At 46.5% G+C, this 68,903-nt stretch overlaps 14 protein-coding genes across 14 annotated transcripts; 7 read left to right on the top strand and 7 right to left on the bottom strand.

The window, feature by feature from the left end:
* Positions 1-5,179: 5,179 nt before the first annotated feature.
* On the top strand, positions 5,180-5,891 carry F5J12DRAFT_352718 (uncharacterized protein). The gene has a single exon (XM_051739012.1). The coding sequence runs from the start codon at positions 5,300-5,302 to the stop codon at positions 5,720-5,722; it is 423 nt and encodes a 140-aa protein (XP_051596733.1). The 5' UTR covers positions 5,180-5,299; the 3' UTR covers positions 5,723-5,891.
* Positions 5,892-5,993: 102 nt separating this feature from the next.
* F5J12DRAFT_853397 (uncharacterized protein) lies at positions 5,994-6,543 on the top strand. The gene has a single exon (XM_051746603.1). It carries the CDS (start codon positions 6,081-6,083, stop codon positions 6,411-6,413), a length of 333 nt encoding a protein of 110 aa, XP_051596732.1. The 5' UTR covers positions 5,994-6,080; the 3' UTR covers positions 6,414-6,543.
* Positions 6,544-7,200: 657 nt separating this feature from the next.
* Positions 7,201-7,947, bottom strand: F5J12DRAFT_914940 (uncharacterized protein; the record flags this gene model as incomplete). Its single annotated transcript, XM_051749137.1, has 3 exons — positions 7,201-7,573; positions 7,641-7,807; positions 7,873-7,947. 3 exons carry the CDS (start codon positions 7,945-7,947, stop codon positions 7,201-7,203), a joined length of 615 nt encoding a protein of 204 aa, XP_051596731.1.
* Positions 7,948-8,638: 691 nt separating this feature from the next.
* Positions 8,639-9,954, top strand: F5J12DRAFT_352597 (uncharacterized protein). The gene is made up of 6 exons (XM_051739011.1): positions 8,639-8,703; positions 8,759-8,839; positions 8,901-9,133; positions 9,218-9,268; positions 9,339-9,530; positions 9,626-9,954. Exons 2-5 carry the CDS (start codon positions 8,774-8,776, stop codon positions 9,469-9,471), a joined length of 483 nt encoding a protein of 160 aa, XP_051596730.1. The 5' UTR covers positions 8,639-8,703; positions 8,759-8,773; the 3' UTR covers positions 9,472-9,530; positions 9,626-9,954.
* A 49-nt stretch (positions 9,955-10,003) lies between these two features.
* F5J12DRAFT_725567 (uncharacterized protein) lies at positions 10,004-12,654 on the top strand (the record flags this gene model as incomplete). Its single annotated transcript, XM_051741645.1, has 4 exons — positions 10,004-10,185; positions 10,247-10,532; positions 11,952-12,139; positions 12,198-12,654. Coding segments are annotated over 4 exons (1,113 nt in total), but the record flags the coding sequence as incomplete, so codon positions are not given.
* A 1,649-nt stretch (positions 12,655-14,303) lies between these two features.
* F5J12DRAFT_853360 (putative zinc finger protein) lies at positions 14,304-16,048 on the bottom strand. The gene is made up of 8 exons (XM_051746602.1): positions 15,900-16,048; positions 15,786-15,837; positions 15,616-15,733; positions 15,507-15,565; positions 15,344-15,475; positions 15,101-15,303; positions 14,715-15,050; positions 14,304-14,632 (listed from the first exon to the last, which is right to left on the bottom strand). The coding sequence occupies exons 1-8, from the start codon at positions 15,993-15,995 to the stop codon at positions 14,495-14,497; spliced, it is 1,134 nt and encodes a 377-aa protein (XP_051596728.1). The 5' UTR covers positions 15,996-16,048; the 3' UTR covers positions 14,304-14,494.
* Positions 16,049-16,511: 463 nt separating this feature from the next.
* Positions 16,512-17,683, bottom strand: F5J12DRAFT_957803 (uncharacterized protein; the record flags this gene model as incomplete). Its single annotated transcript, XM_051749891.1, has 3 exons — positions 16,512-17,021; positions 17,082-17,248; positions 17,307-17,683. The coding sequence occupies 3 exons, from the start codon at positions 17,681-17,683 to the stop codon at positions 16,750-16,752; spliced, it is 816 nt and encodes a 271-aa protein (XP_051596727.1). The 3' UTR covers positions 16,512-16,749.
* Positions 17,684-19,569: 1,886 nt separating this feature from the next.
* Positions 19,570-20,939, bottom strand: F5J12DRAFT_785397 (uncharacterized protein; the record flags this gene model as incomplete). The annotated part of the gene is made up of 8 exons (XM_051743237.1): positions 19,570-19,861; positions 19,925-20,259; positions 20,329-20,427; positions 20,487-20,534; positions 20,590-20,674; positions 20,732-20,782; positions 20,807-20,829; positions 20,886-20,939. The coding sequence occupies 8 exons, from the start codon at positions 20,937-20,939 to the stop codon at positions 19,570-19,572; spliced, it is 987 nt and encodes a 328-aa protein (XP_051596726.1).
* Positions 20,940-36,808: 15,869 nt separating this feature from the next.
* On the top strand, positions 36,809-38,246 carry F5J12DRAFT_853350 (uncharacterized protein). The gene is made up of 5 exons (XM_051746601.1): positions 36,809-37,006; positions 37,056-37,472; positions 37,518-37,645; positions 37,696-38,016; positions 38,112-38,246. Exons 2-5 carry the CDS (start codon positions 37,092-37,094, stop codon positions 38,227-38,229), a joined length of 948 nt encoding a protein of 315 aa, XP_051596725.1. The 5' UTR covers positions 36,809-37,006; positions 37,056-37,091; the 3' UTR covers positions 38,230-38,246.
* A 2,411-nt stretch (positions 38,247-40,657) lies between these two features.
* F5J12DRAFT_785395 (uncharacterized protein) lies at positions 40,658-41,793 on the bottom strand (the record flags this gene model as incomplete). Its single annotated transcript, XM_051743236.1, has 7 exons — positions 40,658-40,849; positions 40,872-40,998; positions 41,087-41,114; positions 41,159-41,192; positions 41,274-41,347; positions 41,387-41,408; positions 41,464-41,793. The coding sequence occupies 7 exons, from the start codon at positions 41,791-41,793 to the stop codon at positions 40,658-40,660; spliced, it is 807 nt and encodes a 268-aa protein (XP_051596724.1).
* A 1,259-nt stretch (positions 41,794-43,052) lies between these two features.
* Positions 43,053-43,849, top strand: F5J12DRAFT_896142 (uncharacterized protein; the record flags this gene model as incomplete). Its single annotated transcript, XM_051747919.1, has 3 exons — positions 43,053-43,282; positions 43,342-43,767; positions 43,813-43,849. 3 exons carry the CDS (start codon positions 43,053-43,055, stop codon positions 43,847-43,849), a joined length of 693 nt encoding a protein of 230 aa, XP_051596723.1.
* Positions 43,850-51,363: 7,514 nt separating this feature from the next.
* Positions 51,364-52,356, bottom strand: F5J12DRAFT_725620 (GTP-binding protein; the record flags this gene model as incomplete). The annotated part of the gene is made up of 6 exons (XM_051741653.1): positions 51,364-51,493; positions 51,554-51,761; positions 51,811-51,913; positions 51,968-52,114; positions 52,168-52,200; positions 52,255-52,356. Coding segments are annotated over 6 exons (723 nt in total), but the record flags the coding sequence as incomplete, so codon positions are not given.
* A 3,017-nt stretch (positions 52,357-55,373) lies between these two features.
* On the top strand, positions 55,374-57,227 carry F5J12DRAFT_907046 (uncharacterized protein; the record flags this gene model as incomplete). Its single annotated transcript, XM_051748864.1, has 8 exons — positions 55,374-55,431; positions 55,491-55,536; positions 55,676-55,773; positions 55,925-55,982; positions 56,377-56,479; positions 56,509-56,574; positions 56,650-56,733; positions 56,778-57,227. The coding sequence occupies 8 exons, from the start codon at positions 55,374-55,376 to the stop codon at positions 57,225-57,227; spliced, it is 963 nt and encodes a 320-aa protein (XP_051596721.1).
* Positions 57,228-57,583: 356 nt separating this feature from the next.
* On the bottom strand, positions 57,584-58,280 carry F5J12DRAFT_853316 (uncharacterized protein; the record flags this gene model as incomplete). The annotated part of the gene is made up of 4 exons (XM_051746600.1): positions 57,584-57,705; positions 57,776-57,969; positions 58,041-58,095; positions 58,159-58,280. 4 exons carry the CDS (start codon positions 58,278-58,280, stop codon positions 57,645-57,647), a joined length of 432 nt encoding a protein of 143 aa, XP_051596720.1. The 3' UTR covers positions 57,584-57,644.
* Positions 58,281-68,903: the final 10,623 nt, after the last annotated feature.

Below are 68,903 nucleotides of genomic sequence, written 5' to 3'. Positions count from 1 at the left end.
TCCCATTGTCAGAAGGAGTCCTCATACCTTACCACTGCACATGCTATCACCTGGCAGAGTGGCAACAAGCATCATTAAGGTATGCATTTACTGCATGATTGATATCCATTTACTTCCCATTTTACAGGCCTGCAAACAAAGAAGAGCTTTTCAATTTGCATCACTTGTCTGCACAGAATGTTGTCAAACGAATCTTTGGTGTCATCAAGTGTTGTTTCCAAATTCTTCTTCTCCCTCCAGAATATCCTATTGAGATCCAGGCACTCATTCCTGTCTCCCTATGCATTATCCACAATTTAATTATGTCACACAAATGGGATCCAGATGCTGATGGAGAAATGCCGGAGGGGGATAGCTGAGGTGATGGGGGTACTGGGGAAGTTGGCAACATCAAGCAAGAAGAAAGTGTGCTATCAGGGGATGATGAGGGAGACAATGACCCTCAAGAATTATCAGCCAGGGCATTGCACGATTCTATTGCTGAGGCAATGTGGCATGACTACCAGGAGTATCTGTGGAAGTGAGGGCAAACTTGATCATAGAGATTGTTTTACGTACACTTTTCTCACTTTCTAAATGAATATCTCTGGATCATTCTTTGCATAACAAAACACCAGGTCAGATAAATTGCAAGCAGGGATACAAACATGATGGAGGTACTACAACACAAGGTCATCTGGAATGAGTTTCTGGTTACGAAGACAAGTCTGAATCCAGTTTCTACAAAGGGTTTTATCATCCAACATGAGGTATAAATCAATTGCCCCCCCATCCATATGGAATGCTTCCATCAGGGCCGTCTTAGCTAACAGGGGAAGGTTGTCATCTTGCCATGCAAGCATCTCCACAGTGGCATGCATACACTCAGTATGCCTTTGCTGTGCAGCAACTGCAGATGATGAACTGATAACAGACCCAAGGTATGAAAGGGAACCCTGTACACCAATGAGTAAAGTGGGCATGGATGTTTCTTTGCTCTTCTTTGACTTCTTTGAAGAGCATTCTGCATCATCCTTGATAGAGAGCGACTGGAGCACAGCTTGCGCCAATGGAATTTCAGCAGAGGGTGAAGCAGGGTTGGCATCCTCATGTGTATGCTTCCTACTTGATGGCATAGAGCTGGTAGTTGAGGGAGGATATGAGCTAAGTAACGTTGTAGGGGAAGCAAGAGTCAGCATGGGTGGATTAAATTGTGTTGAAAATAGCTGGGACTGCACATTCATTCTGTTAGCAGGAGCTACCTTGTTGACAGACATTTGATCGATTGCATCATCTTCAATGATGCTGGCAGAGCTTCCAACCTGAGGAGTAATGAACTGTAAAGTGGCAGAGGACGTGGATGGGGTCATCACTGGATCACTGGAGGTATGGCTAGACAGGTTTATGGAGAGGCCAGGACCACTGGCACCAGATACAAATGCCACAGAAGTCATAGGATGGTAGGCATGCATACCATGGGCTTGGTCATTTGGAAACAGTGACTCCATCGCTGTAAGCAGGGGCCAACTGACATTTTTAAACTGGTGCATAGCATTCCCAGGTCAGCCCTGTTGATGGATGTTATCAATGTCAAGCGATGGACCCAAGATGATGGACACATACCACTAACCACTCCTTGAAGTCACTTTCCTCACTCTCAGAGATAATATTCACCCCATTTTCATTATCCCAATGCTTTCCAGAACGACCTCACCATAAGTTGATATCCCTCAGTATGGATTTGAGCTGTACCAATAATGATCAATGAGGCTACACAGGCGCTGGGGAGGGAACAGGATACTCACATTACTGAGCTTCCCTCTGCACATATCAGAGGTCTTCATCACACCTTTTTGTTTTGGGAATTTCTTGTTTATGTGGGCAGCAGCTGCACTCCAAGTGGCAGACTTGAACAACCCATCACCCATCTTGCCAGCGATTTTCTCATCAACAAGGAAAGTGACAAGGGCCTCTTTCTCTTCCTCAGTCCAGTTGGATTGATCCTTATCAGAGGGCATATCTTCAGTCACTAGCTTGAGGCAAGACTCACCGACGAGCGTCACTAGTGCTGCGATAATCGGTAGGAGGGGTTCCAGGGGTTCACTATCCATCATTGTTGGAGCAGTTCAAAATACAAACTCCACAGCATGGCAGAGTGGTGGCTTGCCAGGATCACAAACAAAGTAAAATACCAAAGCCAGCAAGCAACTGTGTAGCGAGACTATGTGAACATACCATATGGACTCTGAAGGGCCCATCCATATGTTGTGACTCTATTAAATGATATTAGTGATGGGCCCAGCTTTATGTTTCAATAGGGTACATCTTGCTGGGGCTGGGCCCACCCATATGTTGTGATGCTATACATGAGATTACTGACAGGCCTGTCTCTATGTTGTGACAATATAAATAATATTACTGAAGGGCCCATCCATATGTTGTGACTCTATTAAATGATATTAGTGACAGGCCTGTCTTTATGTTTTGACAGGGTACATCTTACTGGGGCTGGGCCCACCCATATGTTGTGACAATATAAGTAATACTACTGAAGGGCCTGCCCACATGTTGTGAGGCTATACATGAGATTACTGATGGGCCTGTCTTTATGTCTCGTCAGAGGTACATCTTACTGTGGACAGGCCCATCCATATGTTGCATAATACTACCGACAGGCCCAACCTTATGTTGTGACTCTAATAAACGATACTAGTGATGGGCCCATCTTTATGTTTCAACAGTGGTACATCTTACTGTCAACAGGCCTGTCTATATGTTGTGACATTATGAAATGACATTACTGACAGGCCTGTCTTTATGTTGTGACAGGGGTACAGCTTGTTATGAATGGGCCTGTCTAGATGTTGCAACACCATAAATGATATTACTCCCAGGCCCATCCATATGTTGCCAACTTTGTATCCTAATCATAGATGGGCCCATCCTTATGTTGTGACCCTCTCCATGTTATGATAGGCAGGCCCACCTTGATGTTGCAACAGGGGGGTAACCTACCAGGATGGGCCCATCCATGTCTTACAGCAACTCAGTATACTTAATTGGTCATGGGCCCATCTAAATGTTTCAACATCCTTACCCACCATGGGCCCTCCCATATGTTGTGGTAATGCACTTACAGGCCCATACATGTGTTGCTCTCACTTTAATCCCTTGGGCCTGTCCATGTGTACTGGCTAATCTATTTAGGTGGGCCCACTCAGGGTCTATATGAGTGTTGGTGTTTTGGTGCACAGGCTGCCCATGTGTTGTGACTAAATGTGACTACACTATGTGTGTGGTAATGTAAAGCTCCAGATGCTTTGGATGCTTGGGAGAGGACATTGTACTGCTGGTCACTGAGACCAATGGCAAGTGTTCCATTGATTTGAATGGATACACTTTCCATGTGTATTGGGCATGTTGCATGAAAGCTCCACACACACTTTCTGACGGTCCAATGCGATTTGATCGGCCCGCCTGTCCTCTTCAGTTTCAACTTGACCCGAGGGTCGTTAGTACATTCTTTGTCCCGGGTAGTTGTGCGGATCACTGCTTGATTTTAGGACCCGTTGCAGAGCAGTATTGATAATGTCGTCCAGAGGAACAAATTCCCTATGTATCAGGAAGCTGGCAGAACCCATGAAGTTACAATAGCAGACTTCGCAGCTCCACATCCATGTAATCGTGAAAGGATGCACAAAAGTTCCTTGCATCAACTGACTTTACGTCACTTATCCGTATTTGTTGGAAAGCAAGATGAAGCCCAGATAATCCACATCTCATCTTCCCCCTCGTCCGTTTATCGCACAGCGCCATATGTAACAAGAGTGTGCAACAGACAACAGCCCAAAATTCCGGAAGGAAGAACCGAACTAGCAACCCTTGTTCGATCGTCAGTGTGCTCCAACTGCTTCAAGCATAGTCAGACCTAGTCTTCCAGCTCGAAATTTGACCTAGAATTACTAACGAGGATATTTGCATTGCGAGTTTTCGACGTTATCAGAAGCCCTCAATAAGAATCGGTACGTCGATGACACTTACGTTCTCCTCGCATCCGGCACCCAAGTATATTCCACAGGATCACGCGTGTTGTAACGATCCCGCAGGCGAGAATACTGGAACCAGTAACAGGGATATAAGAAGCGCTCAGGAGGGCGGAGACCATCGATTTACCAGTTGCTATACCGCCCGTGAGACGAAAGACCAACACGAAGGATAACAGTGGATCAATAGTACTTACATATTGATAATGGACACTGAGCATCGATGCTGGTAGTATCCTTGGAACTTTCGTTTTGTTAACGTACGCACACGTGCGACTCGATCACTCCAACCTCCACTGGTACTCGAAGCATCTCTCAAAAGCCCAGCGGTTTCGAGTCAGACGCGACGTTATATCTGCATTAGTATATCAGTTTATGATACAGTCAGTGTATGGGTAGCAGCATCTGTTCGCCCAAGATTATGCAGGCAAGGACAAGTCACAGCGCATCTGTTCGACAGGATGAGCAACACTGTGGATGGTGTTGCAAACACCGTACGTAGAGGATATTTGAATTGGAGAACGTACGAGTTCCGCGATCGTGTAAGTGCCCGGAACACGCGGGTCATATCCAGCGTCGTCGACCGGGGAAACACTCACCTTTTCTGGTCTACATAGAACTGTGGATGGCGCAGTGCACCCAGTTGACACTGCGCACTACCTCCATCGCTGGTATTGCGGTCAGATGATAAATCAGATGCTAAGAAGCAGGTAAACGTACATTGAACCGAGGGCCTGTGTTAGGTGTCGACCGCAGAGCACAACAGAGGATTGCATATATACGGGATCTCCGACTTCGAACAACTTGACTACTTACCGGTGAAGCTCCGCTCTCCTTGCATTCCACCACCCAAGTCGTTTCTCTCATGTCCGATAGCACCGTTTCAAATAATACTAGCTACTCAAAGCCCTTGGAATTTTATACTCACACAGTCACCTTCCTCGTATGTCTCATTTCTGCCTTCTGTTCTTGTCTTCCAAAACACGCCTCTGTTAGGTGGAGGATTGTCTATTCCGGACTCCCAGGGAGCCGTTAGAGGCTGAGTCTACTGTCTTCAGGGACGCGTTTCTACTCCCCTAAGGTGAATCAAAGAGAGTTTACGGTCGGAGTCCCGTGGTCCTGCGGGGCATTTCCAAGAAGGAATTTGAAAGCTTACTACGGGCCCTCATGTACAAGTCAGTGTGCGTGCCAAGTCTCCATCTGCATTTGACACTTGCTCCTTTGCGTGCAGACGACATGGAACAAACAAGGGCTCGGATTTGGACTACGACCAATGGATGTCAGTCCTCAAGTTATCGACGACGTGGGAGTTCACTGGGTTGCGTAACGCCGCCATCGAATACTTGGATTGTCCTCTCCGGCCTCTTGACCCCATAACCAAAGTGGAATTGGCTTTACAATACAATATCCAAGAGTGGTTACTCTCGGCTCTGCTGGTGCTCGCGCGAAGATCCGCTCCGATCAGCATAGAGGAAGGGCGTCGTATTGGTTTCGAAAACGCACTGAAGTTGGCTTCGGTGAGGGAGAAACTTCGGCTGGAGACGGCCGTGGAAGAATTCCCATACATCTACCACGACGGTGGCTCAACTCGGCATGCCATTCATCAATGCAACATTGGATACGTTGCCCTCGGTGATAGGGACAAAGACGCTGAAAACCTCGACTACACTCCGTTTATACGCAAAGTTTTTGGTCTATAGTCAGTTGGATATGACTACTAGCTATGTGGTGTGGATGTACATATGTAACGCGGTCTCTCGTCTATATTTCTACTTCCAGTTCACGGTACCGAATTCCAGGGGTCCAGCTAGCCTCCCTCACTTAGCTGTGTCTATTTAGGTACAAGAATACGCTGAGAATGGCAAGGAGACACGTTCCATTGCCCGCAAGTGTGATCTAGTATGGATACAGCTGCGAAGTGCACTGTCAAGTTGGTCAACCGTAGCCCCAGGCCAAACCACAGTCTCGCCGGTAGACGATCCTATACAGGACCAGTGTGTCGTTGTCCTTTCCAACAACATTGACGGGTTGTCTTACAATGGTATGCCGTGACTGGAGATGACATATACCGAAGAGACAATGAAGGGGACGTGGTGTACGGGAAAACCAATTCGCGGAGCGCTCTTCACGGTTGTCCAACGCAACCTGGCTCAGAACAAGATTGACATCGTTGATTCGTTGAACTATATGAGGAGATTTCATTGGATGTATCGCGCTGCGAGGGAGATCAACGATCGGGTCTGTATGGTGAGCGTCCAATGCATCCTCATTCCATGTTCTACCGCGGCTGACTGGGGTAGGCTTGGGTGTATTGCTCGCTACTCTCGATCTACGCAAGCAATGCAACAGCGAACGCACGGATGGAAATGCACATGCACATGCCCCCAGTGACATGCGCCATCGACCTCTTCCACGTTATGTACAAGCTAACTTCACGTTACTTGCCTTGCGAATCTGGTACAGCGCTATAAAGATCCCTCTTCGATGGTCCGATGGGACTATTATGTAGTGTGTGCAGTATGGTGAAAGACAGACAGCTTGTGTTCCCGTGTTGGGCCTTCAGTTATCACTCTCCAGATGCCGTCTGCTGGTCTGTCCTCATCTGTCCATGACACGGTAATGAGGGGACCTCCATTCTAACATCGCTCTACTACGAGTGGCAGAAGCCCCAACTGACGCCCTGCGTAAGCTCGAATACACTACCACTTTGATTGTCACCGCCCTCATCTCTGAACTGGCCACCTCTGGGTCTCCTGGCGGCATGACCACCATCGCTCTACCCTCCGGCGGAAAGTCCGTATAAGCCTTACCCCGCATAATGTGACACTGTCGGAGCTGCGGAGGCTGAAGAGACAGTTTGTGACGTTGCATAAGGTGATTACGATGGAGAAGGGAGCGGTAGGTTGGAGTGCAGATCATTGCAGACAAATTTGTTGTGTATCTCGAGGAGAGTATTGGTGTTTCTTCTTCCGATGAGATGTCGGTGAATCAGATGACACCATGTCACGACGAGGACAGGTATTGTAGCACAATACGAAACAACTTTGTCGTGCAGTTTGCGGTACCTGTATATATGATTAAATGAGGTTAGGGAATATGGAACAAGGCTGTCACAGATGGCAATCACCTTGTTCACCGTTCAAACATGTTGTTTCACATATGTACCGAAGCTCTACAGCTATAGCTCGAAGACCTTCTGTAGAAGCTCAGAACCCCCCTTGGCGTCATACCCATACACGCTCTCCAGCTTCAGTTGCTCTCGCACTGATGCCAACTTCAATGCAGTTTCAATACCTAGACGTGTGCCTTCCTCAACACTGATCGGATCAGGTCTCTGGGCCAACGCGAAAAGAGAAGGCAGTAGCCATTGCTTGATGCCATATTGCGTGGCAAGCACAATCTTTTCAACGTGGTCAAGAGTCGCATCGTTATCCAGCCAACACATGGCTGTCATGCGAAGGTTTGTAAATTCCCACATCGTGGACAACTTGAGGACAGATATCCATTGTCTGGTGAGGCCAAGTGGTAGGTCCAAATTTGGCCCAAACGCTCTGGTGTGGATAATTCATGGTCAGCATGCCATACACTAAGCTGAAAACCGGACATGGAGCTAGCTACCTGCATAATAGAACTTTCAACAGGCGTTCAAAATCATCCTTGGAAACGCCGTGCAAGACTACTGGTCCAGCATCATCCTGGCCCTCCATCATCTCATTTTCGGATTGTGGGAGAAGAAACATGTCTCTGAAGACTGTCGATTCCTCTTCTAATGGCTTCCGAGGAACCTTAAACAATTTTCCGCCTAATTGAAGGGTGAGAATGACACAAGGGCTCTACGAGAGACGCATACTAGGAACGTGATCGTGTCCATGTAAAGCTCTGGATGCTTGGAGGGCTCAGGAGCATATGTTGTTCTACTGGCCATGAGATTAACGGTGAGTGGCCCATCGCAGACGTACCCTTTTAGATATTGACTTGAATGGGCACTCTTTTCACGTACACATATTGAGCATGTACATATGCTGCTTGCACGCCTCCTGACGGTCTGATGTGATTCAATCAGCCTGCCTGCCTTGCTAGCTTCCTTGAAATGATCCATGCAAATGCAACCGTCAAGCGTTTCCATTTCTGTCTATTAGCTACACAGGCACCCAAAAGTGGGTCGTGAGTTTCAAAAACGGGACTAAATTGTGGCGTGATGACTTTTTCGACTCTACTGCGCTAGCAACTGCAGTGCATGGTAGTAAGTGGCGCGAACTTGCTGACCTGGCCAAGTTCTGGATGGTTGTGTGGGTCACTACTTGATTTTAGGACTCTTTATGGAGGAGAGATCGCATAAGGCCCAAATTTCGCCGAGAGGAACGAGGTGTTATGTAGGAGACTGTCTAGAACCCATGAAGTGACCGAAAGCAGAGTGCGTCACAGCTCTTCCTTGTAAGTGCCAAAGAATGCCCCAAAATCGTTGTATCAACCTTGCGTTATTTATCCGTATTTGTTGGCAGGTAATGCTATGAAGCCCACTCGAACCAACTAATGACCCGTGTTCGACCGTCCGTGTGTTCCAACCGCTTCAAGTATGGTCGGACCTGATCTTCCAGCTCGGAATGTGATCCAGAGGATATTTTCATAGGCGATTTTGGACGTTATCGATCGGTAGCTAAGGAGCTCACGCGTTCTCTGGGTGAGCTTGTAAACTGTGCATTTGCTACATGGAGCTGAACGCAAATATGCAAAAGACGTAGTGAAAATGTATGATGCACCTGCCCACCCATTTCCAGAGACTGCCTTCAATGAGAAGTGGAACGTCAACGATACATGTACGTTCTCACCGCTTCCAACACCCAAGTGTATTCGATAGAATCACGCGCGTTCCATCAGGGTGCATTGTCCAGCTCAGCTTCGTCCGTTTATCTCGCCATTGAATACTATGGGACCAAGCTTCTTGTGGTCGAGCGAGCCGTCAAGAAGAATGACATCAGCTCCAAAATAGTCCGCTATCTTGGAGAGTGCACGGGCAACGATCTCACGAGCGTGAACGTCACATCAATGAAAGGGAGACTGGAGGCGATCTGGAGGGCCGAGAATGTCATTGACCCGTTGCTATACCGCCCGTAAGACCTTCGATTCGCTAATGTACGCATAGTTGCGACTCGACCACTCCAACCTTACGACCCGGACTGTCTCTCAAATCCCAGGGGTTTCGAGTCCACACAGGGTCATCGCAATATTGGTGCTGATATACCTATGTAAGTGCAACAACATTTTCGTCCTGTATACTTATCAAGTACGATGAAGAACTGCTGATGAGTTCACCAGGCTTACGAGCGTCGGCTCCCCGCGTCAGGTCGGTACCGTAGCTCACCCTCAGGTTCACGTCTGGCAGTATCTTCCGTTCGCCCATGCCTATGCAGGCAAGGACAAGTCACAGCGCGTCTGTTCGATAGGATGAGCAACATTATAGGATGGTATTACAAGCACTGTGCACGGAGGATATTTGAATTTGAGAATGTACGAGTTCCGCGATCGTCTAAGTTCCTGGAACACGCGGCTGATATTCAGCCTCATGGACCGGGAAAATACTCACCCCTTGCTGGTGTACATAGAAATGGAGGATGACGCGATGCGCCCAGGGAGTTGACACAATGAACTACCTTCATTCCTGGTATTGCGGCCAGATGATAAATCAGGCACCAAGACGCGGCTGAACGTACCTAAATCAAGGCCTGCGTTGAGGGTTGAGCACAGCAGAGAGGTTTGCATATACGCGGGATCGCAGAGTTCGAACAACTTGACTACTCACCGGCAAAACCCCCCACTTTTGCCTGCGCATCCACCACCCAAATCATTTCCCTCATGTCCGGTAGCACCGTTTCCAATAGTAGTTACTCAGAGTACCCGGAATTTTATACTCAAACAGTCACTTTCCTCGCACGCCTCGCTTCTGCCATCTGTTCTCATCTTCTAACAAACCCCTCTACTAGGTGGAGGGCTGTCTGTTCCGGATTTCCAGGGAGCCATTAGAGGCTGAGTCCACTGTCTTCAGGGACATGTTTCTACTCCCGCAAGGTGAATCTGGGACAGTCGAGGGGCAGAATGATACCTGTCCCGTGGTCCTGCGAGGCGTTTCCAAGAAGGAATTTGAAAGTTTACTACGTGCCCTCATGTACAGGTCAGTGTGGGTGCCGAGTCTCCATCCATATTTAACACTTGTTCTCTCACACCAGACAACATGGAACAAACAGGGGCTTAGATTTGGACTACGACCAACGGGTCTCAGTCCTCAAGTTATCGACGATGTGGGAGTTCACTGGGCTGCGTAATGCTGCAATCAGATACTTGGATCATCCTCTACGACCTCTTGACCCCATAAGCAAGGCGGAGCTGGCTTTACAATACAACATTGAAAAGTGGTTACTCCCTGCTCTGCTAGTACTCGCACGAAGATCCGCTCCAATCAGCATAGAAGAAGGGCGTCGTATTGGGTTCGAAGACGCACTGAAGTTGGCTTCAGTGCGAGAGAAATTTCGGCTGGAGACGGTTGTGGAGCAATTCACATGCACGTACTACCCCGGGGCTCTCCACCAGTACAACACTCAATACCTTGTCGTCGGCGACAGGGACCAAAAAGCTGAAAACCTTGACTATACTCTGTTCATACGCAAAGCTTTCGACCTATAGTCGTTGGATACGACTACTGCCTCATTGGTGTGTACGTAATGTGGTCCCTTATCTATGCATCAAATCTCCCGGCAGTGGTATCGAATTCCAGGAGCCCAGGTATGCAAAACACTAGTAGCGTCTATCTATCTAATTAGGTACTAGAACGCACTGAGGATGCAAACTCTACACGAAACCTGGGGAGGAACTTTCTATCGTGCATAATTTAGTATGGATGCAGCTGCTTAACCGTAGGGGAAAGAGACTTGTGAAGATTGTCCATTTTCTAGTTGTTAAACCGCCTTATATGTATATTGAGATTGAATACCGAGTATGTGACTCTCGTTTTGCTAATTATAATGTCGTGTATTTTGTCAACCTCACTAGTACGAAGCGTCTCTAAAAAAAATCCAGCCAAGTGTATAATAAGCATCAAGATTGCCGCTAACAAGTATTACAAGACCGTCGTCCCACTTACGAGGAGCTCACCACTGTAATCACCAGGAATTACGAGCATTAGCTCTGTGCATTATATGGGTACCGGTGCAGTAAGGCGAACTCGCGGTCAACTGCTGACCTGCGGTCGCCTGCAAGCTCGCCTACTGTTCGCCCAAGATACAAACTACAAGTCACAGAAAATCTGTTCAACATGATGAGCAACACGGTGGAAGCATTGGGTAATGAAGAAGAGACCTGGATTTTGCGATTACAGTAAGTCACTGGAAACACGCTGATATTCAGCGTAACGAGCTGGGGAATGCTCACCCTTTTGTTGTCTACATAAACATGTCTAATGTCGCGGTGTACTCGGTCGACATTCGGAACTGTGGACAGTCCATAAATCAGGTGCTAACATACGACTGGTCGTACCTTCAAGGATCTATGTAGAGCGTCACACAGAAGGCAGTGGGAAGGTTTGCATGAGTGTAGGATCTCGGACTTCGAACAAGACACTGACCTCAGGCGAAGCCCCTATTTTTCCCTGACACGATTAGCCATGCACGGCGCATGGTAAGCTCGTGTGATGATCTTGAGTCTGCCACAATCCTAGGGTGTTCAGTTCACGTGTGGACCACCACTCGATACCGTCTGTACGCCTCGCTGGACTCGGACGTTCAACACCCAGGTCGTTTCTCCCATGTCTGACAGCACCGATTCAACTACAGCTAGTAGCTACTCAAAGCACTCAGAATTTTATACTCACACAATTACCTTCCTCGTGCGTCTCGCTTCTGCCTTCTGTTCTCATATTCTAACGCGCCACTCTACTAGGTAGAGGATTCGCTGTTCCGGATTTCCAGGGAGCCGTTAGAGGCCGAGTCCACTGTCTTCAGGGACATGTTTCTACTCCCCCGAGGTGAATCCGAGACAGTTGAAGGTCAGAGTGATACGTGCCACGTGATTCTGCAAGGCATTTCTAAGAAGGAATTTGAGAGTTTGTTGCGAGCCCTCATGCACAGGTCAGTGTGTGCAGTCACGTAGTTTATACCCGTACTTGACGTTCGTGCCATGCACCAGAAAACATGGGACAAATAGAGGTTTGGACTTGGACTGCGACCAATGGATCTCGGTCCTCAAGTTGTCTGCGATGTGGGAGTTCGTCGGGTTGCGTAATGCTGCCATTCAACATTTAGATATTCCTTCCGAGCTGGTCGACCCCATAGACAAAGTGGTGCTCGCTTTGCAGTACAACATCAGAGAGTGGCTACTCCCCGCTTTTCTGGCGCTAGCCAAAAGACCCACACCGATCAGTATAGAAGAAGGGCGTCGTATCGGTTTCGAAAACGCGCTGAAGTTGGCTTCAGTGCGAGAGAAACTTCGGCTAGTAATGGTCGTGGAAGAATTCACATTCACCTACAAGAGTTGTACTCGGACGCAGCAATACAACACTCGACGCCTTGTCCTCGGCGATAGGGACAAAGAAGCTGAAAACCTCGACTACACCCCGTTCATACGCGAAGTTTTTGGTCTATAGTTGTAGGATATTGTAAGCGTACACTTACCGCTTGTCACACTCACGCACCACCTGCGCTCACGCTATCGCTTCACACTAGATCACGTCTCCTGTCGCGCCCTTGTCTGGGCATGTGGATCCCTCCTGCTGTGTTGTACTGTTTGGATCCTGGGGGTACAGGGCATCTCTTCTTTTCCCTCTTTCTCTCTCTCTCTCAATCATCTTGCATCAGAGCGTACGCTCGGTTGTTCAATCCCACACGCCTGTCAACGTTCCGTCGTTGTTGTGATTCGTCCTGAGTGTGCTCACCCCTACCGTGGTGAGTTCCAGATATGACTACTACCTGCCTGGTGCGTATATAACCTGGTCCTTCATCTACTTCCGGCAGCGGTATCGAATTCCGGGAGCCTGTGTATGCTAGCACTCCTGCGCGAGGAGAGATCTCATGCCAGTACCATTTGATAGCTGCAGGACGTAAGTGGAGACACGTCCGGAAACGTAGTCCGCAGCTATTTCCGCAAGTCACCTTATATTGGGAATCGATGCGGTGACGTTAAGGGCGTAGGTGACTCACCGACACCGCTCGGCCCGGGCCCACGAGTAGAGTCTGGGCCCTACTAACGATAGCATACTCCTGCAGCAGAGGTTACTTGTACGGTACGTATGCATACATGCAGCGTTCTCCACTACAACCGACCCACTTGTAAATACGAGAACGACTACTGATTACGTTTCAGTCAATCCTGGAAGGATTGACCAAGGTCCGAGTTGGGGTCTACGTGCAGCCACTATTCACCGAATCGTGCTGACACTTACTAGTATTCGTGTTGTTCAGATCTATTTATTCCAGTAATTGTGATGAGCACGGATGTATTGACAGAGAAGATACGACTCACTTCCTCCACACTGTCACATACAAATGTCTTGTGAGCGGGGAAAAACCTAAACCCCAATACCTCTAGGCTGCCGCTGCCTAACGCTTACATTTGAATCTTTATGCCATGGCGACTATAGAGGCTTGAACGTGCCAAACGCCAGAGATTGCTGGTGTTTTCGTAAGAAGGGGGTTTTCATACGGACACCCCTTCCACTCACCCAAACGCAAGCTCAAGGGCACATACATAGACCGACAAAAATATATTCACACCAACCTTTACCTCGTTCGCATCCATCTGCACGTAACTTACGATTTCAAAGTGGAAAAAGCAGAGAAAAACATATAGGTGAAGTAGGAAGCGTGATTGGACGGGAAAAAAAGACCGACCGTATATGTAGACAAACCTTTTTCCAATCTGTCCATTCGTACAATTGTTACGATACCGCAGGGGGATAATGCAGGATGAGAGGGGGGTTGCGAGAGTTTGTGTAGGGGATGACGGAAGGGAAGGGAGAAGGGAGTATGGTCAAGACAACAAAACAAAGACAGGCACCGCACCGGGAACCACGATCCCCAAGAACATCCGCCACTTTACCAACTTCCAGCGCAAAGTACGTTGGATGTCTCGCACAGCATGAGGGGATGGGAGACGGGTGGAATATATGATAGAGGAAAAGAAACCATGAGTGTGGAAGCTCGCGTGGTGAAGAAGTAGGTGGATGGGACGGACTGATAAGTCTTTCTCCACCGTCGCTGGTATTCATCGTCCAACTTCCACCGACCGACTCTTTTTCCCCATACCGTTACCGTTCCCGACACCCACGATTACCGCCCGTTGCAACAGACCGGCCCTAGCTGGAAAGATAAAACGAAAGATAACGAGGAGACCCGCACAAAGTGACCCATCACAACGAAACAAGATTGACCAAACACCACCTCTCCCACTCCACTTTCGTCGGTAAGCGTATGTATGCACGTACACAGTTAGAGGAAATCCTCCGCGCGTGCACGTTTCTTCCCGCGAAATTCTTCTGTGCCACTGGCCATTTGATCTTGCGATGGTGTGGTATTCGTTGCATCGCTGGCAAAGTAGTACTTCGCAGTGCGTCCACGCTTCTCCTCCTGTGAGCACAAAAAAAGGGTGCACCCGTGAGCGAGCCATGGCCAAAGCAGACGAAGTGAGAGTGAAAAACGCAGTACATACAGGAGAGAAATTAGGATCTGCATATTTCAAGTCGGTCTTCTTGAAAGGTCCATACTTCTGCTCGAGAGCAGGATTAGGAAGTACAAGTGGCGGTGGAAGAGACACCGCCGGTGGCTGTGGTGCTGTGGCTGCGGGAGGCACAAGTCCTGGAGGTGGAGCTGAAGCAGGCGTCCCATTCATAGACGCGACTGGCGAGGGTGAGCTCGCAGGCACGAAGGTGGGCGGCGGAAGAGGCGGACGGGAAACCCTAGGGGGGAATGGTGGTGCACCTGGGGGAAGCATTCCAGGTGGTGGAGCAGACCAGGAGGCGGCATAGGGAAACCAGGGGGTGGAGGACTGGAAAGTAGAATTAGCTATGAACAACAGTAAAAGCCACATGACAAGACATACCCGGGAGGAAATCCGGGCATGCCGGGGAATGGGGAAGCCATTGGAGGGACACCTGGGAACGGTCCTGGAGGGAGAACACCGGGCATGAACGGTGGCGGAGAAATGCCGGGAAGCCCAGGAGGCGGCGATGTACCTAGAGGGGTGATGCCAGGAGTAGGAGCAGGTGGTACAGCATATGCGGTCGGAGCGGCATTGTAAACTGCAGCGGTTGCCTCTGGAGCAGGAGCAGCAGCCGGTACATCGGGCTTCCAACTGGGCACGCAGCTCATCCTCCGAAAGAGGTCGGTTGTCGATCTCGGGACGCTTTGGTTGGGGTTGGGAAATGGAACCCGCAGCGAGGCCAAGTTCGATTTCCTTACGGCGTTTAGAGTCTGCGACGTCAGGTGCAGGAATATTCCATACCAAAGATTTCCACTTCATAGCCGTCCCGACCGGGCAATGCGTTCTCGATTCGAGGCAGGCTGAGGCGGATCAGTAAGATGGAAGGATAGATAGGAACACGACTGCGCACTTCTCTGGTTCGAGTTTGTGCACTTGCTGAATGTGAACTGCAAGACCACCGGCAGTATTCAGACGGCGAGGACACATGCCACACTTGAAGTGTTTCGCCTTTTGATGTTGCATGAGGACTGGAAGGCGTCAGTGAGCGGCACACAGCAGACGCCGGACGAATAGGCTGACCTTTTTCATCTTCAAACTCACGCTCGCAGTACCAACACCACGGACGAAGAACCTGGATATTTCGTTAAGTAGGATGTTTTATTATCGGGTTGATCGGTGTCGGTTTTGACTTACTTGCTTGCTCTTTTTCTTTGCCATCGGGGTCGGAATGCGTGGATGCAAGGAAATGGAACACAAAACAAAAGATTTCTGTGACGGGCGTGGGAACATACAGCACAGCCACAGGGCAAGGGCTCCATTCCATCCTCGTCTCACGCATTTCGCTAAGATCTGTCCTGTCAGTGGTTGGGCTGGGCCGAGCGTTAGCTCGGCGGAGGCGAGGCAGGCGGAGCCGCTCGGGAGGGCGGGTCACCTGCTCGCTCTGACAGGACTGCGTAGGCATAGCAGTAGCATTTCGAATAGTATGTAATTATTGGGCTAAGATTAGAACGGTGGCTGGGCTAATCTATGGCTGTGGCTATAGTGTGAAGAAGAGGGCGTGGTGGGTGGGTGAAAGGAATGACAATTGGGCGAGGAGCTGGAGTGGGAGCAGCGACGGTCTGTTGGGGGGTGTTCGTCTGATGCAGAAAGGCAGGGTGGCAGTGCTTCAGGCTTGTCGCTCGGATGGACGTTTGCTACCGGAGGTAACCGGCATCTACACTAGTCTCAGTAACTACTATCATGCGACAGGTAATGCACAATTTTTACAAAACTTGGAATAACTACACAACAACAACATTTCTTGTACTCGGTCTTGGATGATCTAATAGATACAGGTCTTGGCTACAAGCCTGTGCAAAAAAAAGAATAAAATACGCTAAAATGCATGTATAAGTGAGCCCCGAAAATGACAGGTCAAAAAGTATAGGTAATGCACAATTTTGTCACGCTGTGTCACGCGCGGCAGGCCTCTCGGCGCACACAAATTAAATTCCGCAGCGAGCACGGTGCACAAGCAAGACGCACAACGACAATTGCTTGAGAGCTATGGTAAATAATCTACGGAACCATTATAACTACTAAGGCGCGACGTCGAGCTCTGATGCTGTTCATTGGCACCATTTGACGTTGATGGGTATGCCAAGTAGCCCGCTGTGTTACCAACTAGTTCTGGAACATAGGCTGATTCAGTGTGCGGGTAACCATGATGCCTGGCAGAGGATGATGAGCCAGCCAGTTGATTCGGATGGACACAGGAGGGAGTTTCCAATGGAGGGAATGCTGATGCGGGTTGCATTGAACGTTCAAGGGAAGCATCTAAAATAATAAGTTGCAGTTGAGTCAATGACTCGGAGTATGGAAGGGCACAGAACATACCAGGCACCAGAGGTCCAGACTCAGAGTTTGCTACACGAGAACGTGGAGGAAAGAGGCCAGAAAATCGACCATCATTCTGCAGTTTGGGGTTATCCTTCAGATGTGTGCAGATCATGGAAAGCAAGGTTGCTTTCATGCCAATGATGTTTGACTGGGGAAGCCGAGTGCTAGGGCAATGGTCTCAAGTTCTGTCTTTGTTTTCGTGTTGAGACTGCCTCTGTAAACCTCAGTGCCATCGCATCTCGTCGCACTTGCACAGCCGCTTCCTTTTCCCGCCTACGTGATTGCGCAGCCTCGGTTTGTTGCTTCTTAGCTGCTTTCCTTGCGTCCTCCTCTGCAATTCTCTGTCGAGACTCGGCACTTGTCATGAGGCCATGTTGCCGGATGCTGCAGCCCTTACGTTTAGCACGTTCCTCCTTAGCATTCAGTTTCTTCTTCAAACTGTTGTATTCAACACGTAGCATGATGGCATGACCAAGAGCGTTGTCACGCTCCCACTGTGTGACCTCGAGTTGAGCACGAAGCCGCTCGTTTTCCTCCTGAAGCTGTGCCGTTTGACCTGTTCCAGAATGACTTGATATGGCTGTGCTTGCAGGGGTCATGGAACGCGAGGCTGGGGTGCTGTAACCCATTGAACGGGTGCGACAAGGGGATGTGGGTCCTAGATATGAAGACGAGGCTGCCAGTTGCTACTGCTCGAAGGTTGGTGGACATGGGGATTCAGTGTATGCAGGCCGCAAAGGCTTGTACAGCCTGGCTAGAGGGTCTGTACTCTGGCTGGGACCTGCGGCATTGATATCAGCATCTGACTCTGAAATATTGTACAGAGACTCCATTGATGTATCCGATGATGCATCCGAGGGTACATCAGAGAGCTGGTTATCGAAGTCATCAGGCGGCATGTGGGTAGATGGGGATGACAGCTGGGAATCTGGAATGTAGTCAAGGTCATCAGATGATGGAATAGCCCAGTCTGATGGAAGGTCGTGACAGGATGGAAATGATGGGGGCAACTCGGCAGTTGTTGAGGTTGGAATGCTAGGTGCGTAATCTTCAGCAGAGAAAATATCAGGATCCAATGGCCGGATGCCAGATTTTCGCCAGGCCTGCAAGATCGTAGACTCCCGGAACGCTTTTTCCCGCGCCTTCCACCGAGGGAAGTAAACGCACTGAAAACAAGTGCCGCATGTACTGTATAATAGTCCCAAAAGCACCAGATATCAGTTCCACGCGATGAAAATCAGTGCCAAATTGTGGCACTGATATTTCATTTTTGCTACTAATAACTAGTGCCATGCATCAATGTCGTTGACGTGTTTTTTCAGTGTCAAAATGGTACTGATTTCCAGTCATGTTAGGCACTTATTTTCCGGAAATTTCCATTGAAGAAGGCACTGATATTCACTCACAATGGCACCGATTTTCAGTCAAGAGTGCACTTATCATCAGTCACAAAAGTACCATTTCACTTGCAAAATTAACATTGATTAGACAGCACATTGACATTAAGTGCTGCTAGGGAATTGACAATACAGATTACTGGGTGCATAGAAGTCCAAGTAGCACAAGGCAGAAGTGAGTTCTGATGAAAGTGCATAAACAGCATGGCTGGGGAATCAACAATACACATAGCTGGGTGCATAGAAGTCCAAGAGGTGCAAGGTGGCAGTGAGTTCTGATGAAAGTGCATAAACAGTGCAGCTGGGGAATCAACAATACACATAGCTGGGTGTGTAGAAGTCCAAGAGGTGTGAGGTGGCATTGAGTTCTGATGAAAGTGTGTAAATGGTCTTGAAAGTGTCCAAATAAGTTAGCTAAAAGGAAATGAGAGTGGATTGACAAGGCCCAACCTAGTTGTGAATGTTCTGTCATGGTTGGCCTTGCTGAGTCTTTGATCAAGTAGTGCGATTTGCCCTAGTGTGTTCCTGTGCATTTGACCACACATGAGTCACAAGTGCAGAAAGGATGGTGATGGGGGTATGACAACTGAATTGCCTTATACTCACTGATGTCATGAGTCTGGCAGTTTGACCTATGCTTGCATTTGGGGCATGCTGCTGGACCTGTGTAAGTGGTGATATCTATATCAGTATAACACATTGGAAGCATCAAAGGTAGTACACATGCAGTGGCCACTGGCAGCACTGTTGATTAGGACTTGCTGCTTGGCATGACCATCATGGTCTGTAAAGTTAGTAGTGTCAGTAAGGTGCAATGTTAGTGGGATAAAGTGTGTAGTGAATGTTAACCTTTGCCTGCTCTGAATGTAACTTGTTGGCAGCTTGATTGGAATCATCATCTGTCACAAGTAATTTAACTCTGAGGTGAGGTCATGGCTAAGGTGAATGGTGTCAGTCAAGGCACAGCCTACACAGGATGATGGAGTAGGAGATGCCTTCTGCATTTGCCCTTGGAGTTCTAGCAGAGCCTGAGTGACATCCCATGTATCACTTGTCACTTCACATGTCAGGACCTCCAGTCACTTTAGTCAAAAGGTGACAATGTTTCTATGAAATATCTCCTCCAACTCTGCATTGTCATCATTTGTGGGGTGGATGAGGGAACCCACATTGCTACTTGCAACCATAATCTTGTGTGCCTTGACAACTGTTGTAGGACTGTAATCATCTGTGATCAGCAAGGTTGCTATGTAGGGCACCATAAAGTATGTCGTGAATTGTGCAAGCAGCAGAGGCCATATTGCTGCAGTCAACTCTGCTGATGCTGGGAACAGGGCAATGAGGGTGTGCTTGATGATTGCAGCTCCCTTGTCACCATAACTGCTCAGTGTTTACATCAGTTTCTGCACAGTTGAAGAAGTGAGTTGCATGTTAGGGACATACTATCCAGAATGTAAATGGTCCAGAATCGCTGATCTGGAACACAGTGCTGAGTTCCACATGCAAGCTAGCTTTTCCAACATCCACCCATCTTCAACCAAGTCAGCCTCGAAACACTTCCAGACATGCTGCTGCTTGTGGAGGCTCCTGTTACAAAGAATCAGATCTAGCTGGTCTTGCCACTTGATGATATGCCTTGGAATCTGCTTGAAGTCAATCATGCTAATGGGCCAACCTTTTTTCACTGCAATCTTGAGTTGTTCATATTTCCTATACTCCCTTTTGATCATGGTGCAGATCTGAGCTCCTAATTGGACTGTCTCAAAGTTATGCCCATGCTGTTTTCAGGTCATGGAAACATATCTTTGTAATGCTGTGAAAAGATCTTGAGACATTCTGGATGGGACCTTGTCCTTGCAATATATGCCTGGACATCCTGGTGGGAAGTCATCTTGCATGATCACAGATGACTGTGTTTCTGCATTGTCCTCCTTGTCAGTCAAGTCCTGCATGAACTACATGAGAATGCTGGCTGGCATACATGATAAGTACATCTACAACTCACTTGTAGTCCAAGGGACATGTCATCCCTTTTCTTCTTCTGTGACCCATCCTGAGTGAGTATGAGAGCACAAAAACAGAATGTGAAGTTTTGAAGGCACACATACATGACATTCAGAGGCCACTGGCACCTCTGCTTCATTGGCTTGCTCCCATACTGATGTGAGTGGTCTTGGAGTGTGCAACCCATTGCTGATACATTCCTGAAAGAGTGTGAATGCACAGAGTGAATGACTTTCCAGACCATACCTGTCATCCCATTCCCAGCATGCCATTTGCTGCTTGTAGTATGCATGATTGCTGGTTGTCAATTGATTCATTCACCAGCTCATTTCTCTTTCTCTAAACTGCACATTGCATTGTGAACATCAGCTTGTGACTACAGCTCAATATACTTGCTCACATTCTTCTGAGTACCACCCAGGTATTGGTGACCCTTATCACCCTTGGCATGCATGTTGGGCTGTATGTCATCATCGCTAACAATTGACTTTCTCTGAAAAATGTTCAGGCATCAGTTGCAATCACATACAGCTTACTTCCTCACCATTTTCTGTCTGGCTTCCATGTGTTTTGGGTAGACACTCCTCTCATCTTCATCTTCATCATTGTCTTCATCCCTCTCCATCTAAATGACACAGAGTGAGCTCAAGATAGTAGATGTTTGTTCACCTACCTTTCTCTGTGTACCCAGAGCATGTTTGCTGTGCCTGTTACTAGCACCAGCATTGTCTGCATACATTTCCTTGGACTCAGACTGGGAATTGTCTCTCTTTCTCTAAGTGACATATAGTTAGTTCATGATAGTAGAATGCACAGTTGCCTACCTTTTTCTGTGTATCTGAAGTACATTTGATGTGCCTGTTATTGCTGGCATCACCTGTGTCCATTTCCTTGGACTCAGACTCAGACTTGGACTTGGACTTGGACCTCTTTCTCTAAGTGACATGAAGTGAGTTCATGATAGTAGAACATGCATGCCTACCTTTTTCTGTGTACCTGAAGTACATTTGATGTGCCTGTTATTGCTGGCATCATCTGTGTCCACTTCCTTGGACTCAGACTCAGACTTGTCCCTCTTTCTCTGAATGACATGGAGTGAGTTTGTGATAGTAGAACATGCATGCCTACCTTTTTCTGTGTACCTGAAGTACATTTAATGTGCCTGTTAGCACCAGCATCATCTGCACCCACTTCCTCCTCATCTTTGTCATTAGACTCTTCTCTCTTCCTCTAAATGTACCAGGGAATCAACTCGAGATCAAAATATAGATAAAAGTAACTGCTAACCCTTGCTTCAGCATTCTGTTTTTGCCTTTGTTCAGATGTTGACCAGTTTTTCAATACCTGGGCAATTAAAGCACATGCACCCCAGCCTCCCTCACACCACATGAGGATTTCTGATTCTGCTTGGGCCTAACAATGTGAATCTTGGTTATTAGTGGCTATATGCACTTAGAATGCACTCCCTTACCTTCCAAATGACTTTCTTGACAAGGAGCTTGTTGCTTTGGTGAGAAAGCAAATGACTTGTATCCAGGTAGTGGTAGATCAATTTTTGTACAACATCCTATTGAGTAGCATACAGGTAATAAGAATACAATAGTAGGGATGGAAGATGTACCAAAAGGTGATTGTACATGTCCTTCTTCTCTGTGAGTCCCAAGGCATCTATTAGCTTGTAGCTGCTGCCTTGACCTGCTCAGCCCTTGGGCTTGTTAATCAATCTTAACCATTGGTTAGTATGTTTATCTTGCTGTTTTTTCTGCCTCCTCTCCTCTTTTGCATGGTTCTTTCCTGCAGGAAGAGATATAAGATCCAAATGGTACCTGTTGGTATCAATGAACTCACATTTGTGCACTTCCAAATCCCCATGGAGTTCTGATAATGACTCTCCTAATTTATTGATCCTTGACTGCTTCTTGTGCTTCAGCATTGTCATTGAGGCTGGAGGCTTGATGGCAGAGATGATATGGCACTTAGGATAATGGATGTAAGCAACAACCTTGGAGTGGCTGTGCTCAGGTCAGGTGATCACAGCTTGGTACATGTTGCTAAGTCAGTCAGTTAAGTCAAACATACTGACCATGCCTCCAATTTGATCTCCAAGGAGGAAATGTTGTTGGTGCAATCCAGGATGTGGTGTGTGCTTGAGCAGCACACAGCGGTGGCATCACTATAAGAAGGCTGCATCCATGGGGCAACTGGCAGGCATGCATGACTCTGAAAGCCTGACAGGCAAAGAAAGCCCCCAACTAGATCTGGCTGAAGGTCAGCTCAACAAGCTGAACATTAAATGATACTAAAGTAATCATCTCAGGTGGTCATTCCTGCCCAGCATCTCCATCTGAGTCATTGGACACAACAGGTGTGAGTGGGGTGTCTGAGTCCGAGGCTGGCCCTGGAAGTGACATTCAAGATGATGTATGGGTATGGGCTGAAGAGCTGAAGGGAGATGATAATGAGCTGCTGAATGAGTTGGAAGACAATGTGAGAAATGAAAGAGAATGAGATCTGTTCACTCTCCATACATGCCTGGTTGCCCTGGCTCTAACGCATGAACTGCTCATGCATCAGGGAATGATATTCTATCTGACAAAGATTGTGACAATATCTGCACATTTAACCTCCTTATGATGGGCCAATCACTCAATGTGCATACTCACAGATGTGATTCACTTTCCAACACAAAATGAACCTCAACTCACAATATGTCATCTTTCAGTGTGTGGCCAAACTATCTGGGATCAAACCCCTCTTGGTTGACTGCTGCAGAAATTCATGTGTGGCCTACACTGAAAAATATATTTATCTTCAGTCTTGTCTGTTCTGTCAAGAAGTGCGATTCAACCAGTATGGAAGGCCATGTCAACAATTCATGTATCTCCCACTTATCCCACAACTGCAAGGGTATTTCCAAAGCACAAGGATGATCAAAATGCTCTCATACCATGTGGATTATGATATTGGGAGAGGAGAGATTGCAGATGTATTTGATGGGAATCATTACCAGTGGCTTCTCCATTGTTGTGTTATTGTTGATGGAGAAGAGTTACCTCACCAATACTTCTCAGATTCCCAAGACATTGCATTGGGCCTTTGTACTGACAGCTATTTACTCTTCAGGCAGTGACACAGGGGCCTGTCCAGTATGCCACTCCTGTTGCAGAACTACAACCTGCCTCTGCATGTGTGAACTCACAGCAAAAACCTATTGTGCATCAGAATTATTCCTGGCCTGCACCAACCCAAGGACCTTCATTCTTTTCTCATTCCCCTGGACAATGAATGTGCTGAGCTAGCATATGGCATCCAGACTTTTGATGCATCCCAGCAAGCCCTTTTCAAGATGCATGCATATATCATTGTCAAATCTGGTGATATCATCACAATTGAGTGCTTCTTAAATCTCAAGGGCCATAACTCAATCTTCCCTTGTTGTTCATGCAAGGTGAAAGCTGTTTGTGGCTTAGGCAAGACCTATTACATCCCTCTTCACCTGCTGTCTCAAAACTGCAGTGCAAGGACCCTCTATCAAGCAGCCCCTTTATGACACCATGATGACTTCTCAGATGCAATGGCAAGGATTGCAGTGGCCAAAACAAAAAAAGAGATGGTGATGATTGCAAAGGAGACTGGCATCAAAGGATTGCCAGGCCTGACTCATGTCAGGTCCTTGGATTATGCATGATCATCCCCATGGGAATGGTTTCATTTGTTCTTGGAGAACATTGTCCTGAACCTTGTTGACTTCTGGATGGGCCAATTCAAGGGTCTTGGTACAGGTAATGAAGACTTCACAATTGTGACTGAAATTTGGGAGGAGATTGGAAAAGAAACTGCTGCTGCTCTCTGACACATACCATCTACATTTGTCTGTGTGCTCATGAATATTGCAACAGACTGCTCACTCTTTATGGCAGAGACATGGTGTTTTTGGTTCATGCATCTTGCCCCAAAGCTACTGAAGGGGCACTTTCCCAAAGACAAATACTACAAGCACATGTGTGAGCTAGCAGCAATCATGAAGGCTACTTTACAGTTTTGCACCCCACACAGACAACTTGATGATATCAAAAGATGTGTTATAGATTGGGTGCAGAAATATGAGAGGTATACACATTTCTGATTCAATTGTATCACAACACTAACTTTTGTCAATAGATACTATTATCAGTATGACATTGAATGCCTGCCAGCTTGCATGCTCATGATCCATGGCATCTTACATGTTGTACAGGGTATCTGAGGCTGTGGGTTGGTGTGGACCACTTGGACCTTTCATAGGGAGTGCTTTTGTGGGATGCTCCAGAATACACTCCATTCATGCAGCCACCCTTGGAGTAATTTAAATAAAGCATTACTTCATTGCACATACCTGGAACAATTGTGGATGCGATATGACCTTTTGGATGAGCTTGCAAATGAAGACAAGCATGAAGATGATGGTCCAATAGGATATGAACATGTCCTCAAGGATTGTGAGCATGCACTGATGTCACTTACATGCAAAACTCATTCTCAAACTGACCAGACCCAGACCATGTGCTTCAGCCTCCCTATGAGGTGGCGCACAAGCTTGATTGTGACCTCCATGAAAGAGTTGCACAATACTTGGGACAAGTACTTGGCAAATGAAGCTCAAAGATCAAGAAACAGCTTCCAGTGCTTGTGCTGTTTACAGCAGGCAAGCTTAGGGTCTGCCATGGTGGAGACTTATTTCAGACTAAAGAAGTGTCACACAGATTTGGTGCATTAGAGCAGAGGAATTGCTATGTCAGAGAGGTCCATCATGGTCAGATACTTGTAATGTCTCTAGTTACTAAATACCATAGTTCAAAACAGTGTTTGAGACCCACACAGGTTTTGTGTTAACCCAAACTGGGTATGGTGACCTAGAAAAAATAATAGCCCTCATTTTTCCTGCCACACCACTCTTTGGAGAACTCAGAGGCAAAACCATTGTTGTTGCACTTGTTAGACCATGGGACACAGATGGAAAGGTAGCCTCAGAAGAGGTTGTGTTCTTTGAGTCTTGAAAAACAAGGATAATTATGGATATCAGGAGCTTAAGAGCTGTTGTAGGTCTAGTCAAGACATGAGGGAGATGGGTTATCATTGACAGGGCACCTGGGACAGCAACAACAGCCTTTGCAGATGATATGATAGAAGGATATTTACATGATGAACATGGTGATGATGATGACTTCATTTTGTGAGAGGAGTAGTTGATTCAATATAATGCCATATACATGGGAATTCATGGTGCAATGACATGCAGGATATTGATACATATATACATACTGGGGAGAGATGTGATCCCTTTCCAGGTGTGAGCCCTGACTCAGAACACTCCAGATCCAAAAAGCTACCTGAAGGATGTCACAACAGACCTGCACCCACCATAGTCAATGATGTCTCCACCTGAGAAGGTGACTCCTACAGGTTGTTGATGTCATCACACAAAGCTGTCCTGGTGGTGATGGAGCCCATATTGCAGCCATTGATGGTGATGGCAGAGCTGGAAATGGGTTGAGAACTCTTTGTGATGGGGTAGAAGGTAAGGGTGGTGGTGGCAGCTGCAGGAGGGGCTGACTAGGAGGGGAGGCTGGTGGATGGATGCCAAGATGGTACCAAGAGCCAACATTGTTGAGCCTGATGTTACAGGTCCTTGGGGAGGGGAGGCTGGGATGAAGGATAGTGAAAGTGGTGTGTTTGGTGGTACTTGCCTTGTGCCAATTTCATAATGTTCTGGTGTGTATGGATTACTTACCTGCACCAGGGGTGGGCCAAAAAAGACAATGCACCTTCACTCAATCAATGATCTTGAAGCATCTGGAACTATCAACTTCTGCAACATCCCCAGTGTGTATCCAGCCATCCTTCAGTGTCTCCTGGGTAGTCTTCTCATCTGATGGATACCATTTCTTTTCACAGGCCTTAGTAAATGGCAAAGAGGAGATGTACCTTTATAATATCCCATGAAGCAGTTCAGGCCATGGACACATAACTCTCCACATGGGTTCAGCTTATCATTAGACAGGTAATTCATTGCTGGAAGGTCGACAAGTTTGACTTCGAGAATTGGTTGAGGTGGGCCAATCATCCTGCCACCAGTTGGGTCTCCCTGGGAAGTGTGCATGCAAACTCCACAATTCTCTGTCATGCCATAACTGCCCAGAGTCATTAATGCAACATAATCAAGCAATCCCACAACCTTGCTTACCCTGGACAAAAATTAGTGAGGGAAGGAAAAGAAGTAGGTTCATTGCACCTTCTGTAACACCACAACCAAAAGCAATCTTGAAGAAATCAACCACTTCGCCACTAATGGGAGTGGAACTGGTGACCATCAGCAAAATGTTCCCTCCAAGTGTGGTGTGAATCTGAAAGCCAAGCAGAGTGAGCCAATCAAGTACTGCATCAAGAAGCCTGCCACAAACCTTGCAAAACACCAATGCATCCCATATGACATGGGCAGTTACCCTGGTCTTGTGAAGTTGATCTAGTTTTGTCTGCACTGCTATTTGGAAAATAGCACCCTTCACACCTGGTGCACTACCAGCAGACATGGCAGCTTGGTATACCCTATTCAGCACTCATGGTACTGATGAGAAAAAGTGAGGTTTCAAGGCTTGGGTGTCATCCATCAAGTGCAAGGGGTCACCAGTGGAGCACCCAATACATCCACCCACAGTGATTACCATCAATTTGCAAATCCATTGCACACTCAAATCATGGAGACATGTTATTAGACTTAAATAGAATCTCATGAACCTCAGAAATGTGCACCAGTGGCAAGTATGACATGAGACAGCAGCCCAGGGGAAAGCTGGTACCAAAGGTGTTAGCATACACCATGCTTGCAAGATTCATGTGGGTCATGATTGCTCCTGTGAAAAGATAAGTTAAGAACCACTGGCATCATGAATGGTATTCCACCTTTTGGCAAGTTTGTTGTTCCCTATCATCCAGAATGAATGAAGCAGCCAATCAAGGGTTCAATTAGGAATGTACCAAGGTGTAGCACAAAGAAGCGACCTGATCAGGAGACACTGGAAGGGGTTCAATGAGGTTTTCCTTGCCATATGTCTTGACTGTACAACTGAAGGTCAGTGTGCAGGCCAGCCTGTTGAAAAAAAAACAATCACCAGTCAATTTTGTGACCATATACTGACTGTCTCCATGTCTGTTTCCTTGGGTGTGAAAACCATGAAGACCTACTACATGATATGGGTGACAGATGTCAGCCAAAAGTTTCACAAGCAGGTCAAGGAGGTTTGGGTGCATGAGCACCAGCTCACAGAAACAGGCAACAGATGTAGGCCAACTGTTTCAATGAGCTGAGAAATCATGAACACTTACTCTGTGATATGGGTGACAGATGTTGGCCAATGGTATCACAAGTAAGGCTCAGTGAAACAGGTGACAGATGTGAGGCAGCAGTTTCATGAGCAGGTTGAGGAGGTCTGGGTGCATGAGCACCAGCTCACAGAAACAGGCAACAGATGTAGGCCAACTGTTTCAATGAGCTGAGAAATTGTGAACACTTACTCCATGATATGGGCAACAGATGTTGGCCAATGGCATCACAAGTAAGGCTCAGTGAAACAGGCAACAGATTTCAGCCAGCAGTTTCAATGATCCTGCAGAGTTAGTATTAGAAGCTGCTGAGATTTGAACATGCATGACATACTGTGGTCAGTTATGTTGTGTGGACCTGTTTTCACATCAACAACACAATTTTCTTGTTGCAAGTTAGCACGTCATGCATCAACATTTCATTGAGGAACTATCCATGGCCAGAACAAGGCAGAATGCGAAGAAAACCATGTCTGGTATTGTGCCGCAAGTGCAAATCATTCATGCTGCTCACACCACCCCCATCCAATGTGCATCTGTGCAGTCCACCTCAAAGGCTTCAACACTGAGTTCATTGACATCTATTCCATCCTCTCAGGGACAGTCTCCTCTGGCTGAGGAGTGGCATAACCAGGTATGTACTATAGGTCCATCCTCCTATTGTTACGCTTTTTCCGCTCCTGTTTCCGTTTTCGACCTCTCGCGGTCACGTGTGTCACGTGCTTGGTCGTGTCTCTCGCGTTGGTCGTCGTCTTAGGAGTGCGGATGCTACGTGGAGAGTTCGGATCACCCGTTGTCCAGGTATTTCCAATACCTGTCGAGACTCGTCATTTGTGATCCGTCCGTGACGCTCGCCGCTCTTATTTAACCGTTTATGTTTCTATGACTCATTCCCGTTTCATTATGACTGTACTATAGATCCGGTGTCAGGCTCCTTGCTGCGCTTTGATGTGCAGCCGGTATAGCCATCGTTTCCTTGTCCATCCCCATCATTGACGCCGTTTGACTCATATTTATTTCAGTGATTAGTTCGTTTACTGCTGCGGATACGCATCGCGACGTGTCGCTCGCGACTGGTAGGGTACTCGTACTTAGAGGTATTTAAACCCACGTACTTTACCATGTATCCTCAGTTTTTCGATAGCTTGCAACTGAGCTAATTACTTGACTCAAATCCTTGTCTTCTCTCAGCGCGAACAACCTTAGGGACTCGCCCGCAGACAAGACCTTAGTTGGATTTCCGTCATAACTCAGCCATAGGGGTTACGATAAGTTCGGCCCGTAGACTCCCACCTCGCGCGCTTCGTGCCTATTCCATTTGAAGAAGTCACCGCGCTCGGGCATAACAAAATCGAAAAACTCTACGCAGCTTTTGGGACTCGTCGACCTCTTCGCGAAAGTCTACTCGTCCCTGGTTACTGAACTTCAACAAACCATTTCTACAACTCCAAACAAGGCTCGTCGGTCTCCCTACGCGTAAAGACTAACTTGCCTTTCATTCCCTGCTACTCGAACAAGATCGAGAAGCACCCTTCTGCCCTAAATCAAGTTCACCGCTCTACAGGCAGCCACTAGGCTTTAATAGATCGCCTCCCTAGAGTTCTCAACACAAGCGCTCACGTGTCCCTACGTGTAAACCCGCTCGCGCAAACCACGCCCCCTATCTCACGCTGACAGGTTTCTTTCGAGAAATAAATCCTCCCTCAGCTTTCGTTACCACTTTTCATTAAAGTGTCTAAACAAGAAAGGTCGAGACCTCCTGTTCCTCCGTGCGTTACACCGCTAGGTTTAGGAAGGAACCCACCCTTACCGCCGATACCGAAAAGGCTTGGGCCGTCAGCCACAGCAAGCAACCCTCGGTTATCCTATCTGTCCCGTTTTAGGGAATCGGAGATCGCGCTTAGTTCGGAAGAAGCAGACGATCGGAAATCAGATACTTCTCTCGGATCAGTCCTCAAGGAAGAACAAGAAGTCCGCGATAACGTAATGTCGATGACCCTTGGTCACGGAGATTCGGTTCTGGAGATGCCTCCTAAAATGTATACGGAGGAGGAACTGAAGGAGAGGTTGGAGAGACAGATGCACTCTTTGGCAGAGGACTGGCGAAAGATCGCCGGACAGTCGTCGCAAGTCCAGTCGAGTGATCCTTTTCCAACAGGAACGCCTACGGACTCGGCTCTACGAGCATGGTACGCTAGGAACTTCGGAAAGGTAATTCCCCCAGAGGTCCCCATTAGTGGGTCCAGTAAGGGTAAGGCCCCAGAAGATCCAGATGGCTCGTATGATGTCCGCCCACCCAACGGAGGTCAGGAGTTTAATGTCGGGCGTCCCGGTGAATACGACGGAAGCCACAATGGGCTTCAAACTTGGATTACGCAAATCGAAGGTTACCTGAACCTTAACCGACATGTCTATAACACGGAATCTCTCAAGATCGCTTTCGCCCTAACCTATATGACGAAAGGAGCTGCCGTAACCTTTGCAGAAAATTACCAGAACGAGAACAGGCTGCTTGACGGAACCATTTGGTACACTGACACCTTCCAACGGTTCATCGAAAGGCTCAAGGCAACGTTCGAATCTGGAGATCAAACTGCTTTGGCAATCCTTCGCCTTTCCGACATCACCCAGGGCAAGAGAGAGCTCGAGGCTTACATCGCCAAATTTACTGGACTTGTCAATAAGGCTCAGTTAAAAGAAGAATCGCGTGAAGCAGGGATTTTCTTCGGAAAAGGCCTTAACAAGGAATATCGTGATTGGATCCTCAACTCCGGACGCGCCCCCAACACCGTTATCGAATGGATTCAGTGTGCGGGAGAAGCGAGGACGGCGATCGCTACCAAACATATCCTGGAAGGCAAGGAATCCCGGTATGAAAGAAAGTTCATTCATTACCGAGGAGGTACCCGAGATCCTGATGCGATGGACGTGGACAAAAGAAGGCGAAACATACGCCGATCAAGCAATGACGTAACCTGCTTCGAGTGTGGCAAAAAGGGCCACTACAAGAAAGACTGCAAATCCCAGAAAACCCAAACCACACCTGGCGTTCGAATCGTTCTTTCCGATGATGGGAAGAAGGTTGCTTACGTAGGAGATCGTCTGGCAACGGCCGACGAATTGAAAGCTTACGGTTTGGAAAAGAAGGATTTTTAATAGGGACCACGGAAGCTCCTAACGTGGGTCCCGTTTCAATGTTATCTGCTGTCTGTATTACCTCCATAGATGATGAATCGTGTATGAGAATCGGTTCCCCGCTTGGAAGGGTATGGCTGCCAGATTTCAACGCAGGAGTAATGGCCTGCATCGATTCCGGTGCAGAAGTTTCGCTCATCTCGGAGCGAATAGTTCAAAAATTGAAGATCCCAATGTATCGGGTCAAGAGTCGCTTCAAGACCACTTCGTTTACGGGAAAAGACGTGGAATGGGTCACCAGGAAGGTCACCCTCAAGATGATCGTCAAGAACCGTGTAGTCAGGGTCAAGTGCTATGTCGGGCCTTTGGTTGGAAAGGAACATATCCTTTTGGGAATGCCCTTCCTCCGCATGTACAAGCCGCGGATGAATTGGGAAACAAATAAAATTTCCTGCTGGGATGATGGGTACGTACCAACTGAAGGGACTGATGCATATATTCGTAGTCAGGTACCCGGATACGAAGGAAGCGTCAAGGAGTCAAGAAAAACCCAAGAAGAGACTCCCTCGATGGTCAACAAAACGACTCTGTCGACAGAACTCGAGGCCGCCTTATCCTCGACTAAGGAGGAAGTAAAACTTCTGAAGGAATATCAAGAATTCGCACAAATATTTTCCGAGGAGGACATTCTGCTCCCGAAGCACAGGGCAGGCCTGGATCACGAAATTCGACTTTGTGAAGATTTCAAACCTAAAAAGGCCGCCGTGTATCCTATGTCACCTGATGAACTCAAAGTTCTTGACGAGTTCCTCAAGGAAAATTTAAAGTGCAAGAAAATCCGACCCTCCACCTCGCCACAGGCAGCGCCTGTATTTTTCGTCGCCAAGAAAGACAGAAAGAAAAGGCTGATCCAGGATTACCGGTATCTCAACTCGTTCACAATACCGGACGCCCATCTGCTGCCCAACGCGCAAGCTCTGTTCGACGAGTTGGTCGAGTCCAAATATTATGCTAAATTCGACATCTGCTGGGGTTTTACTAACCTCAGAGTAAAGGAAGGAGATGAGTGGAAAGGGGCGTTTATCACCCCTAGAGGACTTTTCGAACCAACGGTAATGTTCTTCGGGCAGTGTAACTCACCGCCCTTGTTCCAAAGGTACATGGACCGGACTTTCGAAAGTCAAAGAGGAAAGCAAGTGGGATACATGGACGATGTAGCGATCCATGGGAAGACTAAGGAAGAACTTCGAAGTCGCGTGCGCGAGTTCCTGGAAATCTGTCAAAAAGAAGGACTTCAGTTGAAGCTCAGCAAATGCGTTTTCGAAGCCGAAGAAATAGAATTCCTGGGGATGATAATAGGAAAAGGCCGCATGGAGACTTCGCCAACGAAGACCGATGCGATCAGTACCTGGGAGGCCCCTGACAACTTAACCGGGCTTCGCCGATTCCTTGGGTTCTGTAACTTCTACCGCAAGTTTATCCCTTCCTTCTCAAGTGTCGCCCGCCCTCTTCACGACCTCACCAAGAAAGGAGTTTCGTACACATGGACGCCGGAACGTAATAAAGCTTTCGAGACACTTAAGTCTTTGTTATGCTCCGCTCCGGTCCTCCTTATCCCCGACTTCGCGAAACCGTTTGCTCTTTTCACCAACGCCTCTAAACTCGGCACCGGTGCGGTTCTCGCTCAAAAGGGAGATGACGGAGAGTGGCATCCCTGCTCCTACTTGTCCCAGTCCCTAGTTGGCGCTGAACAGCGGTACCAGGTCTATGACTTGGAAATGTTAGCCGTCATCCGCGCACTCAAAGCTTTTCGCCCATATCTCCTCTCCCCTGTCGCACCTACGGTGGTCTTCACGGACCACAAGAACCTCGAATATTACCGCGAGCCTCAACAGCTCACGCCAAGGCAGGCCAGATGGGCCGCAACGGTTCAATCCTATCCCATTCGTTTCTCTTGGCAGGCCGGTCGTTTGCAGGTTCCCGCCGACACCCTTTCTCACAAAAATGAGTCGGCCGACCCGCCCCCGGTGGCCATGGTCCTTCCCCCGGACCTTTGGCTTTCGGAGGGGGTGGACAGCCCTGTTCGCCTCGTTTCACCCACTTTTTCCCTCACAAAAATTATAAAACAACAAAAGATCAACCGACTTAGTCGTATCGGACGAATCCCATGTCGCTCGGACAAACCCGCGCAACACAAAAAGCCCTATTCTCGCCCAACTGAGGAAATGCCAAAAGAGAATGGGCCCTCCAAAGCTCGCCCCATGAGGGAAGTCGCCAAAGGAGCATGAGGAGTGTTTGCCGTGTCTACAGAGTTGTACGAGGAAATCAAGAAAAACGCCAAAAAAGATGCTACCATAAGTAACGACAACGTTTCTACAGCCCCAGATGGCACCCAGCGATTCGGCACCACCCACCTTTATATCCCTCCTGAACACCGACACCATTGCATGAAGACATATCACGACCTGGAGTCCGCCGGACACCCCGGACAGAAGGCCATGATGGCGAAGATGAAAAAGGAAGTATGGTGGGAAGGTATGGGAAGGGACATCAAAGCTTACGTCGCCGGATGCCCTATGTGTCAAGGAAGCAAGGTAGCAACTCATCTGCCAAAACCCCCTATTACCCCGCATCAAACGACTGGAATGGTCCTCCCATTTCAACAAATCTCCATGGATTTCATCACGGATCTCCCCGTCTCGGGAGAAGAGAAGTTCGACAGCGTTCTCACGGTTGTTGATCAGGGTCTGACTAAAGCCGCGTTGTTCGTTCCTTGTCACAAAATGATTGACTCCGAAGGTTTGGCAAAACTGTTTCACCGGTTCATTTACGCCCGATTTGGACTACCGGAATCGGTGATCTCTGATCGTGGCCCGCAGTTTGCCTCCTCGTTTACGAAGGAACTTTACAAAGCTATAGGAATTAAGACCAAACTCTCGACGGCGTACCATCCACAGACCAACGGAGAAAGCGAGCGAGTGAACCAGGAACTGGAAGGGTATTTGCGACTGTACTGCTCGGAGTTCCCTAACTCTTGGAGCAGCAAATTACCGTCCGCAGAATTCGCTCACAACTCCCGGATCCACTCCGTCCATCAAATGACTCCGTTTTCCCTCCTCCTTGGTTACGACCCAGCCCCATACCCAGAGGTCAAAATAACCCCGGTCCCATCGGTAGAGGAAAGATTGGAATGGCTCGCTGCCAGTCGAGATGTCGCGATCTTGGCCCACAAAAAGGCACAAGAGGCGATGAAGTCTCGCTCCAAAGGGACTTATGTTGCGCCTAAGGTCGGAGATCGTGTCCTCCTGGATACTTCAAACTTGCGCATCAAAAACCAGTGTGACAAGATTGCGCCCCGATGACTCGGCCCCTTTAAAGTGACTCAGGTAGTGTCACCTGTCGCATTCCGATTGGACCTCCCGAAAACCTGGAAGGTGCACCCGGTGTTTCACGGGTCTCGGATCTTTCCGTTCATCGAAAACGATACATACGGCGCTGCGCCCGCAGCCCCCTTGCCGGAATTGGTTGACAATGAAATAGAATGGGAGGTCGAGTCAGTCATAAATCACAAAACTGATGGCTGTCGAGGCAAGAGGCGATACCTGGTAAAGTGGAAAGGCTTCCCCCATTCGTCTAACACGTGGGAGCCAGAGGAACACTTAAAAGACCATGCCCAGGAAGCCCTGGAGCAATACAAACTTGCCCGACACCTCAAGAATTAAATGGACTCCCCCCGCTCAGTAAACACGGAAAATGACTATGCCGACCTCCCCCTCCCAGAATCCGTTTACGACTCCTACGACGACAATCTCCTACCCCCCATCGCCGCGTATGCACCAACCTCTCCCCCGAGTTCCCCCGCCGGCTTTTATGTCTCCGGCTTCTCCTTGCCCATGTCCCAGCCCCGTTCGGTATCAACCTCTACCACCCGAAATGTCGACCCGCGTCCACTCCAGGGGATCTCGGTCAAGCGCGTCCCTGTCCCAAAGGTCAGAGTCTCCCAGAGTGGGGACAGTAGCCAAAAGGGAAAGGGTAAAGCGCGGGTTGATGATGACTCCGATAACGGAACCCCCAAGGCCACCGCCCCCGATGCTCCCGAACCTCCCCACGTACGCAGTGCCTGCGCCACCTATGCCGACCGAGGCAATAGGGCTGCCCTCGATGTCCTCGCCTCAATCGCCGCTGCCAATGCCAGGGCTGACGAGCAAGGATTACCAGTCCCAGCAAGTGAATACATGGACGTTGTTAGGGCGCTTGACCTCTTCCACAACGGGGACCACGTTGACGGGTGCTCATCAGAACAAGATCAGTATTTTGGGCTGTTGTCTGAAGTCTACCGAGCATCAGACGTAATCAACGGGTTGGTTTCGAAAATACGGACACAGAAGTTAACCGGAGTGGCGCCTCTTTCGGAGGTTATCATGATCGGCATGCTCGAGAAGGCTTCGGCCGAAATTACAGAAGCCGTTACCAGAGGAGCCTATCATCACTTACGTCAGCAACAGTTCAACGAGTTCCTCGCGCCCCTGGCTTCTCGCATTCTCGATCGGATCATCCCAAAGGAGGTAACCCCGAAAGAAGTAAAAATGAAAGAAGACGTAACGGATCAGGAGAAGGAGAAGGAGTGGCGTGCTGTCGAGCTGAGTTTTGTCGATTCAGGCGAACTGTTTAAAGAGGTCGGTAGCCGACTTGGAACAGGGACTCACAACTCCGCTTGGGAGGTTCTTCTTCAGGATGCGTCGTGGGCTGGTATGCACAAGCAATACTACAACGCCGTCCACGCCGCCGACCCTCTCCCTCCTGCTCCCTTCGTCCCCGTCCCTTCTGATCAACTTCGGTTCTACCTCGGAGGGCAGTCCCCCGTCCCGGTCGGGCACCCCTTGTATCAACACGCATGTTACCAGTGTCGTTACCTGGGACATTGGTCGTGCCGCAACGGACGGGGTTCCCGCTATACTCCGGCCCTCGAGGAGCTGCCATCTCCATCGCCTACGTCGCCCGTCGCCTCTCGAACGCGCTCCCGCGTTTTTACTACTCGCCGACCCTTATCCGCTCACCCTGCGAATGTCCCTTCCTCCTCGTCCTCAAGGGTCTGAGGACCTGAATGGGGGGGTGATGTTACACTTTTTCCGCTCCTGTTTCCGTTTTTGACCTCTCGTGGTCACGTGTGTCACGTGCTTGGTCGTGTCTCTCGCATTGGTTGTCGTCTTAGGAGTGCGGATGCTACGTGGAGAGTTCGGATCACCCGTTGTCCAGGTATTTCCAATACCTGTCGAGACTCGTCATTTGTGATCCGTCCGTGACGCTCGCCGCTCTTATTTAACCGTTTATGTTTCTATGACTCATTCCCGTTTCATTATGACTGTACTATAGATCCGGCGTCAGGCTCCTTGCTGCGCTTTGATGTGCAGCCGGTATAGCCATCGTTTCCTTGTCCATCCCCATCATTGACGCCGTTTGACTCATATTTATTTCAGTGATTAGTTCGTTTACTGCTGCGGATACGCGTCGCGACGTGTCGCTCGCGACTGGTAGGGTACTCGTACTTAGAGGTATTTAAACCCACGTACTTTACCATGTATCCTCAGTTTTTCGATAGCTTGCAACTGAGCTAATTACTTGACTCAAATCCTTGTCTTCTCTCAGCGCGAACAACCTTAGGGACTCGCCCGCAGACAAGACCTTAGTTGGATTTCCGTCATAACTCAGCCATAGGGGTTACGATAAGTTCGGCCCGTAGACTCCCACCTCGCGCGCTTCGTGCCTATTCCATTTGAAGAAGTCACCGCGCTCGGGCATAACACCTATCACTGCTAACACAATAAGTAGTATTGCTACCTTTGCCACAATGGAGCTAAATACTTATTTGAGTGCTATTCCTGCCCTTGCATGGTGTGTGACCCCTGCTTAGGATTAGCGCAGTGGCTCATGGACAAGGCCTGTGCCAAGGACATAGACTTCCAGTGTCCCAGTTGCCATGAACTTGAAGAGGGTGGTGCAAAGTGCAAAGAGCTACATCCATACTTTGTGAGTTATTCATCATTCACAATCTGAATAGAGCTGACATGAGCCCAAGCCATTCATGCACACAGTACTCAGGAAGAGAATTCCCATGTTGGATAAGCCAGTCATCATCTCAGGGATTTGTAAAAGGGCATCTAAGTCTCAAGTGTGTGCCAGGTCCACCCTTATTCTTGAGCTTGTCTGCACAGGAGTGGAAATTCAAGGTTCATTGCCATCACTCCTCAACATGACCATTGAGGAATATCACACAAGAAACTCCCTTCTGTATCAAAAAATAATCTTCGATTTTGGTACAGATCAAAAGTTTAGTCAGTGGAGTATGAGGATCAAAAAACTGGGTGAAAAGTTGGGCATGTATGCCTTCAAGCACAAGATCATATTCATTACTGTCCATAGCAAAGTCACCTGTAGTGACCTGTTTTCAGGGAAGGGTGAGAGTGGTAAGGATGTTGCAATGGAGGTTGGCAAGGTATGTGACTGACATGAGGAGGTTACTCTCTCTCATCCATTTCAGTTCATGAAATGCCTGTTTACTTCTCCTCTGCAAAACATGGTCTATGGTTCTATGCTGTTTATGTTGACTTGTGGCCCCATGGTTTCCTTTGAACAATCATTCACAGCATTGAAGCAATCTATTGTGCAGTCAGTTATTAATGATTGATCTATAAAGAACCTTACTAACTGTTGCCAAGACTCCAGCCAGAGTATATGGTCGCATTCACCACCAAGGATTTCCTCAATGCAGTCATCAAAATTTTCATTGTGTCATATGGTGTCAAAGTCTTGATTGAAGGACATGCTCTGGAGAACATTATCCATGACCTACTTGACATCTCACTCGAACTTTGGATGCACACTGATGTGATGCTCTTTCATCTTTCAGGCCTAGGATTGCCAAGGGTGCCATGGTTACTTAGCCCTGCCCCACTCACTGCTGCCCCTCTCCTCACCATATACAGGTACTCATGGTACCACAGCCATCAGCACCCATGGGGCACATCTCTATCCATGGGGTGCCTGGAATGTGGTGCCATCCATCCATGGGCATGATCAAAGCTGGACTCTCATCCACTGAGTGGTTATCACCTGAAGACTCGAGTGTCCACAGCTGCAAGTGTGCCTTTGAAGTGCATACTCAGCCTCTACTGGTTGAATATGACATGCTCCATGGCAACCCTACATCTGGGTGGCTCAAATACACTGTTTGCGCTGCAGTGCCACTGTGATTTTGTGCATTTGTCTGTCATTTTATACACTTGATACTTCCAAAGTAATGTAATACTGTGTCTGCATGCAATCTCACTTTATTGGTTTGACAACTTGGTGTGAGTAAACAAGGTGACAATGTCATGTACTAAATATCAGTGCAAGTAAACTTTGAGTACTGAATGTCAGTGCCTAAAAAAATGTGGTACTGAAGGTCAGTGCCTAACAAAATGTGGTACTAAAAATCAGTGCTAACAAACTCAGGGCACTGGTTTTCAGTGTTGCAAAATATGTGGTACCAGGAATCAGTGCCAGCAACTGAAATTTAGTGCTCCAAAAAATGCACACTGAAAATCAGTCCCATGAAGACAACACTGAAAAGAAGTGCCCACTAGATCAGTCCCAGTGGTACTGATTTTGCTCAAATCAGTACCACTGGCACTGATATTCAATGTGTTTACTTCCCACAGTGTTCATGTACTCCTTCATAACATCGCACCATTGCATTCCTTCATCTGTCCTCAGTGAATATTCTTCACACTGTTTAGACCATGCTTTCTGCATTGGCCCAAAGATGCCTACATCAAGTGGCTGCAGTCGGTGTGCTGTGTGCAATTGCAGTCTCAATCATTTCAGATGTGACATGAGACCCATGACCATCATAGATCAGTATGACTGGCTTCCCAGGCTGATTGCGAGTGGCAACTTGAGGAATAAATGACTGTTTGAACCACTCTGAACAAAGGTAATCACTTGTCCAGCTGTTCTCTGATGTTGCGAGTCTTTATTTGCCTGTGCATCAGCACAATGATGTGTTGAGCAACGTAGCAACTTACACAATGTTGGGATCAACCTCTGTGGATTCTCTGTCAATAACACCCCCAGCAAATATGAATCCAGGGTGCAGGCTAGTCCCATCTGCACATACAGATTTTCAATGACAGTCACAAGATCAAGGCTTTCACCCTTGATCTGATATCATTGCCTATCATTTTGGGAGAAGAAAAATTTGTGCCCATTGGATTTCCTTCCCCCACTCAACTAAATCCCTTTCTTGTCCATGTTATACACATTCTCTGATGGTATGTCATGTTGCTTCAGGAGTGATTCCAGATCCTCGAAATGCTTCTTGACAACTGTGTAGTTGAACCCCTGAGCATGCTTTGGGTCAATGCCAGATGGGCAGCACAGTGCAACCTCGGGATGGCACCAGACAAAACGATCAATCCATTTTACAGATGGATATTTTTGGCACATGTCATAGACATATGGCTGGATGGTTTCTTTTGAATTGGGCAACCAGAGGCACTGAGGAAGAGCATCCAGTCAACCAGAACCTTCTCCTGTGCCTCAGTTAGGAACTGCAACTTTGCATGAGCATGAGATCAAGGCTCAGCATGGTCATGAGCTCATCTTTGCAGCATTGAATATTTGTGAATGATGCCTTTGTTCTTGGCTGCCTCAAGAAGACTCTGAACCTCCCCTTTTTTCCAGGACTGAATTGCACTCTGGATGTGGTTTTCCAAGTCAGATGCTGAGATTTCAGGATTGGGAGCTGAGGGCTGGTTGCCATGCAGTTGTGCTGCCTTAGGCATGTTTCCTATGGCAAGCTTACTCTTTTTTTTCATCAACCTAGGACATCCACTAGACTTTGTACTAAGTGCTGTGCCATACTGAGCTCACTAAAGCAAACTTTAAATGTGCTGATGTGCATGATGCCCCTATCCCTGTTTTTTGTCATGCTCTGGTAGAATCTTGAATATTGCCATTGAGTTTCCCTTTGATTCACAGAGCTGATGAGCCTAGAACATTCACTCTGACATGACGGAGCTCCCCTAAAAATTTCAAGTCCACTGCTGCAGCAGATCTCTGGGATCTGGGCCAAAATACCATAAAAATGCAGTGTTTCACACCACTCTCCTTAAAATTTCCATGCTAGCAAGTTACCACAATATATTCTTTTCATATTAAAGTAGAGTACCTAGTGGAATAGACCTCTGGCAATGTGTCTGCAATGTTATATTGTGAATATCTTAGGTGCTGCAAGCAGGAGACATGATTGTGCATTACCTGTCCATTGTGCATTGCTTGTCACATGATAGTACATCTGCAAATGTAAGTGAGTTCTAAGAGACTCTTAGAGCCCCCATTTAGCAAGTAGTATAAGTGCTGTCTAAGTGTGATGTAAAGTGACATTCTTCACTCTTCATTAGATTATCACATGACACAGTGATGTGTTGGATATGTTATTATTCGTCTGATTGGCACATGATATTGTCTAACACTATCAAAGATACAATAAGATGTTAAGGAGCTCCTATCATCTCCTTTCCTCATGCAATCAAATCATCGACTAACATGGTGTAGTCCATAAGTTCAGTTCCCTGCAAGTTCATAATATGATGAGTTATACTTTGATGTATAGTGTGATTGTCCTTGAGACTGAAATCAAGTGCCAAAAACATTCCACTGGAATATTCTCTGAGTACCAGTTGCAAGGGCAATCACCACTTTGAGGTCCCTTTGCTCAATGTTGACAAACCTACAATACTGCTTCTCTCCCCACAGGAGATTGAGGACGAGTTGTACAAGTGCAGGGTGGCCAAAGGGAACCACAGCGATGCTATTATTGGCTGCATACTTAAGATGATTGAGTACACACATCAAACAGAGAAAGGATTTGTACCATTTTAGTTTCATCTAGCCACATGAAATCTTTAAGGAGGTACAGGATCCAGTCTTTGCATAGCTGCACCTCTTCACTGTGCCTTTGTACTGGAACTGTGAGGCTGTAGAGTGGTAACACCAGGATGCACACAACACTCCTGAAGTCAGAGCATATGTTCATTGTGATCTCCTTCAACTTGTTTGTCTCACTCATTATGTTGGTTCTTTAACCAGTTGCCTGCAGCACTGTCAGATCATCAACAGTAATGTTCACAGGCTTACCTCCAGTGCGGCCTAACATGGTTTCCTGCAATGCCTGTGTAATTTTCACAGATAACTCAGATCTCTTGGGCAGGAGGTTTGTAATAAAAAGGTGCCACTTCAGGTTGAAACACACAGCAATGCTGATGTCAGCTGCTTGAAGTCCTGGGTTGATAGTGGCTGAGCTGCTAGCATCTGGTGTTGGATGTACTGGAGGCAGTGAAGCCAAGGCAGAGCCTCATGCAATACTCTGCATTGTTTGAACAACTTGCTGTAAAATGTGTTAGAGTTGCTTACATACATTTGCTACAATGCTTAGTACTCACTTGAATAACAGATTGCCTGGAGATGACAAAATGCTGGTTGGATGCTTCCTCTCCACCTCGAAGGGGCCTTTCAATGTGCCCAATGCATTGTGTTTGAGTGGAATATGGAAAGATGTGGGATGATAAGTGGTGTAGCTGTCTTGTGACAAGGGCTGATGGTGCATAATCAAAGTTTGGGGGTGAATACAGATATGCCATTGAACCCATCAGATGTCCAAGATCTGTGGGGATTGGTGGTGCAGTGCTGTAGCTAGTGTTGGCAGGATTGAAGGGGACTGGTGGTGCAGTGCTGTAGCTAGTGTTGGTGAGATTGAAGGGGACTAGTGGCATGGTGCTGCAGCTAGTGTTGGCAGGATTGAAGGGGACTGGCAGTGCAGCATTGTGGTTTGCATTGGCAGGATTGGAGATTGGGGGATGAGGGTGTTCATGTCCAGTGTCTGTGGTAGCTAGGAGACCTTGATCATGGTCATTGGGGTGCTGATAGTGAAGAAAGTTCACTTGAGGCCACAGTTGTTGGTCAATTGTGGATGCTGTCAATGGTTGCTTGTCTGCAACTGATGCTGGTGACAGCTGATGATGACAATGACCTGGCTGACACATGCAACAAAAAACTTGATGGTGCAGAAGGGGGGATGAAGTTTGGATCCATGGACTGTGTGTCCTCATGATGGTGAGCATTGAGAGCATGTGTCATGTTGAGGAGGGAGAGGGAGGGAGGGGGGGTAGGAATAGTCAAAGCAGTGGGGGGTGCAGTAGAGGCAGGAGTATCAAAGACAGAGGTCATGGTTGTAGAAGGTGTGGTAGTGGCATGTGGCCAGTAGATAAACTGACCTCAGCCATGCAAGGGGAGAAGGAGCTCTATGCTGGTAAAGTGGGGGAACCTGGAATTGCAAAACAGCTTCACATCTTTGTGCACCTGACTAGATGTTAGTGGATGATCTGACAAGAAAAAAACTACATTACCTTTACATACCAATCCCAAAGATCAGCATTGTCCAGCAAGACCATTGCACCATTCTCATTGTTGTAAGCAAAGCCAGAGGTCACTGATTTAAGATTGGTGGTGGCATAGTAGGATTTTTTAAGCTGGATAATTGTTAGCAAGGCAAAAAAAAAGAATGATACAATGACTTACTGCCTTGAACTTCTGCTCACACAATTCAGCTGTCTTATTGCTGTTATCCAGACCCAGTGGATAATTATGAGCCATGTGGGCTGCTGTGGCATTCCATGTAGCCTTCTTAAAGTTCCCATCACTGGCCTGTGAAAGATGAGAGGCCAAGAAATCCAGTAATGCACCTTCCTCCTCTGTTGTCCATACTGCAGCTTTCTTGCAAGTCCTGGGGGGAGGCAGGGGGTTCTGTGGGTCCAGAGGATTGATTTTAAGGCCATGCGAGCACAACAAGCAGGTTGATCCCACAGATGAGCCAGACATTCGATGATCACAGTAACTGGGTGACAATGGTTGTGTACCTCAAGTGGATGCTCCTCCAAGCTCTCTGCAAACCCATCAGTATGAATATTGCAAGGGATCACCCTCCCATGTTCCTCCCTCACCTCCTCAGAGCCTCAGCACTGAGGAAGTGCAGATGCCACTTCAACTTTGCAACAAGAGTTACTCAGGGGACAATCTTTCTGTGTCCATCCCTCCTGCTGCTCATAATCTATCAGCTTGTGTTAAGCATTCTCATACCAAGTTCATGCCATACAAAAAGCCCAGTGCTATCAAGATCTGCTTTGCTGAGAAGTCTCTTGGCAGACAATCAGTTAATGATATCACCTTGGAAGATGCACAAGTGGTAAAATCTCTCATCTACCTGTATGTGCACTATATGTTCTTACAAATATTCTTCAGGGAAGAGCACTTTTTGTCCACAGATTGATGGGGTTGTCTGAGAGAGCCTTCCAAAAGGCTTTGGCAATGAAGGAGGATGACCAAGAATTGAGGCAACTCCATGCTCTTACCACTGCTTGGGAGATTGAGGCTATCAACCACCAGAGAGATTTCCTCCTTGTGATGCAAGAAGAAGAGACTCAGTTCATTTGGTCAACTAAAGATCTCCAGCTTTTCAAGGATATCATGGAGTGTTGCTCAGTCAGTCAATTGGAAGAACAGGACGAGTACCACATTGGGGCTTATGGACAGGATTTAATGTTGCTTGCATTGGAGGATGAACACCTCAGCCAGATGGAGGAAGTCACAGGTAAACTCGAGGACAACAAAGTGCTTGACTCCAAAGATAATCTGATGGCCTTCTTGGCCACTTCCATTAATGTTGATGAAAGGATGAAAGTGACACAGATGTGAGTGAAGAAGATGAAAGTAAAAATTGATCTTGATAATTTCAGTAAGCCTCAATCCTTCTTTGCATTATCACAACTCTAACTGCCATGCCAGCCTCAGTGGCTATCTGTTCTCTTCTTTTTCTTTTCTTTAGTCAATTAGCATGATCATTCCACATTGTGTAATGAAACTCTCCACACTTTCCCTGTATAAAAATTTGTATTTGATTGATGCCTGATATACATGATAAGATACACATGCATAAGCCACAATGTCTCCTGGACAAGGATGTGTTGTGTTTTCAACCACCATGAGCTCACAGGCCAAAAGCAAAAAAGCAAAGGTGAGCAAATATGTGCACTCAGAAAAAGATGCTAACACTTTGGTTTCTTACAGACAAGGCCAAAGTACCCTGCTTCATCTGGTTTGAACCCAGTGGGAAACCCAGCAGCAAGCCAGCTGAACATTGCGGAAAAAGGAAAGCCGAGTCCATTGTGATGTCTGAAGGTGGATCGAAGTGCTCTCAGCCCCTGTTGGCCAAAGTGCATGCTGAAGAAGATTGCAGTTCATTCATCACCACCATCACCTCCAGGCTTGATAAATTCATGCATGCAATTGCTGCCCCATTTCCCCCACCACCCATTACCAATCCCCTTGTTGACACTGCCATGGACTACATCAACAACATGTCACAGCTCTCAACAGACAATCAGATCAACATCAGTGACTACTTCCTCAGCATGTCTCCAGATGAAGTGACTATTTTCCTCAAGCATCAGGAACCAGAAAAGCAGATTTGGGTGCAGCATCAGCTGATGAAGTACCGGGATGGGCAGAGATAGGTGTTTTTTTTATTTTTATTTTATTTTATTTACAATATACAAATGTACCCCCCCCCCCCTGCATATCTTTTCAAGTCCCCCCCCCCTCCTTTATACAAATATGTACATAATAAAATGTACATGACTATGACTAGCTTCCTTTTGACAATGGAAGTTAATTTTCTACATGAGTGTGAAATAATTGTAAGAACATATATTTGTACACCATGAAATCTGAATGTTCAGGCTCAGAGAAGGCCCCTAATTGTAAGCTGGTGCTGATAGTCAATCCACATCTCCTCTGCAATGTTGTCACACCTATTATCAGCCCTTCTCCTCTCTGCAGCATCTGCTGGTCCATCACCAAGGCTTCCAATACCATCACCCTCTCCTATGTCCATGGCAAGTTCAGGGTCAAGGAACTCTTCTGGATCATAGTGCCATATGAAATTGTAGAGGGCACAGAGAGCAGCAGGTACTTGAGTTTGGGTGTGGATGCTATATTCAGGGGGAATTTGAAGAATCCTCCATCTGCATTTTATAACACCAAATATCCATTCAATGGCATTTCTAAGTCCAGCATGGCAAAGGTTGAATAACTCCTCTTGGTTTTGAGGTCTATAAAATAGAAGTTACAGGTACACTGAGCAGGATGGAATAGCAACTTACCTTAATCCAGCCTGGCACCATTCTTTCAGATGGTAATGAACACCTCAATAGGGAACCAGAAGTGCATCACAGGTCCCAAACCCTGCATCTGCAAGAAGGTACTTCCCAGGTGGCATGTGCAAGTCATTCCTGTGTGCATCATGTCACATGGTTGCATCTGCAGTTGACCCATCAAAGCCAGTGAGGGCATATGTGAAGAAGAAGTCAAAATCACAGATGAAGAGACAGTTTTGAGATAGGTAGCCCTTCCAGTTCCTCATGTAAGGCTGGTCCTCAGCAGCAGTGAATGCTTGAATATGAGTGCCATCAACTGCACCAATACAATCCTGGAAAAATTGGAAGTGTGGGTCACTAGTAATCATAGTTGATATGGGAGTGTTGTTGGTGGGGAATTGCACTTGGGATGCATAGAATTGTCTTCCAGAAAAGAAAGCCAACATTGCTTTGAAATATCTAGAAAATTATGAGAAAAATATCAGACAGTCCAATGAACTCCCTACCTAGTGATGGTCCCTGGTGAGTGTTGGAACCTCTCAGAAACATGCCAGGATGACAACCCAGTAACACAGGTGTAGAGGAATATCCCAAGTTGTTCCTCCACAGAAATTCCATTGTGAGAAGGCACAAAACCATGATGGGTGAGCACCTGCATCAGGTGATCAAAAACCCCATGGCTGATGCCAAGGCAAGTCTGTATCCTGTCTGGATGACCATTCAGGAGCTCTAGCATCCACCCCTCACCAGTCAGGATTGAGGTATGGTAGGGGATTGGTTCTGAGTCAGAATGAAAAAGGAGGTCATAGAGGCATAGCACCTGGATCATCACTGCTACTACAAGTGCAGCAAGATGGCAATGGTTATGGTGCTGGAGCTGCTGTGCTTCAAGATCCATAGCAGAGTTGTTTGATCTGTTATCACAATGTTATCTATTGAACCACAAGTTGTGTTGTTGTCTTATATAATCATCACATGACTACATTACTGAAGCAGAAGCCCAAAACTTGGACTTCGCATTCATGTGGGCATGCACAGCTTATATAATCATCATGTGACTACATTGCCAAAGTTGAAGTCAAAAACTTCGACTTCAACTTTGGAGGGTGAATGGCACCTTATACTCCCAGCATTGGGTCTGGATGCCACAGATCACAACCTATCTGAGGGAACAGCCCAACAGTGGCTTGGGAAACTTGGGTATGAACTAAAGGAGGCAAAAAAAGGTATTTATATTGATGGCCATGAGCAGGAAGATGTGGTTGCATATCATAAAGAGTTTTTGGCAAAGTTTGCAGAGAACAAAAGGTATGTTTGATGTTATCACATAGACATTTTCTCAATAGAGTATTAGGCTATGATGCACATACACTGATGACTGTCTTGAGCCTGTTGAGCCTCAATTGGGACCTGGTGAACAGTTTCACATACTGGTCATGCATGATGAAAGTATTGTTCATGCAAATGAACTTCAATGCCAGCTATATGTGTATGATGGTAAGATGCCACTGCAGAAAAAAGGCCAAGGCCATGCAATCCATATCTTGGATTTTATTGTCAAGCAGACTGGTTGACTTGCATTATCAGAAAGCCAGGTCAAGGAGAATGCAGGCTTACCCATAAATCATCAACTCAAATGTACAGATGCCTGTGAAATGATTATCCTGGGAAGAATAATGACAGATTCTGGACAAATGAAAAGCTTGTCAAGCAAGTCAGTCATTAAATTTTATTTTCCAGAATAAAGCAATTACTTACAAAACAAGGTGAAAAAAGTGATTGCAATCTTTGAACATATGTACCCAAATTCAGTCACCAAGTTTGTCTTTGACCAGTCCTTGGCACATGGTGCATTTTCCAAAGATGCCTCAATGCAAAAGAAATGAATGTTCAACCTGGAGGAAAACAATGGCTGATGCACAATACCTTTATTCCTATGGACAATCCAAACCCAGATCTCCATGGAAATCCCCAGGTAATGGTCTTTCCACCAGACCTTCCACCTCACCCTGACTTTGAATTCCATGGCCAAGCAAAGGGGATGTAGTGCATTCTCAAGGAGTGTGGTTTGATTTCTATTTTACAGGCAGCAAATGGTGGGAAGGTAGTTGGGGAGTGTAGGACATGCAAACTCCCTCTTGAAGCACAGGAGCAGCTGCACTGGGAGGCACTGGCAACAGCAGAGGGGGCTGACAAGCCAGGCAAGAGTAATCTTGACATGCTGCAGGAACCCTTGAGGACTGGTTGCTGTATGCAGAAAATGCTCACCAATCAACAGGACTTCAAAGATGAGAAACCACTTATTCTGATTCTGATTGAGGAGGCAGACACTGATGCTGGTTTCTGCCCAAGTTTCACTGCAAGTTGAATCCAATTGAAATGTACTGGGGATGGATGAAAGTGCTGTAAGGAATCTGCATTCCCTAGACACATAAACCCCTATCATCAACCATTCTATGATTATCATTATGTCCCCAGACCACTCACACCCACTACTATTCACATGCTACCTTCCTGCCTACCTTGCTGCCTTCTCATGCCCTTGCTCCCTCTCATGCACTGCTATACTCATGGCTGTTGTGCTCTGGTTGCTTTCCTTCCTTTGGACTCTTTTCTTTTACCACAGTCTCTGTTCCCCTTACACTAGTATACCCTCAGCCCCTGTTTTGGCCTGTCCTGTGTTTACATGCTGTTGTGCAGCTTTCCTTTACTTGTACCTTGTCCTACTTAGGTTCCAGGTTTTCCCAGGCTATAAAGCCCTGTACTTAGGTACAGAATGATACCTTTTGGCACTCAGAAGGTCACTATGAGTTTTCTTTTCACTTTGTCTACACCACACACCTTGCAAACTGCCACACATGAACTATATATACTGCTTGCACCACTTGCATCACCAGTACAACACCACAGAACACACCACACATGCCATGAAACACTACCACTACAAAGCACAGAGTCCCACCTTCCAGTCTTGGCAGTCCAGAATCCCTTGGGACAAGCAATTCATTCCCTTCATTTTATTGTTGTTATCTAAGCCATCTAGCATGCATTATACAGCTATATGGACTTTTCCTACAGTGCATGTGTCAAACCAAACATGTGGCCACCATGCAGTGAGAGCATTGCCATGTGACTGACCTTGATGTGCTATAACTCCACCACAGGCTTCTGCACAGCAAGGGACAGCACATTCCTCACCACAAAACACCTTGTTCCACAAATTCTGGATGATTGTCCAGCAAAAGTGATCTGTGCTTTCTTTCACAAGACCTGGCATTACATGGATGCCTACAGGTGTGAATCACCTATCTTGATCTCACTCAGTCTCACCTGTTCACAGAAAAGGTCTCAATGCTCATCAAGCTGAGTTTATAGTTAAGAAGTATAAGTCCCACAGGCACTGTGGCCAAACACTCATGATGAGCATTGGTGAATTGCTTAACTGACTATGGTGGCATCTGAATGTCTATATATGGTAACTCTGATCATCTCCACATGAAGTTCACTTTTGGAGGGGGTTGACCACCAAGATGTTGAATTTTTGAACTTTTTTTCTGATAATCCTAAAGCTATGATCTAATATAGTGCATTTGTATACTCAAATCACTAGACCATGCTGAATTGCAGATGTAGTCACAGTTTTGTTTGTGTCTACATCTGAGTTGCCTATTTTGAACAAATGAAACTGTACCCCCTTGCACAATGTCATTCCTTGTATTTCATAGGTAGAGACTTGGCAGAAGTTGGAGGTAACTCCAACAGAATAAGGACAGAGAAGTTCAGAGGTAGAAACTTCATTGATATTTGTACTGAGGATACACCACTGTACTGTACAGGCTTTTGTACTCTACAGAGGACAGTGAGGCAGTACAGTACTTGCAATCAGAATTCATATTTAGGGACTGATAAGCTATCAAGTGAAAACTTATCAACAGAGGAATGGAGGGTTGATGGAGAACATACAGTGGACAAGAAAGAAAGATGGAAAAGGAGACAGCCCCTTCAGGGTAGCATTGACACTACAGACTTGAACCACTACACCTCAGCCCACAAGGAGTGTGCACTGTGTTGTACCTGAGGATGCAGTACCAGAAAGACTACCACCCACTGAGTGGATACCAGCAGAGATATGCATTTGTGTGTGACAAGCACCAACACCACACTGATGCCAGGTATGTTACAGGGGATATTGAATATTAAGCATGCCTTGCAAATTGATGATAAGAAATAGTTCCATACCTAGATATGCCATTCTTAATGTTTTAACCATATACAGACTTTATTGACCTTCTGGCTCCATCAACAACTTGTTTGCTGAAAACATCTCAGAACAATAACTACATAAATAGTGAAAATGTCCACTTACACATGTGATACTCAGTAATGATTTTGATAATAGCATTGCATAAACCATCCATGTCACCATTATGGTCATGAAAAGCTGCCTTGACAGCTTTTGAAATGGCAGTCTGCACATTGGACCTGTTGTATTCCTCCACACCCAATGACAAAACCTTCTGCCAAAGATGTTGCCCTTGCTGTATTAAAAAGTAAGAATGCTCAGCAACAAGCAAGCATCCTAGAGCAGTGAGCATATCTAGTGTAGGCAATGGGAAACACTTACCAATGGCATGCTTAGCCATGGATTGGAGACTTCTAAACCTCCCCAACAAAGTGACTCCTCTGGGCAGAGCTGGCATTTGGACAGCAGTATTGACTTCAAATTTTGGCTGTTATTCTATAGGTTTGCCTTAGACAAAAAGGGATAGAAATTCAATGCTTACAAACTAAGAATTTTAATGGCACATTGGTGCCAAAGATGGTCAAAATAAATATGGATGAGACATGTAGCCAGTTATGGCAGTGGTAAGGTAGCACACCTCCTGCCAAAGAAGAGGTCACACCAAGGGCACCACAACACACAAGCATGCAACCACTCACATTCTGCCATAAAAGATGGTTTAGGGAATGCATGAAACTTAGCAAATATAAGGGTTAACATGGTAGAAACACTTACAAGCTACAAGTCAAGTGGAACCCAAAGTACAGAAATCAAGGGAATCAGGAAAGATCCAACATTGGACTAAATTCACACACCTTCTGTTATACCATCATCATGAACAGTGCAAGGTATCCCACTGAGCAGACATCCAGCTAAACATGCTATGAAACCACTCACCTCCTGTCATGCCACCAACATCAAGAGTACAAGTGAGGCCATTAGGCAGACAGCCAGCTAAACTTGCCATGAAATCACTCACCTCCTGTCATGCCACCAACAGCATGAGTGCAAGTGAGGCCATTGAGTAGCCATCCAGCTAAACATGCCATGAGATCACTCACCTCCTGTCATGCCACCAACAATGTGAGTGCAAGTGAGGGCATTGAGCAGATGTCCAGCTAAACATGCCATCAAATCACTCACCCACTGTCATGCCACCAACATCAAGAGTGCAATGAGGCCATTGAGCAGACATCCAGCTAAACTTGCCATGAAACCACTCACCTCCTGTCACACCACCAACATAAAGAGGGAAAGTGAGGCCATTTAGCAGACATCCAGCTAAACATGCCATGAAATCACTCACTCCCTGTCATGCCACCAACATCAAGAATGCAAGTGAGGCCATTGATCAGACATCCAGCTAAACATGCCATGAAATCACTCACAACCTGTCATACCACCAACATCAAGAGCACAATTAATGCCATTGAGCTGACATTCAGCTAAACATGCCATGAAATCACTCACAACCTGTCATGCCACCAACATCAAGAGTGCAGGTGAGGCTATTGAGCAGACATTCAGCTAACCATTAGATGAAATCACTCGCATACTGCCATGCCACCAACATCAAGGGTATGAATGAGCCCAGTCAGCGAATCCAGCATGACCACACCATTAATTACTCACCCCCTGTTAATAGATGCAAGGGAACATAAAATAGGAGCATCATTGACTCCACATGTTAGAAGAATTTGGTCACTTACATTACAATTTGGAAACCATTTCAGCAAATCACATTCCATCTCTTTTGCATCCACCTGCAATCTTCCCATGAAGCCTAGCTCCATTCTGTTTCTCAATGTCCTTCAGAAGATCAGTACTTGCACCAAAACACACATGCCTATTTACCTGTGCACAGCATATTCAACACATAGTGTAATACTTGACTGCTGTGTTGATATAAGCAACCTTTGTAAACCTTCCTCATTCAACATATTTGCTGTGCACTGCATCAAAGCATTGCAGTCTGCACTCCTTTGATCCATTTCTGCCACCAGGATTTTCTAGTAGCACAATCTCTGAGTAATGAAACACCCATTTTGAAGTGACACATATCCTTTAGGGGGAAACTTGCACTTGCCAAGCTCATGTTTTATGTGTGCAAGCCACTTCTCCAACAATTCCCTTTCCCTTTCTGCAATCTTTTCCTGTGCTCCTTCTATCTCCCAACCCTCATCCTCAAGTTCTTCAATTGCATCCAGATGCAAGGTATCCACCTTTGTCAATAACACTATCACAGGAACTAAACAGATCCTTAGTTACATGACAAACAGCCAAGCAAAAGAATTCACCATGTCCTGTGTCACACTCATTGAAGAACTTCTGCTCAGCAGCAGTTACTGTCCTGTAATTCTCAGTCATGGGGATGCAAAACCTACATTCTGTTGCCTTAGACTGTAGTTACCCACACTTTATTCCTTACCAAATGACATGGATTCATTTATTCACCCTCAGAGTGGCTGCACGGTCAACCACAAATTCCTTCATTTGGTCAAACTCTTCTGCAGCCCCTGCTTCAAACCCACATGAATCATGGAACACAAAGCCTGGGTTACTCTGAAAAATGAGCTCTTGCTCAATCCTATGGTAGCCATGCTGGAAGCATTTAGCATTCATATGAATATCCATGAGTCAACATGGCATCTTACTGCCAAAGTGCCTTGCATGACAGTATCATCAATCTGAAAATTGTTAGATAGATATTACAGGATTCTACTGACCACATAGGACTATACCTTGTTTCCTTTTACATTGAAGACCTCTGGCTTATCTGTAGAGTTACACACTCTTTGGAGGATGGTGGTTTTTCCCACATTCGCTCTGCCCATGACCAGAACTCAAAAGCACTCAATTTTTATGTACTGTTGAGCCACCTCAGAACTGAGATGGTAATGAGGTCCAGAAGATGTAGTTGCTGTGACTCAACATGAGATGATTTGCATGTCACAAAGAGCATCAATAATACCAGGTGAAGTACCTTCAATCTGAGAGGGAACTGGACCCACCACATCACCAACAAGATCACTGGTTTCTGCATCCCCATATCAAGCATGTCATATTCCATAGACTAGAACAATATCATACCTGTGGCTATGGCTGCAGTTGCTGTAGGAGCTAAATCACTTGGATCGCTTTGGTGGGGGCAATGACACTCACTGCCAAGCGACTTGAACCACATTTTAAAATGACCAGGAGCCATGAAAATGTAAGATATGATTCTGTGTACTTCACAATGCAGAACCTAAGACATGTGGAGGATCAGTGTGAAGCCTGTCATTGTGGTATTGACATCAATTGATAGCAAGCCTGCACCTATCTTCTTACACCCATGGGTGTGCTTATGTAATTAAGTACAGCCTTGCAACGTTGACCTCCATGATCAAGAATAAACAGACTTAGAGCCAGTTCAGAAACTGGTGTAGAGCATTGCTGAGCATTACTGACTCATGTTGGCTTGCTTGAGTCTAACAGTGCATGCCAAAATTTAGTCAGAGCCATAATCTGTGCCAGGCTGCTGATAGTGATAATCAATCAGCATGTACTACAGTATGTAACCCTACATGTGCCCTCTCAGCCTAGAACAACACCGTCATCTGGTAAAGTATATTGTGTTGGTCCTCAGCATTGTTCTCTGTGCAGTCACACATCTCCTCAAATCAGATCTTGGGCAAGAACCTCAGCCATACCACACCTCCTGCCTGTCTGGTGAAGACTGGGTGCTGGAACTGCTTGCAGGTCACCCAGAATGCATTCATTGCGAACTTGGGATGCATGTGGAGGTTTTCCAGCAGCTTGTTGTCGCTTTGCAGCAGCTTGGACTCAAGAATTCAAGGTTTGTTTCTCTCGAGGAACAACTTGCAATATTCCTGTATACATGCGTCACTGGCCTGCCATTCAGACATGTAGGGGAGCACTTTCAATGATCAAATGATATGATTTCACAGTATGTATTTAACACTCCTCCAATGTAACTACTGCATGGAGTTTCCAGTTATTTCCATATGATACTCACCATGCTTGCAACACAACCTTTTTATACAGACTACATTCAATTTCCAGCTGGTGATACTGTTCCTTCGAAGATCCAAAACAACCCAAAATTCTGGCCATACTTCCACAATGCTATTGGTGCCATCAATGGAAGCCATATCCATGCATCTCCCCCCACCTACATACATTCAAACTACTGGAACCACAAGGGATATGTTTCCCAAAACTGTCTCTTTGCATGCAATTTTGACTTATGGTTTATATACTCTCTTACAGGCTGGGAGGGCAGTGCAGCAGATGCCTGTGTCTATGAATATGCAACCACACATGACTTGAGGATTCCTGAAGGAAAGTTTTTGCTTGCAGATGCCAGATTTCCTGCAGACCGAACATTGCTTGTTCCACACCATGGTGTATGCTACCATTTAGCTGAATGGGGCTGTGCTAGTGTAAGGTAAGTAATCACACTTACAATCCCTTGACCATCCTACTGATGAAAACTGCAGGCCTGTGAACAAGCAAGAATTGTTCAACTTGTGGCATGTGTCAGCCCACAATGTTATCAAACATATTTTTGGTGTCATAAAGTGTCATTTTCATATCCTTTCACTAGTTCCACCATTTGATCTCCAGATGCAAGCACAGCTGCCAGCAGCACTTTGCACCCTTCATAATTTCATCCACATCCATGATCCATTCGAAGGCAAACTTCCAGAAGACTTTGGCACTCCATTTGATGCAGGTGTGCAAGGTGGCGATAGGTTGGAGGGGCCTGGTATACTGGAAGGCAATGGAGAACATCCAGAGGCACACACATTGTGTGATCAAATCACTGAGGCAATGTGGATCAATTACCAGGCCATCCTGAGGGAGAGAGAGGCAGTGGGACACATGGAGCTCCTTGAAGACAAGTCTGACATGGATGTGGATGGCACTGAGGACAAGTAAGTGGTGAGGAATATACCTAGGAACTACTGCCCTTCCATGTACATTTTTTTAATGTGAAGACTTAATTCCAGTGATTACTCTTGATAAGTCATCCAAAACAGTGTGAATTACAACAACAAATGAAAGAGGTACATATCAGTATGGAAAGTATATGCAGCTACATTGTAATTCAAAGTGGTCCCCCCTGATCAACACCACCTTCCTGCAGATGACCAGCAATTGATCATTGATACTCTTGGTTGGTGATGGCTTGATGAAGAGTGGTATTTGTGATGGCACATTTTTATAGGGCAGGATATGTCATCCACTCTGATGTATTCATGTTAGATGAACTGATATGCTTGATATCATATTGATGAGCAATCATCATTGTATAGTTGGAAGGAAGGTTGAAACTCTGCCTTGTAGTTCATGGAGCATCCTGGGCACATTAACTGACACATGTGTCGGCAATGGGTTGTGCACCGGTTTCCGAACTGGCTCTTAACCAACCAGAACCCCCGACATATCACGTGACTCATGTGACATGCCGTGCCGCCGGTAATGTCACGTGACATGTCAGGACTGCCAATCCACCTGTCATTCCTCGCTCGGAGCGAAAAAACTTCCGCAGCTTCCATTCAAGCTTTCTCTCAGAACCTTTGACAGGTAGAATGTTGTCCAAGTTACCTTTCATTCCTCGCTCGGAGAAAAAATAACTTCCGCGGCCTTCGTTCAAAGATTTCTCTCAGAATCTGGCTCGCCACCAGGGGTTACATGTCAGACCGATCTCCTGCCTATCTGCCAATCCAAGGGAAACCTGACCAACTTCGGAATGCATAAAAACTCCCCAGGACAACACTAATCCCCCAGGTCCTCCGAGTCCTTTCACCTTACGCGCGTCAGTCATTATGTCTCCTCCCAGTCCCAAGATGTGATGCTGCTCGTTTTCTGTGACGGTACCGGTGCAGATGGAACTCTCACAGGTACTGAAGGTGTGCTGTGTTTCCCTGGCCTTGACGCAGCAGGTCTGACGTCCGTTTTTTCGCACCAGTACATGCACCACGCCAGTTTGCTACCAACGTTCTGCGCCTTTGTAAGTCACCTCCAACAATCAGAGAAACTGGGCTTATTCGAATGCTCGTGCCCACGTTAGCGCGAGCCATCCTATAGACCTCTGCGTATGTCGCTGCTTCAGAGATGAGATCCCATTTCAACTAGTTATATATCAAAAACCAGTGGTGATAAGCCGAAGCGTCAAATAGTCCTTTACTTGAGCGGGGTCGGCTCTGAATCCGATTTTAATGGTAACTTCGCAGGCACAGCTCTGCTTCTTCGTTGAGTGACTGTTCCCGTCGATTCGAACGTCTCAGTTGCTGATGCGGCCATTCCCCTTTCCAGAGGCTTATGGCACGGCAGTGGGTCAGTTTGTTAGGTGTCTACCTGCGTAAATGGATATTCATGATATTTCAGCAAGCAAGATTTGAGATGCATATGCATTCATCGCCCAGAATTTTGAAGTGGGGGATGAGATATGTATCTTCGGGTGGGCTATGATCCAAATGGTCCCTTGTAACTATTGACAAGTCCTTGCCATCTAGATTTTCCAGGCAAGTCATTTTCGTTGTTACCGCTGCTGACGATTAACAAACCTGACTAGGGGTGCCTACACAGCTCGAAAGCTATCTGGTTTAATTGTTAGTAGCTTTAGTAGATCTTCTGATTGCTTTACTCAAATTCATTTGTGAAAGGACCATATTGGGCTCTTGGAAAGAGAGCAGCTCGGAGACTTCTTTAAGATCTGGTCTGCTCTCGCCAAAGGCTGACACCCGACGATTCCATCTGGCACGCGTCAGACCAGGATCAAGTGAGTAATTAATTTTATTCAATCAACCACAGACCTTGCTCTCCGTTGCTGATACAATCTCGCTTCCTCGAAGATGTGTGGGTGTATGGGACACCGTTGATGCTGTCTATAAATTTCCCCTTACTCCCATCAAGGATACACTCGGCATAACAGATTTCAGTCTTCCTGCCAGCATCGTATTGCACTGCATGCGCTGTCTCTGCAGGAAAATCGAGACCGTTTCTCGCCCACCCTTTGGGAGATGCCGAAGGGCGGCTGGCGCGACAACCAAGTCATCAAGCAGGGACGTCAGCTTTTGTCAATGTTCCTTCCTTTCGAATATCTGACATACTGGGGGGTCCTGCAGGTGTGGTTTCCCGGTTCCCATTGTGATGTTGGTGGAGGTTATGAGAAGCATGACCTCTCTGACTTGGCATTGTTCTGGATGGTGGTGCGTATGATTCTCGAGGATTTTGTGGAGTCACCTTCACATAGGACTGGCTCGTGACTAGGGAGAAATCAAGTCCTTCATCAACATCGATACCTCAGTTTATTGAGAAGATTGCGCAGCCTCAGCCTGATCCGTGGGGAGCAGCGCAACCTGGACAATGGATATGTGGAGTTGGTTGGCGACTTGAAGCGATTCATTCAACCTTCAGACACGCTTGCAAGGTGGTGCGATCAAGCCAGGCATGGTGTTCCACGAGAGCATCCTTTATGCCCCCACGACGGCTTACGAGGCCGCAATACATGCTCACCCTCGATACGCTCAAGCAAGCATTTGGAACTTCTTGGAAGCCGACCATTGCACCCCTCAACGAGTTTGAACAATACTGTAAGGATAAGTGGGGGAAACAGTCCAAACGCAAGGCTAACCGCAATGTGCATATCACTGTCTTCTTTCGTGCGCTATTTACGGAATGTGTTGATTTTTTGTGCTTATAGCATGGTGTTTTCGAAAAGGTTCCCGAGAGTGTCACCTTCGAGAGTGTATCAGGTCTATTTCCTTAGATACCAGGGGCAGGAGCAGGATATGGGTTGTACGGTTCCTTTCATGGTAGTTGTGTCCTAGGTAGGGGGTGCCCAAGTGCTCAAATTTTGTCATAGTTGTCGTGCATGAACCACCTACTCCCTGTACAACTGGCCCCTCTGAAACAATTACAATTCCGTGTATTGTGCTTTACACAATCTTCGAGCATAAAACGAAACAAACAAATAGCATTTCGATTTTGTCATACAGTCCGTACTTGAGCGCATGGTTAGGGAATACCTACCACTGGAACGAGGCTCTCACAGATGACCCGTAATCACCTTGTTTATCATTCAAATCTATTATATGACATATGTACTGAAGTCCTACACTTATAGTTCGAAAACCTTCTGTATCATGGGTGTGAAGTCCAGTCGTGTAGCTGTGGGGTCCCTGTCACCGACAACAAGTTTAGAACCCTCCCCGCCGCCGTTGTACGGGTCGAAATGGTTGATGTGCATACAGTCTCTCCAGCCGAAGCCCCTCCCACACCGAAGCCAACTTCAGTGCCGTTTCAATACCCAAACACCTACCTTCCTCTACACTAATTGGACCGTGTCTTTGGGCAAGTGCGAGAAGAGAAGGAAGTAGCCAGCCCTTGATGTCATATTGCATGGCGAGCACAACCTTCTCAACATCGCCAAGAGTCTCGCACTGCTACCATCCAACCAAGATATGGCTGCTGCGCGGAGGCTTGTACATTCCCACATCATGGATAACTTGAGGACAGATATCCGTTGGCTGGTAAAGTGAAGCACTAGGCTCTTATTTTGCCCACACTGTCTGGTGTGGATAATTCATAGTCAACATGCCACACTCTGAAAATCAGATACAGGACTATCTTACCTGCATAATAGAGCTTTCAACAGGCATTCAAATTCATCCTTGGAGATGCCATGTAAGACCACCAGTCTTGTGTCATCCTGGCCCTCTATCATCTCATTTTTGGGTTGTGGGATGCGAAACATGTCTCTGAAGATCACTGACTCCTCTTCCAGTGGCTTCCTGGGAACCTTGAACAAACAATTTTCCACCTAATCAAGGGGTAAGAGTAGCAGAGGAACTATACAAACAATGCTGACTAGGAGGATGAGTGTGTCCATATAAAGCTCTGGGTGCTTGGGATACTCTGGAGTGGTTGTCATACTGTCTGCCATGAGAATGATGGTGACTGTTCCAATGAAGGAGATGACCCTTGAGCTTGAGGGGCATGTTTAAGGGGCAAGTGCTGCAGTCTCTGGTGGACATTATAAACAGCAGCCAAGTAGGTTTCCAATGGTCCAATGTGGTTGAAATAGGGGAAGATTGTTGGATAGATATCTGGCAACAGTCTTTATGCAGAGCTTTGTGCATGTGAGAGCAGACAGGTACATGCCTTCACTTCCAACTTCACATGATGGTCTTAGGGTCAATTGCAACCACTCAGTGCTTGCATTGCTGCCCACACTCTGGGAGGTACCCAAAAATGGGTTGTTCAGAAACCAGAACAGGGATGTCCAAATTGCAGCATGAAAACTTTTCAAGTCTCTGGCTTTTGTGGGTAGGGTGAGAGCAGAAGGTCACTCAAGTTAGCCTAGACACAGAACTCAGACTTGAAATGACAAAGTTTTAGGTGTAAGGTAAGACAAAGTGTAAACTAAGTACTTAACATATTTGTTGGAGATATATTCTCCCCTGTGTTCTGCTCACTTTGGTACGATGTTTGGGTGCTTACATAATCACCTTAGAGCGCACATTTTACAGTAGTTTATTCACTGTTCCCTCAGTAGCTTGTTGCACTACTGAGGGTAAGCTCACTTTCACTACCAGTATTATACTTACTGATATCCTGTAGATACCTACAGGTTGGTCTAATACATTAGTAGCTTGTTGCACTACTGAGGATACCTACAGCATCCTTCAAAAATATTACCCAATCAACTTGGTGTAGACTGGATGGCATACTGTGCAACAACATGCCCCCTCAACAAGATGAGTAGGAAAGAAAAAATGTGGCTAGACACTTGGACATCAACTGCATACCTCTGAGGACCTGTACTGTGGTAGCATAGGTGTAGAAATGCAGTCAGCAGTGTATTGGACAGCAGGTGAAGCATTTGGATGAGCAGGAACTTGAATTTTGTCTATGGTGATCAGCTGATGAGTGCATGGTTGACATGGCCTGTGCATGGTGCAGTTCTTCATGTGAATACTGTGCACAGCCCTGTCATATGACATGTGGCTTGTTTTGTCAAGGGGTTTACAGTGGTCAAGATGTGTTGACACATTGTGGTGAGTTGTGACAGGACTGGGCAACCAGCTGCACCTCATCAGGAAAATAACACTTTACTATTTTTGACTTTTTGTGACTAAAGTGACTTGTTGGGAAGGAATCTACTATCATTACCCATGTCCTGCAGGCATGGCTGCACTTTTCTTGCTGATCTTGGCCTTGTTCAAACCACCTAATTCATAGCTTTCAGTAGATACTACATACATTCAAATTGATGGAGGTTCCAAAGAGATATTGTGATTTTTCTCTCAGACAGTGTGCATCATGCCAATGGCTCAATATCTCTGAATTTTCAGACATTTTCTAGTCTTCTTGGCTTAGATATATCATCACTTAGTTGTCTCAATAGATTCTGTTCTCTTTTCATTCTTCAAAATGCTGTATATGGTCAAAAAAAAAGTCCAGATAGTAGGTTCCTTCCCAAAAAGTCACAAATAGTCACAATAGTCACAAAAAAGTCAAAAAAAAGTCACAAAAAGGTCAAAAATAGTAAAGTGTTAATTTCCTGATGCTGTGCTGCACCAGGGTCAGTGCTGCACCTTCCACACCTCTCATTTCACCTGCACCACCTCTCTCAATTAAACAACAACTAACCCCCACCAGTAGGTTTGCTTTGCTGCCATCTGCTTCAAGAACATGGCACAAATCATCAAGATCTGGCCATTTAGGTGTGAAAATGAGCTGTTTGAGCTTATTCTGAATTTTGGGCACCAGGTGTGAAGTTGCTATGGGTTGTAAGTGACCATTGCACCTCAAGTCTCAATCTAGGGAGCCTAGAGAGTGCTTGAGGGCTGTTTGGAGTGCTGTAGGAGCTGTTTTGAAGGTAAGTGGGTTGTGCTTGAGTGTGCACTGATCCTGATTGTTATGCAGTGACAGCTCATGATCTGGGACCCACAGCATCTCATTTGCGCCCCCTAGGACCTTCTCTGACAGCCACTTCAAGACCAGCAGCTGATCTGTGAGATCAGCACCTCCATCATCAGGCCTTGGGGTCATACTTCCAGCACTTGTGCTTGGTGAACATCCAGGTATGTTTTTTTGGCTTGATTTTGGTTCATTGGGGTTGAATGGGTGCATCAACAGGAGAAGAAAGTGGCCCCAACCTGTTTGGAGTCATATTTACACCTTGGAGGGATGCTGTACCCCAGTTCTCAGGTAGTAAGTGCAGGCTTGATGAAACCACACAGTTTTTTTATTAATCCCAGGTGTGTGCATGCAGACAAAGTCCTGTGTGAGCCACAGCTGTGAGTATCAGGTACACAAGCCCATTTGCTACAGTATGGCAAGCAGGAGCATTGCACTGATGTTTCTGTGTTGGCCAGGACTTTGTGTGGCAGAAAGAGGGAGTGAGGGAAACAAAGAGCAATTTGTAGTGTGCACAGCACTTCTTGTGCAATCAATGGGCATCGGTAGACCACTTTGTGAGCTGGTAGTCCTAGGGAATCTGTCCTGTGCTGGACAGCTCTGGAAAGCTCTGGCCAGCAAAAGTGATTTACTGATGGGTGCACCCATGTGCAGGTCAGTCATAATGTTACTTGCAGATGGAGTGGGCACATATGAGCTTGCATTTTGATTTAGATGGATTGAATAGGGCATGTAGGGACTCATAGCACATGTGTTCAAAGGAACTGCACTGTGGTGTGGACCCTCTGTTCCAGAGGGTGTTCACATGCCATGTAGACTTCCTGTAGTGAGTCTGGTGAAGTCTGTATTTACTTGCAAGCCTGTGCTGACACAGTTTCCAGCATTTGACACTTGTGCTGGCAAAGGAACAAGCATGTGGAACCTGCTAGGGTGTCCAGAACTGTGCCTGAGCACTGCACCAGTGGCCACACTGTGTGGAGTGTTGCACAGTGGTGAAGAAGTTTGGTGGACAAGTGTGTGTTCATGAAGTTGGTATGTTTCTGCTGTGAGAAGGTAGAGTGAACTTTGTAGCTGACCATATCCAATAGCTTGGCCATCTGTGACCAGGGAGCAGCCATTTTGAGAGAAAACAACTTGAACTCCTTGACTGGATAGATAGGTGATTGAAAGAAGATTTGCATGTATCTGGGGAACAAAGTATACCATTTGAAGTAGTATGTGAGAGGGTTTAGCAGTGCTGAGATCCATTTTGAGAGTGATTTTCCCAACTGTGGTAGCAAGGACCAAGTTTCTGCTTGCAGTTACTATTGCTTGAGCAGGTGAGAGAGGTTTGTGTTGTGGCACATTCTGCTCTTCATTATTCAGTGACACAGCCTTATGTAATGCACTTGTACTTGTGTTAGCTTTCATCTTTTGAACACACCTCAGTCTTGACATACTCAAGCTGAGGTGAGATACTTTTTCTACAGTTGTTACTCTATGATATCCAACCCTATTAGTTACACTCCTTTGTTTCTAGCTTCCTCTGTTCACACTGTAGCTCTTTAACCTACAAAAGGTTATGAGCCCTGCCCTGCTCAGATACTAGATCTACACAGTCATAACTAAGCTAAAACAATGTCAAACCCTTCCACATCAACTGCTGGCTCCTCACAGACAGCAACCTCAGCCTCCACAATAACTGCTACCTTGTCAGCCAAGTCCATGCAGCCTAGTAGTTGCCTATATGACATTCTGTCATTGGAAAATGATGGTTCTAACTTCCAGACATGGAAGTACAGAATCAATGTGGTACTAGACATTTGTGGATTATTGGACCTCATCAGTGGAAAAATCACTGCACCAGACGCAACTACAGACCCAAATGGGCATGCAGACTGGCTAGCCAGGGACAAAGAGGCTTGTGCACAGATCACCTTAACTCTGAAGGATGAACCACTCAGTGGTGTGCTTCATGCAAGCACAGCAGCTGAAGTCTGGAAGAAACTATGTGAGTGCTATGAAGGAAGAGGCAAACAGACAATAGCCTACATTATAGGTGAACTCTTCCATGGGACCCTCTTGGATGATGCTCCCATGGAACCTCAGTTAAACTCTATGTGGCAGAAGGCAACTGTACTCAAATCACTTGGCCAGTCCCTAGATGACTCACTAGTTGCCATAGCCATGGTCATATCTCTACCATCCTCCTACTTGACTCTCTGCACTGTTCTTATGTCCTCAGACAACAAGCTGTCAATAGACTCAGTAATCTCCAGTGTTCTCATCAAGGAGAGAGCAAGAAGAGACAGCAGCAGCCCAAACTGCACATGTTGCTAAGACCCAAGCCAACAAAAAGGGCAAATGGAAAGGACAATCAGAAACAGAGAAAGAAGCCTCAACATGGCAAGATGAAGAAAGCTGATGAGATGGCAAAGTCTTCATCCCATCCAGAAAGGAAAAGGAAAGCCAAGGAAAGGAGAAGGACAACCTAGTAGCCAAGGTGGCACACATGCCAGAAGCCCATTCTCCCCCCTTATAACTCTTTGTGGCATCTAGTCATGGCAGCAACCTAAGTGCATCCTGGGTTGTCAACTCTGGTGCCTCAGTCAATATGTGCTGTCAGTGCAAATGGTTTACATCATTAACAAAGCTCTCACCTCCACAGCCAGTTGTGGTTGGAAATGGTAGCTCCATACCAGCCACTGTTGTTGGACATATTGAGCTTGAGATGGACCTGGGAGATGGAAAATCTGGCCATATACTACTACAGAAGGTCTATTATGTGCCAGACCTCAACTTGAACATCCTCTCTGTGGCATACCTCACCAACAAGGGAGTTGAGGTAGCCTTCACACAAGGCAGGTGTTTCATCAGCACACAAGGCAAAACTGTAGGGATGGGTCACAAATGCAATTCACTTTATATCCTTGCAGCTAGGATGAACTTGCCATACCTTTCTGCATGAATTGCATATGGACCATCACCTGCCCTCAACCCCACTCTCAACTTCACAGCACTTAATTCTTCCACCTCAAATTCAAAGGCCACACTTGAAACATGGCACTGTCATCTTGGCCATGCAAACCTTAAGTCCATCCAGTGACTTGTCAGCAAAGATATGGTAGAGGGAATGGAGATAAAAAACCCAAGGTTCAGACACTTGCTCTCATGCCAGGCATGCCTTGAAGACAAGCAGCACCAAAATACCATACCAACAAAGTCATATGTGGAAAGTCCATGTGTCCTCCACAGGACATTTTCCAATGTCTGTGGACCTATGGAGACTACAGCTTGGACCAGACACCAATATTTCATTACCTACACTGATGGTCATTCCCACCATCTCATGGTTAAACTAATCAAGACCAAGGATGAAGTCCCTGCCCTGACAAAGGAATACTTCAACCAAGCTGAAATTGAGACAGGCAAGTACCCCAATTTGCTGTGAACTGATGGTGGAGGAGAGTATGGCTCTACAGATTTCATCACATACCTCAAATCTAAGGGTATACACCATGAAAAAAATGAATGCCTATACCCCTCAGGAGAACAGAGTTGCTGAAAGGATGAATCACACACTCATCAAGACTGCACAAGCGATGCTCAGTGATGCTAAACTCCCAAATTAGTACTGGGGTGATGCTGTACTCTATGCAGTGCACCTAATTAATAGAACTCCAACCCATGCAATCCAAGGTGATGTAATGCCATATGAGGTGTTCACTGGCAATAAACCCTCAGTCTCACACATACAGATATTTGGATGCAAGGCAAACATTCATATACCCCAGGAAAAGCCAAAGAAACTCAATGTGAAGTTGCTCGAGTGCATTCTGTTGGGATTTGCTGAGAATAGGAAGGCATATGTGTGTCTGCATTGTCCTACAGGCCAAACATTTGAGATGTGGGATGTAGTATTTGACAAAGGTGACAGAGTCCATATAGTCACAAACCCTGTAGGTGTTGCAAGGAAACCCAAGGAGCCTGCAGTTGTGCCTCAGGAAAGTACTGGGGTTGGTCCCAGTGCAGATGCACACACACTTGAGTCAGAGGATGAGCCAGGAGGCTCAGATCTTGGATCCAATGGGCCAGAGAGTACCCAGGACCAAGATGACCCTGTCATTGTAAAGAGTGAGGCTATGGATGAAGGGGATCACCTGCCATCAGGTCAAGATCAATCAGTTGCTAGGGAGAGCAACAATGAGGACTTACCTTCAGTTCCACCTGTTGTCTTGCAGGCAGAACAAGCTAGAATGGTGCCTACAGCATCTATAAGGTCTACTACACAGCTATGAGGTCCCCCCAGCCTTATCCAAACCCTATCCCAGCTCCAGTGGTGAGACACTCCTCATGAGCTTGAAAATGCCCTATTCAAGATGACAATCCTTGTTATTTTGTCAATGCCTATGATAGGAAGTCACTCACTGAGCCTAGGGAAGAGACAGGTTATGCACTGTACTAGCAACATGACACTGCAGCAGGCAAGGGTGATGTGCATGTGGACAGTGAGTCAGTGGCTTGTGTGGAGACTCTGCATGAGTCTGCTTACAAAGCAATCACAACACATGACAATGAACCAACTATGTTCAACAAGGTGATGCAATGCACTGACACAGACCTCTGGTACACTGCTATGCTTGAGGAACTCAAGGTATTTAAGTCCATTGGGTTATATGAGGAGGTCAACCTGCCACCTGAGCACAAGGTCATTGATTCTAAGTGGACTTTCAAAGTCAAACAAGGCCCTACAGGTGAGATAGACAAATACAAGGCTTGCTTGGTGGTGAAGGGGTTTACCCAAGTCCACAGTGTTGATTATACAGAGACATTTGCACTGGTGACCAAGTTTGCCACCATTCATTTCCTGCTTGCACTTGCTGCTAAGTATAACCTTGAAATCCATCAGATGGAAGTAAAATCTGCATTTCTAAATGGAACTCTGGACAAAGAGATCTATCTGCAGCCCCCTCCAGGTTTCCGATTGGATGATAAGTTGTGGCTACTGTATCATGTGCTCTATGAACTCAAGCAGGCACCAAAGTCCTGGTATACCCACCTCAGATCTGTCTTTGAAAACCTGGGATTTACTTGAAGCCATGCAGACCACAGCCTTTTCTACAAGGTTGAGGATGGTGTCCCCATCATTGTAGCTGTCTATGTGTGACACACCAAAGGTGTTTGGTGAGGTGGACATGGATACAGCTGATGAATGGAGATGAAGACCATAGCCCTCCTGCAAACAAGGACAGCCAGAAATGTTGGCAGTCATCCCTTGCACAAGAACGAGTCATCAGTGCCAAAGAAAAAGAAAGGGAGCAAGTTAAGTGCTGGTTAAAATTCTTAAGCACCTGTGTATGGCATTCTGGTTTTCGACATATCTCCACTGTCTCTGCAGATACTGAGACCATTCCCACACTCACTTGTAGTGCTCAGCCACACAATCCTACCTTCCAAAATTGGAAAGGATTTGTGCATTCCACACATTTCTACAGCACTCCCTCCAAAAGATGCTCATTTTGCTAATTCTTCTGATATGGCCACCTCCACATCAATCATTTCACTTGTCCCCTTTGCTAGGGACCATGGCTACATATATCTACCAGGAGTTCTTACCAGCTTCCATCCTGAAGCATCCTGGTACATCCACCCTTGTCAGCACCCTCTCAGACCATCCAGCTTGGACAGCATGTTCTTTTTGTCAGTATGACCTCTAGGAGGACATTCTTTGGTCACCTCAGGTCTGTCATTCACTTGGAAAGGTCTTTTGTGGTCATTTCTGTCTCTCCAGTCCAAGAAGCATATGGTTCCTTCCTCCCTGCTCCCTGCAATGTCTTTGTACCAGTCTCATCTGTCATTCTTCCAAGATTGCAACAGCTACAGTATAATCTACTGTTCTCCACCCTCCCTGATTGCATCCATGATGAGCATGATGCACATCTTGCCTCCTTGTTGCAAGATATGGCAGAAGACACTCCCCCTTCATCCTCTCTTCCAACAGAGCATCATTCATGAAGTTTTTATTTGCTTCACTGAGAGGATGGTTTTGGGGGGAAAGTTGCAATCCACTATGCTCCTGTCACCCCACAGACCCCCAAAGCTTGACCCCTGTTGACATCTGACTCACCCTGTCCACTTTTGGATGTATGGTATTGGCATCAGGTCAGCACTGCCTCTCTGTCATCCCACCTTGGCCTAGAAGCAATCTCTTTGAGATGTGACATGCACAGCCTCCCCCTAATGCGATTCCAGTGTGCTTTCCCAGTTCCTGACATTACTTGACTCATACTTTGATGTTTTGACTGTCTTTGACTCACCTATTGCCAATACTTACCAATCTTTTGACTTTTCTTACTGATTCTTTGCTTTTTGGCTTGCAAATCCTTACCAATGCTTACCAATGCTTTCCAAGATGATTACCCATCACTTACATTCCTTACTCATCAGTTACCAATCACTTACCAAGTGTTTGCACCTTGTTTTCCAAGGGCAACATCCCTGTACTGTATATAAATCACTGTACTTAGATAGCAAAAAAAAAGGAGACATCAGAGAGCCCCTCTTGCTCACATTTTATCATCACTCAGTAATTCATTCAGCAGCTTTGATAGTTGAGACTTTATTAAGGGTCTAACTATTGTCTACTTTGCTTATCCTTGTCTATCATCAATATACTTTGCTCCAAGCCCTCCCTGAGCTCAGTGCAGCTTAGGACATTGAATTAAGTTGCCATTCACCCTTCTGTAGGCTGACAGCAGTCTACCCTATCACTTTCTATTGCATTCTTGCTCCCTCTTTGTCAGGAGCACCCCCATCCCTCAGCACTCTTCTTTGAGTGTTGTAGCTTGCAAAAACCCACCCAAATCAAAGGTTCTACCATCTAGGTACTGCATAGGCACACCACCACTCACTCTTTTTGTCTTTTGTGTTGGTTTTGGTTGGTTTTCACCACTGAACCAAACTTTGACTCACATATGTTGATGACAAACTTATTGTCTCAAGATGCTGCTCTACCATCAAACACCCCAAGGCTCATCTTGTGAGTGAGTATGATCTGACAGATCTAGGTGAGGCTTTTTGGATTCTAGGCATAGAAATTATTCAAGATCATGACAAGGGGACTATCCAAATGTCACAGAAGAGGTACATACAGAATGTTCTTGAACATTTCAGCATGAGTGAAGGCTGCTCTGTCACTACACCTATCAAGTCAAATCTGAAGCTTGAAAAGTTGGAGAACCTGGAGGTTGATGAAGGCCTATCAGAGTGCACTGGGTGCACTGATGTATGTAGAAATATCTATAGGCTACCTCAGTAGTGAACAAACTACTGATATATTAGATATACCTGTAGGCTACTACAGGATGTCAGTATAGTAGAATACTTGAAATATGAATGGACTTACCCTCAGTAGTGAACAAACTACTGAGGGAATACTAGTAGAAAATACTACAAGTATGTGCGCTATTTCAGATGATGTAAGCAGCCAAAACATCGCACAGTGGTCAAGTACCACAGGGGCACTTTATGTTCCAACAATGTATGCCATGCTTGCTACAAGGCCAGACTTGGGCTATGCAGTGGGCATACTTAGCTGTCATGCTGCATCACCTGGACTTGAACATCAGACTGTGCTGAAGCATGTCTTCAGGTACCTTTGTAAAACCATTGGCTCTTGCTTTACATACTCAAAGTCAGAAGAGGGTTGCCCTATTGGCTACATTGATGCTGACTGGGCAGCTGACATAAATGATTGCAGATCTGTTATGGGCTATGTATTCCTCATGTCTGGTGGCACTATTAGCTGGTCATCAAAAAAGCAGACCTCCATTGCACTATCTAGCATGGAAGCTGAGTACATGGCTGCAGCCACAAAGGAAGCAGTCTGGATATGGACACTGATGGATGAGCTGGACCCTCCCCCTCTTAACAACCCACCACCCTCCATATCAACAATCAATCTGCTATTTCCCTAGTCCAGAATGTGATGTTTTGTGACTGTACAAAGCAAATCACTATCTGGCACCACTTTATTCAAGAGAAACTTGACTGGGGTGAAATCTCTGTCAAGTTTGTTCCTACTACTGAGCAGACTGCAGATGTCCTAACCAAGGGTCTGTCTCATGAGAGACATCTCTCATGTTCTAGAGGTATGGGTGTTATTTTCAAGGACTTGTTTCACTGAGTGGGTGTGTTGTGGCACATTCTGTTCTTCATTATTCAGTGACACAGCCTTATGTAATGCACTCATACTTGTGTTAGCTTTTGTCTTTTGAACACAACTCAGTCTTGACATACTCAAGCTGAGGTGAGATACTTTTTCTACAATTGTTACTCTATGATATCTAACCCTACTTGTTACACTCCTTTGTTTCTAGCTTCCTCTGTTCACACTGTAGCTCTTTAACCTACAAAAGTTTGAGGAATGAGAACCATTCTTTCTGACAACAGATGTTCACAGATGCACCAGAGTTGA

Source organism: Pisolithus orientalis, assembly GCF_024613125.1.
Source record: "Pisolithus orientalis strain OTSU chromosome Unknown F5J12scaffold_36, whole genome shotgun sequence".
NCBI lineage: Eukaryota > Fungi > Basidiomycota > Agaricomycetes > Boletales > Pisolithaceae > Pisolithus > Pisolithus orientalis.
This window is presented reverse-complemented; position numbering and strand designations above follow the sequence as displayed.

What these genes read in the sequence shown, in the direction of transcription:
- F5J12DRAFT_352718 (XM_051739012.1), top strand. Translation starts at nt 5,300, where the DNA reads ATGTCAGTCCTCAAGTTATCGACGACGTGGGAGTTCACTGGGTTGCGT.
- F5J12DRAFT_853397 (XM_051746603.1), top strand. Translation starts at nt 6,081, where the DNA reads ATGACATATACCGAAGAGACAATGAAGGGGACGTGGTGTACGGGAAAA.
- F5J12DRAFT_352597 (XM_051739011.1), top strand. Translation starts at nt 8,774, where the DNA reads ATGATGCACCTGCCCACCCATTTCCAGAGACTGCCTTCAATGAGAAGT. An exon ending in GTGGAACGTCAACGATACAT is followed by an intron (nt 8,840 to 8,900) that starts GTACGTTCTCAC and finishes GCGTTCCATCAG; the next exon opens with GGTGCATTGTCCAGCTCAGC. An exon ending in ATTGGTGCTGATATACCTAT is followed by an intron (nt 9,269 to 9,338) that starts GTAAGTGCAACA and finishes TGAGTTCACCAG; the next exon opens with GCTTACGAGCGTCGGCTCCC.
- F5J12DRAFT_853360 (XM_051746602.1), bottom strand. Translation starts at nt 15,995, where the DNA reads ATGTTCCCACGCCCGTCACAGAAATCTTTTGTTTTGTGTTCCATTTCC. An exon ending in CACAAACTCGAACCAGAGAA is followed by an intron (nt 15,566 to 15,615) that starts GTGCGCAGTCGT and finishes GATCCGCCTCAG; the next exon opens with CCTGCCTCGAATCGAGAACG. An exon ending in TGCCCAGTTGGAAGCCCGAT is followed by an intron (nt 15,304 to 15,343) that starts GTACCGGCTGCT and finishes CAACCGCTGCAG; the next exon opens with TTTACAATGCCGCTCCGACC.
- F5J12DRAFT_853350 (XM_051746601.1), top strand. Translation starts at nt 37,092, where the DNA reads ATGTTGGATAAGCCAGTCATCATCTCAGGGATTTGTAAAAGGGCATCT. An exon ending in TTGAAGCAATCTATTGTGCA is followed by an intron (nt 37,646 to 37,695) that starts GTCAGTTATTAA and finishes ACTGTTGCCAAG; the next exon opens with ACTCCAGCCAGAGTATATGG. An exon ending in GGCACATCTCTATCCATGGG is followed by an intron (nt 38,017 to 38,111) that starts GTGCCTGGAATG and finishes GAGTGTCCACAG; the next exon opens with CTGCAAGTGTGCCTTTGAAG.